At 39.4% G+C, this 72,089-nt stretch overlaps 2 protein-coding genes across 6 annotated transcripts; one reads left to right on the forward strand and one right to left on the reverse strand.

Annotated features, from left to right (window-relative positions):
- The first annotated feature begins 20,875 nt into the window (after positions 1–20,875).
- Positions 20,876–24,253, forward strand: LOC120107954 (salutaridine reductase-like). The gene is made up of 5 exons (XM_039121483.3): positions 20,876–21,104; positions 21,213–21,456; positions 22,823–22,897; positions 23,165–23,356; positions 23,597–24,253. Exons 1-5 carry the CDS (start codon positions 21,076–21,078, stop codon positions 23,969–23,971), a joined length of 915 nt encoding a protein of 304 aa, XP_038977411.2. The 5' UTR covers positions 20,876–21,075; the 3' UTR covers positions 23,972–24,253.
- Positions 21,454–51,204, reverse strand: LOC120110757 (tetraspanin-10-like). Of its 5 annotated transcripts, none has more exons than XM_088723368.2 (11): positions 50,925–51,204; positions 50,117–50,229; positions 49,971–50,025; positions 49,814–49,869; positions 45,256–45,303; positions 44,668–44,716; positions 44,482–44,565; positions 44,336–44,403; positions 26,983–27,108; positions 26,804–26,879; positions 21,454–22,235 (listed from the first exon to the last, which is right to left on the reverse strand). In XM_088723368.2, the coding sequence occupies exons 1-11, from the start codon at positions 50,976–50,978 to the stop codon at positions 22,224–22,226; spliced, it is 741 nt and encodes a 246-aa protein (XP_088579494.1). In that variant the 5' UTR covers positions 50,979–51,204; the 3' UTR covers positions 21,454–22,223. The 5 variants fall into 5 exon arrangements, with proteins under 5 accessions (XP_088579494.1, XP_088579492.1, XP_088579496.1 ...); XM_088723366.2 differs by lacking the exon at positions 21,454–22,235 and adding an exon at positions 26,304–26,532 and having other exon boundaries at positions 50,925–51,201; XM_088723370.2 differs by lacking the exons at positions 21,454–22,235; positions 26,983–27,108 and adding an exon at positions 26,304–26,532 and having other exon boundaries at positions 50,925–51,202.
- Positions 51,205–72,089: the final 20,885 nt, after the last annotated feature.

Here is a 72,089-nt window from a genome sequence, read left to right on the forward strand (position 1 = left end):
TACATCTTTTGGAAAACTTGCATACGCATTTTTATTCAAGCACTAGACTAAGACATGTGGAGTGTCATAGTTAATAGATCTCATACACCTACAAAGATTATTGATAGTATGTCTCTTTCCAAACCTGAAAGAGAATGGAATAAATTTGATAAGAAAATGGCCCAACTGAATGTTAAGGCTATGAATATTCTATATTGTTCATGAGATGCAAATGACTTTAATCCAATATCTACATACTCCTCTGCTAAAGAAATCTAGGATAGGTTGGAAGTAACTCATAAAGGCACTAACGAGGCTAAGGAGTCTAAAATCAACTTGCTTGTACATAATTATGAGTTATTTAAAATGGTGTCCAATGAGTTCATATCTGATATGTTCACTTGCCTTACGAATATTATTAATGGTCTTAAAAGTCTTGGTAAATCCTATACTAACTCTGACTTAATCAGAAAGATTCTCAAGCCATTTCCAAGAATGTGGGAGGCCAAAGTCACAACTATGCAGGAAGCAAAGGACCTTAATGCACTTCCTTTAGAGAAAGTACTCGGTTTGCTAATGATTCATGAGCTATCTATGAGGCAGAACCTGAAAGAAAATGAATCAAAGAAAAAAAGAATCATCGCTCTCAAATCGACTGCTCAACAAGAAAAAGAGAGTGAAGAATCTGACGATACAGAGGGTGAGGAGGAAATGACCCTCATAACAAAAAGATTCACGAGATTGATGCTCAAGAAATCCTCAGGTGGCAGCTATATCTGATTTGGTTCAAATGATGATAGATAAAAGTTCAAATTGCCTCTGATTCAAAACTTTGTCACTAGTGTAAATGAAAAGGTGGATTCATTAGAAGAAAAGGTTGAACAAGGCAGAATGAGTCAAGCTCCAAATAAAGATGCTATGTAGATTTCAAAACTAGCATTGGTAGCTGGAAGACTCAGAAAAAAAATTGAATTTGGCATCTAGCAACTAGGAGAAGAGATTCAAGGCACTTCAGTTGCAATTTCTTCTGGGTGATGTCTCTTCTTTAGGCCATAGAGGACCAATTGGGCAACTTGAAAATACTTCCTCTATTCTTAGAGCCTCCACGTCTGCCAGACTCCTTGCTCAACCCAGTCAACCTTCCTCCTCATCCAGACCTTTTCGACTCGTTAGGACTAGAGGTCGCTAAGTTGGTGCTTCCTCGAACGCACCAACTCATCTGAATGTCCCAACTTCTTCTAATGAAGACTAGACATCTTTTCTTGATCAATGTTTAAGTTTTTCTATTATGCTCCTTCTTATTTGTAATTATCTTTATCTTATCTTATACTTGAACACTTTTGCTTAATGAAATTTTCAGTTTAGGTTTAAGGGAATTGTGTTTAATGAATGTTTGCAATTTGAAGTTGAAATGATATGTGCTTATTCAAATGATACATGCTTATCTATCTGACATGCTGTTCTATTTAATGATTATTTCAATTTGAATATTTAAATATTTCTCAATGATTATCAAACTTATCATGTGAATTGATAAGATAGATAATGATAATGACAAAAAGAGGGAGAAAGAAAAAGGAAAGAAAGAAAAAGAGGGAATATGCCAAAAAAAGGGAGGGAGAAAGAAATATAAGAAAGCAAAATGTGAAAGAAAATAGTAAAGGTTCATTAGTTTCACTAAAGGGTCAGTAAAGCCTTAAGATAAAGTTCAAAAGAAATGCAAAAGCAAAGAGAAATGAGAATGTTTAATTTGAAATCCTTCTTGAATAGTCCTACTATTACATCAAAAAGGGGGAGAACTATTCACATTATAGTTAAATTAACTTTAATCAAGAGTAAAGAGTGAATGGTATCAAGCAAAATAAACCCAATTTTCACTCTATAATTTCTACAATATAAATTCAGATGTCATGCATGCTTATTCTCTCTATCTGAATTCTGAAAATACACTCTATTATAAAAGATGTTATCATTGTTCATATCATTTTCTCTTAGAACTCATGGGTTTTATCATCAACAAAAAGGGAGAGGTTATTGACCCTAAAGGGTAGATTTTGATGACGCAAAATAGTTGAGTCAAAAATTGACTAATCTATTTGCTTTGAGTTTAAGTAATCAATTTTAGAAAGCAAACAAAAAAGCCTTCAGCTACTTTTAAAAGAAGATCATTCATCTGAAACTCCACATCAAGAAGCTAACTCCATAAAGGCCATCAAAATATATCTTGGAAGCTCACATACAAGACAAAAAAAATTTCAATCTGAGCTACCTCAAGAGTCAACCCCAAGCTTACAACGAGTCGATCCCAGCATATTGTCGCGAGTCAAAAAATTCATTATTTTTGCAAGTCGACCCATAGAATTTACAAGCCGACTCCAATCAAACTAGAGTCGACCCCAGAATAACCACAATGGAAAGGCATAGAGCAAAAAAACTTAGTCCATTGAAGAGTCGACCTCTAAAAGCAACGAGTCGACCCAGTCATTTAGAGACTAGAGCATAAAATTCTTTATTGAGCTTTTTTTTTATTCAGATAACTGCACCTCCATACAAAAAAAAGACCGATCACAAAAAGAGATTTCAATAAGAAAGAGGACGAGCCTAGCTAGGTGGGGGCACCGAGCAGCCTAAATCAGTCAGAACATGCAATCATACTCATCGGATCAAGAAATGAGTATCCAATTAGGGTAAAGGTAATAGATTAAGGATCTTAATTTTGGGGTTAAGGGATGGCCGACAAAGGTTAGAGTGGGTACTGGCATGATAGGTGGTCATAGCGATGTTGGTCCACAATCCTCTACTTGGGTCATCCTTAGGTCCACAACAGAAGAACTTGGGACCCTCTTGCTAAGGTCCAGTAAGCTATGAAGAGAGAGATAGAGAGAGGAAGAAAAGAGAGAGGAGATAGAAGGGAGAGAAAGAGAGACATGGGATTTGTGGGGCATAATCGAGGGGAAGGAGGGAAAGAAAAGAGAGGGTGGAGGCTCTAGGAATTGGTGATGGCAGTGGCTTGAGAAATGATGGTCGAGGCAGCGACAATGACGGCTAGTAACTACAGAATCTAGAAAATTCAAGAAAATAGAGGTTATTTGAGATGGAACATGGCACATGGATCCATTTCGGCTGGTCCTGCTCACCGGCTGTCGAGCTTGAGTATCGGTCCATAATGATGTTAGGTAGCTATGAGTGGCAAGTGGCTAGTGGCAACGAGTGGCCGGTAGGAAAGAAAAATAAAAGAAAAGAATAGGGTTTTGGTTGATATTAGGGGAAAAAGAAGATGGTTTAGTGATTAGATGGTGGAAGTGTCATTGGCCAAAGGTCTAGCTTCTAGCAAGGGTTGTAAGCTGTTAGTTAGAGAAAGAAAAATAGAGAAAAGAAGCCAAAATAGGGAACACCATATGTTGTAGAATTCGGTGATGATCCGACTTTAATCAGGTTGGAAATGATGGTTTCAAGACCAGCAAAGATGAAAAGGTAGAGATTGGGTTAATTACCTTGACTCCACCGAGGTATTGAAGCTAGCACAATGAGCTTGAGCATTAACACGTGAGTGGAAGAAAAGGGAGAAGGAGATGGTGGGTATTCAGCGAAAGAGACCAATGATCGTCAGGGTGCTTGAAGGGTTTGAGGTGCATTTAAGGTGGAGGCTAGAGCTTCCTACCTCGGTTGCTTGGAATCTCTAACTCATATCAAGAGTCATCGAAGGAAGAAGACTTCCATTAATTGAGAGTCTTATTCCGCAGAGTTATGTGTAGGGTCACTATAGAAAAACAGTTATTTTCTACACCCAACTGCCGATACTAGGGAGAAGCGTCGGCAATTTGGCTGGCGTGTCAAAATTTGCCGAGGCGTATAAATAGCATCAAGAGATACTGACGCTTTGGCGAGAGCCTGACTTAGACAACGCTAAAAAGCATCATCGAAAACCAAAATAAATATATCGTTTTAGAAAAGTGTCGTCGGAGGCCATTCTCCCCTTCCCGCCAACCTCCACCCCCTCCCGAGAAATCCCTAACCCCCTCCCCTTCTCTCTTTGTCACTCCTCTCTCTCTCTCTCTCACCTTCTCTTTTTTTTCAATCGATCCATGGCTTCGATCTCGGGAATGGCAATCACCACCTCTGCTTGGCCTCTATTTGCTGCGCAGGCTTAGGTATTGATCTCTCCAAGCTCCCTTCTCATTCGAGATATGCTCTCCGTTTTTTTTCTCTGCTCGGCCTCTATTTGCCACGCAGGCTCAGGTATTGATCTCTCCAAGCTCGCTTCTCGTTCGAGATATGCTCTTCGTTTCTTTTTCTCTACTCGGATCTGCTATTGTGGATGAGATTTAGGTTATTTGTCTTTGATTTTAAATTTTTTGGCATGCTATAGTGGCAATCTGCTGATGGATTAGGGTTTTATTGCTTATTATAATGTTTTAAGTTTGTTAGGCTCTTCTTTCTGAATTTTGGGGATTTTTCTATTGATTATGTTTTAGAAAGCGTTTTTTGTGGTTCAATGGAACTTGCTGACATCATTCGATCTCTCTTTCTCTCTCTCTCTCTCTCTCTCTCTCTCTCTCTCTCTCTCTCTTTCTCTCTCTCTCAGGTCGGGGGGTTCTTTTTCATGATCGATCAGCTAGCAAATCTATGATAGCTTTTCTTCTCATGGTGGTTGGTGGGTTGGGTTCCACAAGCAAACCTGTGAAGGCATCCAAGCTTTTCCCTCTCTCTCTCTCATGGCTTCACGGGGCACCAAATACTTTCTGTTCCTCTCCATGTTACTGGCAGAGTTGAGCTTCTGCTTTGCATCTCAGGTGGGTTTCTTTTGATGATAGCTTTTAAATTTTTCTTTCTTCTTTCTGAAATATGACGTTTATTTGGCAATGAACCACTTTTTATACTTCTAAGGCTTATATCATTTATATGGGAAGCAGAAGCACTGATGATCTAGATGAGGTATTGAGACGGAATCACCAAATGCTCGTTGTTGTTTATGGAGGAAGGTTTGAACAGGACTAATATTCTTGTTGCAGAGGACTAAATCTATGAAACTCAGAATCACCAATAAAAAATCAAGAATGGAAGATTATTAGTAGTTATCAAAAGTTTGAATGGAGACTGGAAGGATAACTTCTGACCTTTAAAAGAAAAAAAATCTTTTTGAATAATTTTTTAAAAAAAAATAATTATAACGACGCTTTAAAGAGTCACTAACTAAAAGAATAGGCAATTAAAAGCCGACGCTTTCAAGCATTGCTAACTGCTCGATGCGTATAAGCATCAGCTTTTTGCGATGTTTTTAAGCGTCACTAAAAACCACCCTTTAACGATGCTTTCCAAAAACGTCGGCAAATTTTTTTTTTTCACCTCTTACCTAGCCAACACTTTTGCGACGCTTTAGAAAGCATCGGCGAAAAAATTATCGACGCTTATAACCGTCGGTATATGCTTTAAAAAGCACCGAAAAAGATAAATATTTTTGTAGTGGGTGCATGCATCGGCCAACTCAGTCTTGTGGTTGGCTGTTAGTCGGGTCTAAATTATTCCAATTGAATCAGGCCTCATATTCTCTCCTTTACTTAAAAAAAAAAAATTCTTCCTCAAAATTTGCATACATGGCTTTCAAACTTTGAGGGTACTGAGCATTTATCTTATCCTCGATCTTACATGTAGCTTCCATCTCAATATAACTATTCCATTGAATTTTGACATAAGATTTATTCTCATTCTATCCACAATCTGCATTGGATACTCATCATCTTTGTTTAATGTGTCTAATGCTCCTTGTTTACTTGATCTATCACAAAACAATAGTTGATCCCAATCTACTTTTTAATAGAAGCAATAGAATGCTTAAGTATAAAATGCTCTTCAAGATTTATTAGCTTCTCTCTCCTTTCTTATGATTTAACTACTAGACTCATTTTCATTAGATAACCTCAAACTCATTCAATCAGATGGGTAATGTTTGCTGAAAAGTTAGGGGTGGCAAAAGGTGACCCGACCCATCAATTCAACCTGTCAGCCTGGCTCGTATCTAACCTGTATTAAACAAGTTTTGGTTCAAACTAAACCGGTTTGAATCATAAGCATGTCGAGCCGTAAAATTATTTAATAATTAGATTAGGTTCAGATTTGAAACTCTTGACCCATTTAACCCATTTAATTATTTAATAATTAGGTCAAGTCTGGTAACCCGTTTAAATTGCTTGTTTATCACTCGACTGGTCAAGTCTTTAGCCCTAACCCCTATTTAGGACATTTAACTAGTTACAGTTTTGCTTCACCCTTTATTCTCTTCTAGTTACAGCTTTCCACTTCATTGATAAAGTTGTGACTCGGACTCTTCGACCACCGGCCACCTCAAGATCCCAACCTCCAACTCCTGGTCAATGATGATGCCCTCTCTTTGCCTTTCTTTCTCGTTCAAAGAAGTGATAAGCAGCAACCCGAGCCCTTTCAACCACCAGCTACCTCAAGATCCCGACCTCCAAGCACCGATATATGATGACACTGGCTCGCTACGTCAAGATCCTAGCCCCAGACCCCCGATCTCATCCATTTCTGACGCCGACTCTGGATTTAAGAGTAACTAGAGGTCTGGGTACCTTCCCAATAACTAGAGGATAACTTAGAGAGCTGACTTTGGACTACACGATTGAAAGGCTAATAGGATAAGCTCTTTTTAGTTCTCTCTATTTCTCATTATTGATTTGTTCAGCCAATTTCCTTTCCACACTCTTGAAGCCTCGCACCTCATTTGCCTATATTTTTTTTATTTTTTTCCTTAAATAGCTTCTGTTCTTCTTCCACTTCTGATTTTTTTTCTTTTCTTTTTCTTTAAACAACGTTTAAGAGTTAACTTTAGGCTAAGTAAATATGTTTTTCGCTCTCATTATCAGATGTGGGGTTATTTTCTTTCGTTTGTTTGTTTGTTTGTTTTCTTCTAAGTAATGGAGCAGCCATAACCTGAACATCTTCATTGTCCCAAAATGGCAAAATAGACCACCCCCTCAAATTGAACACCATACTCTCTTTTCCTCTTTTTGCCTTTTCTTTAAGTTTTTCCTATCATTTTCATTTTAACTTTTTTATTTGTCATTGATGTGCGTCTGTAGGCTTAACACAAAGGTTAATTAACTCCTTGATTTAAGAGTTAATCAAAGAGTTTATAGGCTCTTTTAACCTATTTATTAAACAAATTAAGCAGGTCAGGTCAAGATACCTATTTAATAAATAGATGAGGTTCGTTCCTCAATTAATGACCTATCAAATAAATAGGTTAGGTTCAAGTTTAGGGTTTTCTAGCCTGACCCTTATCTGACTTGATCTGTTAGGACTCGACCCAACACAATTGCTACCCCTATGCTTTCAAATCCAAGTCTAGGTGGAATAAATGTCCTCATCTATACCCCTTCGCAGTCACTTTCCCAGTTCATAGGTCTTGTATATCACAACTAAGAAAAAAAAAAATAAGTAAACAATTTTAATCAACCAATGGGCCAACAATAATTAAATTTGATATTAGATCAAGGACATAAAAGGTATTAGGAAGAGAAAATGTTTTCAATGATAAGTAACAGAACTTCTGCAATAACAACTTCACCCAAGACCTTTCATGCATACTTAGAGTTTAGATTCCTAATGCAGAAAGCCAACTCGCTGATTCAAGTTTCCAATAAAGCAATCAGATAATTAAAAAAATAACATCGATCAAAAATTGTTTTCACAACATGCACAAGAAAAGTCTATCAATTTTTTGCACCAAAAAAAAAAAAGAGAGAAAATGTTTTCTTTGATTATTCATTAAGTAAACTGTTCCAACATCTTTAATGGGTAATTTTCTCCATTAGCAGTCACGAATATGACCCAATGAGCATGATTTAAGTTTAGAAAAGTTATGTTTTTCTCCTGACATATGATTAAAGTCAGTAGAATCAAGAAACCAAGGAGATGGTTCAGTTCCTTTACTTGATAAATCAGCAGCAGAGAAAGCAGAAGAAGTAGCACCTGGTAAAGTTGATTGCAATGAAGTTTGTATAATCCATTGGATTGCCTCCTAAGAGAGGTGAGTATCAGATGAGTTAGGCATTTTCTAATCTTCAATCAAATTTGAAGTAAGGAATACTGATCAACCTCACCTGTTCTTTTATAGATGTCAACATTTCAAAATTACATGTCCAAGCTTCTTACAATAATTGCACAAATTTTGTTTCTTACAGTGAGACTGCATTTGCCCAACTTCATTGCGATATCTGTAATGTATTCTAATATGATCTCCATTCATTTAGTTTGATTGAGACCAACTACAAGTGGCAAGAAATATAGTATCTACAGTAGTAGTCTTTGTATCTCATAGTTTGGATGCACAGCCGAGTTTTATCCCGAAGAAGCTTAGACAAACAAAATCAAGGCCTTTAACTCCTCGATTTATTTTGTTAGCCATAATATTTTCAAATTCAGGCCTAACTTTTATGAGAATATGCAATACCCTATTTCGATCTCTTTCCTTCTGTGTTAATACTAACAGATATCATGTTTTGCTTAGTCCATAATCCTAAGAGTTTTGAAAAAAAGGTTTGAATATCCTTATCGTCTTGGTTGAAGTTTGCAATATCAAATTCTTTTTGAAATTACCTAGCTTAATTCATTTGAGAATGAATTTTCATCAGATGTTTCCAAATTTCATGAGCCATTGTAAATGGTATCAAGTTTAAGAAAATATATTTCTGAACTACTAAATTCAAAATCCAAGCGATGACACTAGCATTTTTTTGTTTTCCATTAAGCTTTTTCTTTGTCATCACTAGATTCTTAAATATACCCATCAAGGATTCTAGAAAGATCCTTGCCTTCAATAAAAACTCAAAAATAGAATTCCCAAAGAGAGTAATTTTTTACATCAAACTTAATAGATATAGTCTTTGATTCCATCTCACCAAAAATAAGTAGAAAAATTTTGCGAAATAAAGTATAAAACACACATGGGAGTTGAATGAAATGTGAGGATAATATTGTTATTTTGATGATTAACAAGCAATTATCTAGAGCATGCTATAAGTTAAATTGATACTTCATTTATAAGTTCATTACTCTCAGTATATTTGTTTAATTGAAAATGGATAAATGGCCTTGTTCATTTGGATGAATCTAACCTTGAGAATGCAGCAAAGTGTGGTTTGAGTCGACCCATAGGTTGATTGGGTCGACCCCGGCACATCAAGAAGTCATCTGGCACACTCCTGCAAAAATGGCACAAATGAACAGTGAGTTGGGTCGACCCAAGGTAAGCATGAGTCGACCCAACCTTGAAGAACCTCAAAAACACAACTGAAGAATGCTCTCTGGATTTACTGAGAGGGTCGACCCAAACAGTGGTTGAGTCGACCCAAGCTTGAGTCGACCCAAACCCTGAGAGGGTCGACCCAAAGGCAAGACAGAAAGACAGACAGAAATTGGTTCTCTGGAATTACTGAGAGGGTCGACCCAAGAAGAAGTTGAGTCGACCCAAGTGGACTTTGAGTCGACCCAAAGAATGGTTGGGTCGACCCATGGGAAGGAAGGCTGAAATTGAAGTTTCTGTGGTTTCTGAGAGGGTCGACCCAAGGAATGTTTGAGTCGACCCAAGGCAAAATTGGGTCGACCCAAGGACAGGTTGAGCCGACCCAAACACGGGCTGAACATAACGGCTAGTTGTGCAGAAATGCTTTTTGGACTCCCAACGGCTATAAACGGCTAGTTTCTTCAATCCAACGGTCAGAAAGGACTATTTGGAGGTTGGAGAAGTATTTAAGAGGGAGTATTCATCAGAGGAAGCAAGCTTTTGGGAAAATACATCAAGTGCATTCAAGAGAGAACCCTAGCAAGGCAAGCTTCATCCAAGTGCTTCATTCAAGAGTCAAAAGAAAGGGGTTGAGCAGATTCAAAGAGTCATCAAGAGCTCCATCCTCCCTTGAAGAGTGAAGCATCCTTGACAAAGAAGAGCAAAGCGACTTCAAAGCGATAAATACTTTCTAACTCTTCTTTGTAGTTCATATTGTTTTATATGCTCATTTAGGAGTTTGAATCTTTTCTTTTTATTTGTTAAACACTTTATAAAGGTTCGTTGGTGAGCCCGCAAAACCAACAAAGGTTTTTGGTGAACCCGGAAAACCAAGTGTATAGGTTCGTTGGTGAGCCCGCAAAACCAACAAAGGTTTTTGGTGAACCCGGAAAACCAAGTGTATAGGTTCGTTGGTGAGCCCGTAAAACCAACAAAGGTTTTTGGATTGTGAGCCCGGAAAACAATCCAACTGTAATCCGCGGGATTATAGTGAATTCCCAAGGGGACGCTTGGGGAGTGGACGTAGGTGCTAAGGAGAGCACCGAACCACTATATATTGTTGTGTTTGTGTTGTGCTTGTGCTTACGTTTATTCTTGCATCATCTTCTATCTTTGCACTAGTTTAAATCATTCAAATAGTTTAAGGAAGCATCCACCGCACTTAATTAAGAAAACGTTTAAAGCACCAAAATTTGGAAGAAACCAATTCACCCCCCCCCCCTCTTGGCTTGTCACCTTGGGCAACAAGTGGTATCAGAGCAAGGTGCTCTAATAGTACTCATTGATCTCACAATCAAGAGTTAAAGATCATGACAACCCAAGTGGGATATTCTATGAGTGAGGGACAATTAATTGATAGACCTCCACTATTTGATGGTATAAACTACACATATTGGAAAGCACGCATGCGCATTTTCATTCAAGCACATGACTACGATTTATGGAGTATCATAGTCAATGGGCTACACACAAACACTAATCATGATAAAGAAAGGGCTCAGCAAAATGCAAAAGCCATGAATATTCTATATTGTGCATTGGATGATAGTGAACTTAATAGCATATCTTTTTGCATAACTGCTAAGGAAATATGGAATATGCTTGAAGTTAAATATGAATGCACTAATGTTTCTAGTGAATTTGAAACTAGTTCCGAAGAAGAAGAGCATCAAACTGAAACTGAAAATCTATGCTTTGGAGCACATGAAGATGAGGTATGTACTCGAACACAAAGTGATTTCTCATTCAAAAATCAAGTACATACTGAAGCTCAATCTGATTTTACATTTGATGAACTTCATGATGCTTTTTCTGATTTATACTTAGAATATAAGAAGCTTAGTTTAAAGAATAAAAAGCTAAATCAGAAAAATCTATCTCTTGCTGAAAGCTATAATATAACTCAGAAAAATAATAAATTACTTTCAGAAGACAATGAAAGGCTAACTAAAGAAGTTAACAAATTTAAGCCTATAGTCGAAAAATTTACTATCAGCTCTGAAAAACTGAACTTAATGATAAATAATCAAAGAGCTGAATTTGAAAAGGCTGGATTAGGATATCAATCTTGGTACACACAAAAATCCCTTAATGATATATGTGTTAAATCCTCCACTATCTATCCTAAAACGGATTCTAATTTATCTAATGAACCTAATGAACAAAAACAGAAAATTAAAAATCCATCATCCACTTATATTAAATCAATGTTTGTTAAATTTAATAAGAGTATGCAGAAATACATTCCTTATAATCCTAAATTCTGCAAGCCTATGGACAAAATAGCCATTAAGAAAATATGGGTTCCAAAAGGAACAATAATAGCTAACCTATAAGGACCCAAAAGAGCTTGGGTTCCTAAGTTGAAAATCTGAATATTTTCTGTAGGTGTGTCTAGCACTCAAGGCTCCAACAAAAGATGCTAATTTAGAAATTGGGTGCTCTAGACATATATTAAAGAATGAAACTTAAAATATACTTTAGAAAAATAATTGAAATGAAAAGAATAATAAAATTAGTAATCCTTGCATCTCATCATTCTCTTTGCCTTAGTATCTAATTAAAACATAAATTGGAGGTATTAATCAATTTTGTGATATAGGTAATATTTTTAAAAATATAATCAAATCACTTCATTTTATAGTATGCCTTACTTACTGCTGGATAAGTTGCTAAATGATTAATCAATTTATTAAGAATAACTCTATGAATTCTCTATCTACTTGATTGAGAGTTTTTATCAATGGTATTATCTTATTGATCATAGACATGAGAATGTATACTTGGTATGCCTTTAAATATATGCACTATGAATACCAAGATTAAAGAAACCACTTTTGGCATATAAAATCAACTCATACTAGTATGAACTTAATCTCAAAAGACCTTGTCATTGGTTCACTTAGATTAATTTTTGCAAGGTCAAAGTTTGCTATGTATGTCATCTAGAAAAATAAACTAGAATCATTTCTAAATTTGAAAATATTGTTTCCACCTTTTAGCCGTTGGAAATTCTCCATAAGAACTTATTTGGATCTCTAGGATTGTGAACCTAGGAGATAAGCTCTCTAATTTTGTAATTATGGATGATTTCTCAAAGCTAATGTTGGTTTTATTCTTGGCACTTAAATTGAAATATTTTCTGCTTTGGCACAAACTTATAAAAGGTTTCAAATGAAAAAGGTTTGCAAACTATGAAAATAAAATTGTATCATGGCATAGTTTTGAAAACCAATTTCTTATTAAGTTGTGCACAGAAAATAATATTGAATACAATTGTTTCTACACCAAGAACACCATAAATAAAATAGGGTTGATAGAATCCTTGAAGAAATGAAAAAGACAATGTTGTATGATAGTCATCTACTTAAATGATTTCTGTTAAAGGCTATCATCATTGCTTGTCATACATATGGTTTCTATTAGAAAACTCCTTTTGATCTTCTGAAAAATAGAAAATGATATATTGTATATCTTTTATATTTTTCAGTCATACATGTCATGCTTGATATGTTCTTATGAAAATAATGTCAAATCTGATAAAACAAATATTTCTTTGGATATCACTCTTCAAGCAATGTATATTGAAAATTCAATGAAAAGATACTAGTTGTAGAAATATCAATTCATACTATTCTTATTAAAACTAGATCCTTTATTGAGAATATAGTTTATCATTTTGATTCTATGTAACAATCTGAATTTTGATAGAAACAACTGTTTAAGATAATTTGATTAAAACTTAGCTAGCACGTCTTATTGATAATTATCTTATGCAAATAGAATCTAAGTTAAATTGATTCTGAAAACAAAAAAAAAATTTGATTTAACTTTAATGAATCTTTCTATTGCCTCACATGCTTGTCCTTGAACAATTTTACTTAATGAAGTTATCTCTTTAGTTCAAGTGACTTGTGCTTGCTTATACTTAGGCAATCTCTTGAGTAAAGTGACTCAAATTCAATTATTGTCATGTCTCATGTTGAGTCATCTAGTTAAGAAATATGTTGTATGAATGTTTTTGTATCCTAGAGAACCTAATGAATTGCCTTCAAGAAAAGAAAAAGATTTTGCTAATGATACAGAATTTATCAGCAAGAAATTTCAACTTGAAGGACACATCGATGAAAGATACAATAAACATTCCCTTGCAAACAAAAAAAAGAGAGAGATTTTCTTCAGCCAAGGGTGTAAAGAATCTAAAAGGTATTTGGCTTGAAGAATGCTAAATGCACCGGTAATCTAAACTCTTCTCTTGCGAGTTAGTTGAGCAAAATCAATAGTGTGAAATTATATGATTGCATGATTAAACCTTTAATTGTTGATCATCTTGATATCATGCTTCATTCTCATGCTAGTAATAATTGTTTCATGGTGTGATTAAACTACCTTTTTCTATATAATGCATAACCATGAAATACACAAGCTTATGCCTCAAACCTCTAATTCAAAATAACTTGTGATAAGCTATGAATCATTGGGCATAATGAAAATGCTGTTTGCATGGTATATATTTATATGCAGCATATTAGATTAATTTTTTATTCTGCTCTTTCATGTAATTACTTGAAATAATAAAAAGAAAGAGAGATAAAGAAAAGAAAATGAACAATTATTCAAGGGAATACTCCAATCTTTAGGAAAAGCAAAACAAGCATAATATATTTGGCACATTTGTGAGACTAATATGAACATTCCTTTTGGAAGAGATAAAATCTGTAATTAATTACATAAAAAGTTTGAAGTGAACATTTTAACCCTTTTATATTGCTCATCATAGGGATGGTGCTAATGGGGAGGCTAGTGGTAGTACCCGGCACTATTTGACCCAACTATTCGGTGTAGGGCATATTAGGGACGGCACAAGAGGGAGGCTAGTGGTAGTACCTCGTGCCCCTTCCAACTCCACCGGATAGGGAGCAAATAGAGTATAGAGCATAGAAAAGTAAAATCAAAAGAAATGAAGATTAGAATATTCACTGAGTGGTTAAAGGAAGAAATTCAAAAATGAGGAAATGAATGACAAGATAAATGAAAGTATATAAAAAGCTTGTGAAAAGCCAAATGAAGTTTCGATCACTTGAAAACACACCTTAAGGATAAAAGCTTAAATTTAATTTAAAAATGCTTCTATCGTTGCATTTTTGTAACTTTCATTATATACTTCAATGATTGCATCATTTTGGGGAATAACTCAATATGATTTCTAGATGAAATCTACGGTTTAAGAAAAATAGAATTACTTTGGATACCTTGGTTGGTTGCTCCGATACGCATATGAAACATATCATTTTTTATCTTATAAGTGTACTGAAATTGGTCTAAATGATGTGTTTTTCAATGATCTTGATTGCAAATAAATGGTTCTAAACATATGATATTATTTTGATATTAAAAAGATTTATGGTGCTTCATATATACATTGCTGAAAAACTATGACTAAGAAATTAATTTTTTTTTTCCTCTCCTACATTATTAAAGACTTCTATCAAAATATATATGTATATATATATTATTAAAAGAGTGAATGATCTTAAGTTTAGAAATATTTCAGCTCACTCAAATGATTCTTAAAAGAAAGAAAATGTAAATGCTTTTGAAAGAATTTGAGCTTCAAATGAATTATTTTCTGATTAATATTTCAGTACATTTTCTCAAAGATTAAGAGGAAGCATAACTTGTTCTTAAAAGATTAAAAAGAGTGATTGCTATAAATTTTGAATAATTCTAGATCACTCTACATTCTTGATATCATAAAGTTTCAGTTTTATTCACGTTTATCATTAAAATCTGAAATTCAACAAAAGATAAGAATAATTAAAGAAGAATGCATCTTTTAAGGGGGAGCTTTAGATATTCAGTATCTTATCCTAAAGTTACTTTAATTTGATGCATACCTTGAATTTTATGGATTGATTTTGATGAACCTCCTTATATTGCAAGACTTGCTTTAATTATATAATAAGTTTATACCTTGAGATGAGTTCTATAAAGGTTGTCTTATCTCAAACCTTGAGTCTTATGAAAATAAAATATATTTTCGAGATTGACAATTTTATTGAACAAATTCTAAAACTCTCAAATGGAATGATTAATTAAGGGGAAGAAAGAAAATTTCAGAGGGAGAGATCATATAGAACTTAATCGTATAAATTCGCATCTAAAAATGAGACAAAGAATACTAAATGTAAAGTGGTATTAAACTTTGTGCTTCATTGAATATCTTTTGAAAGTTGGATTTCCATCTGTATTCATCGGTAAATCATTTATTTCTGAAAATTTAATTGAAAAGGATTCCATCTGTCTTAGTTTTGAAAATTTATCTTGGAATCTACTTATGAGTTCTTATTGGCTTGCACTTTGGTGTTTCAATCCTGAGCCAATTCATTTTAATTGATTTTGATGCTATGATCTTTAAAGGAGTAAAAGAAAGTTTTTAAGAGAGCTCTAAAAGAACTTTCAAAGCCTTGAATTTTATATCCTACATTGCATAAATTCATATTTTGGTATCTATGCTCCAATACTTTTATATCATGAAAGAACTTTGAAGTCATTAAGAATTAAGGATTCAACATAATTTTATGTTTTTCGAGTATATAAGTTTTGATCTTTATTTGCTCTTATACTATACTCTAAAAATTAATTAGATTGCTCTCATCTTGTTATATACTTAATATATATATATATATATAAAGATGTTGAGTTTTCATTCGTGCCTTCTTTGAATATTATTCTTGATACTCCTTGAAATAACTTGAAAAAGATTCCATCTACACTTGATTTGAAAAATATCTTTGGAATCTACATTTAGAGATCACTTCTGGCTTACATCCTTAATATCTCATTCCTAAAGCCAAACACATAGAAATAAGATATCATTTTATTAGGGATCGTGTGCAAAATGGAAACATATGTATTGAGCATATATGTACTGAAAAACAATTAGCCGACATATTCACAAAACCCTTGAGTGAAGATAGATTCTGCACGCTAAGGAGAGAATTAGGTATATGTGATCCTTTTTATTGAAGAAATATAAAAGGGAGCCAGTAGTCTCATGTACATTCCTCCAATTTCTAAAAATCCATGAAACATGAGTCAAACTTGTTATCTATAGATTCCTTACTCATGTATCATTGTCCCAGAAAGAATTTATAAGGATTGGAAGCAAGGAAAATTTTTAGAAGCAAAAAGGAAGAGAAAAGAAAAATACTGCACTTGGGTCAACCCAACCTGGAATAGGGTCGACCCAACGTTGAGTCGACCCAAGAAGTTTCTTGAGTCGACCCAACGTCGGGATCCCACTGTTAAAAGGGGGACCCGTGAGCTATCTAGGGCACTGTTTGCCCTTGTCCTCTTCTGAAAACCCTATTCCCCACGCTCAAATCTTCTCCAATCATCTCCAAACAGTAGATTACTTCAAGATCTTGGAGAAATGGGACCCAAGAGAGTCGTAGCCAAGCGATCCGGGAGAGTCTCATGATCTTGTTTAGAGCCTAGGATATGTATCTAGTTCTCATATGTATTTTGTGTTTATCATGCATCTTTAAACTTTGATTAAGGAACATTGTATCTGCTTTTGTTTTTGGTCTGAATGTATGAAAATGATTCCTATTTTGATCAATGAAGTTTGAAGTTTATCATTTATTGTATTTTTTCCCATGTATCTTTTTGATGATAACAAAAAGGGGGAGAAGTAAAGAAAGAGTACTTTAGGAGAAGCAAAGATCATCTTGGCGGAGAAGTAAAGAAAGAGTATCTTAGGAGAAGTAAAGGGAGAAGTAAAGATATCTTTAGAGTAAATAGAGTAACAAAAAGGGGGAGAAGTAAAGAAAGAGTAATAAGAGGAGAAGTAAAGAAAGAAAGAGAAATAATTTGTAAAACAAATTGAAAATCATATAGGAAAGCATATACATCCAAGGGGGAGCAATTTGCAACAATGAAAATGATCAACTCAAAAATTTATATCAAATTTCAGAATTTGGCACACATAAATTCAGAATTTGGCACGCACCTCTCGCACCCCGATACATAGCCTGAAACTCATATTATCTCAAATTTTTGAAGTTTCATCGCTAATGAATTATAAATGAAAGGGGGAGCAATTGAAAGAGTCAAATTGGCAACATTTAAATGATATAGGGGGAGATTTCACAAGTATATATGAAAAGCTGAAATTCAGCAGTTTAATCCCTTTTATAAACTGATTTTAAAGACAAGTATCAATAGGCTTATACTCTTTATTTTGTAATCATCAAAAAGGGGAAGATTGAGGATAATAGTGTTATTTTGATGATTAACAAGCAATTATCTAGAGCATGCTATAAGTTAAATTGATACTTCATTTATAAGTTCATTACTCTCAGTATATTTGTTTAATTGAAAATGGATAAATGGCCTTGTTCATTTGGATGAATCTAACCTTGAGAATGCAGCAAAGTGTGGTTTGAGTCGACCCATAGGTTGATTGGGTCGACCCCGGCACATCAAGAAGTCATCTGGCACACTCCTGCAAAAATGGCACAAATGAACAGTGAGTTGGGTCGACCCAAGGTAAGCATGAGTCGACCCAACCTTGAAGAACCTCAAAAACACAACTGAAGAATGCTCTCTGGATTTACTGAGAGGGTCGACCCAAACAGTGGTTGAGTCGACTCAAGCTTGAGTCGACCCAAACCCTGAGAGGGTCGACCCAAAGGCAAGACAGAAAGACAGACAGAAATTGGTTCTCTGGAATTACTGAGAGGGTCGACCCAAGAAGAAGTTGAGTCGACCCAAGTGGACTTTGAGTCGACCCAAAGAATGGTTGGGTCGACCCATGGGAAGGAAGGCTGAAATTGAAGTTTCTGTGGTTTCTGAGAGGGTCGACCCAAGGAATGTTTGAGTCGACCCAAGGCAAAGTTGGGTCGACCCAAGGACAGGTTGAGCCGACCCAAACACGGGCTGAACATAACGGCTAGTTGTGCAGAAATGCTTTTTGGACTCCCAACGGCTATAAACGGCTAGTTTCTTCAATCCAACGGTCAGAAAGGACTATTTGGAGGTTGGAGAAGTATTTAAGAGGGAATATTCATCAGAGGAAGCAAGCTTTTGGGAAAATACATCAAGTGCATTCAAGAGAGAACCCTAGCAAGGCAAGCTTCATCCAAGTGCTTCATTCAAGAGTCAAAAGAAAGGGGTTGAGCAGATTCAAAGAGTCATCAAGAGCTCCATCCTCCCTTGAAGAGTGAAGCATCCTTGACAAAGAAGAGCAAAGCGACTTCAAAGCGATAAATACTTTCTAACTCTTCTTTGTAGTTCATATTGTTTTATATGCTCATTTAGGAGTTTGAATCTTTTCTTTTTATTTGTTAAACACTTTGTAAAGGTTCGTTGGTGAGCCCGCAAAACCAACAAAGGTTTTTGGTGAACCCGGAAAACCAAGTGTATAGGTTCGTTGGTGAGCCCGCAAAACCAACAAAGGTTTTTGGTGAACCCGGAAAACCAAGTGTATAGGTTCGTTGGTGAGCCCGTAAAACCAACAAAGGTTTTTGGATTGTGAGCCCGGAAAACAATCCAACTGTAATCCGCGGGATTATAGTGAATTTCCAAGGGGACGCTTGGGGAGTGGACGTAGGTGCTAAGGAGAGCACCGAACCACTATATATTGTTGTGTTTGTGTTGTGCTTGTGCTTACGTTTATTCTTGCATCATCTTCTATCTTTGCACTAGTTTAAATCATTCAAATAGTTTAAGGAAGCATCCACCGCACTTAATTAAGAAAACGTTTAAAGAACCAAAATTTAGAAGAAACCAATTCACCCCCCCCCCCCCTCTTGGCTTGTCACCTTGGGCAACAAAATGGAAACAGAGTTAGATGATGATTGAAACCGAACACAAACCATACTGGCAGCTGGATGAGACAAGTATGATGCAATGCCCAAAGGAATGGAATTTGGATCTAAGATAGTTGTAACTTTCACACGAATGGTTTTGATACCATGATAATACTTTCACACGAATGGCTCTGATACCATGATAATTTAACAAAATTTTGATAATAAGAAGAGGATGAGGAGAGAAATAATAAAGGGGGATTTTTAAAGAAAGAATCTTACTAAGTTGATGCTCATTCACAAGGGTAAAGACCCCTATATATATGGATCTTGTTACATTGTACATGCAATACGCAATACATAGTATATGCAATTCGTAATACATGGTATATACAATTTGTTATATATTGTGTATGTATTCTGCTATACATGATATATACAATCCACTATACATCATATATGCAATCGGCTATACATGGTATAGACAAGCAACTATACATGGAATGTATTCCCAACTATATGGAGTACATAGTATCAGCTATGATCTTAGCCATGATCACCAAATCAAAAAATATCCTTCCATTCACAACTATGTTCTCCTTCTGATGTTTTGTCACAATTGTGTCTCGGGTGTTTATTCTTTCATAATTGTCTCATGTGTTATGCTTTTCTTAAACCCCCAACCCGGGGTGTTCTTTAAACTGGATTAAGCCTCATTGTCAATCTCAAAATCATAGATACAAATGGTCTAATTATTTGTGATCTTTGAGTTCAACCTACTACTGTGATGCAAGCTTTCAGGCCTTTACTCCACCTTTGTCTGACTATGACGTCTATTTCTATTATCAAGCAGACCAGTATGGTTTGAACTCTGCTCTTCCTTCTCAATTTAATTGCACCAACCAGTGTGACAGTAATTATTAATTTGCATGGACTTTGCTCTTTCTTCCTCAGGTTTTGATAACAGTCATTTATCATCTCACGCGCGTCACATATAGCACAAGCTAATCTAGCATAAATTTAAACTAGTAGCTAGTCAACCGATTTTTCTGTATGGGTTAAATGTGCCTTTTGGCTTGCTGGTAGTATCTGTAGGTGGTTATTTCACAGACTAATGTAATCCTGCCTTGACTTGGGTTGCGGTGGTTCACAAGTTTTATGGGCTTATCCTATTCTGCAGCTCATCAAAACCAGAGAAATCAAAGAAAGTTTATAAGAAAAGACTATGCTAGTTTTAATGCAAGGGAAGATATCAAGAAGTCAAGGATGCACACAAGGGCCGAAGGCGAGCAAAACGGGAATTTCAGAGACAAGAACAGCTAGAGATGCTACATGACAATAAGCACCATCCTGAAGTTATAACACAAAATTTGCTTTGAAAACAGAGGACACTCTTCTCAAAATTAAAAAACACAGAAAAGGACATGTGAACCACTGAAGCTGCCACGCAAACTGCATTATTGTACTCAGTAACCCTTCTTTTTTTGTTTTTTAAAGGTTAGGAGAAGTGCAATTTTCAGGGATTTACAGTAATTTATATTTCTAAGTAATAAATTTTACTTTTGCTTAAAACTAAAATCAATGGATAAACAAACAACCGGCACATAGTATAATTTTATATAATTCCAACTGTTATCTAAGTACCTTTGAATGTAAGTAACTTATCCAAGATTTTGCCATTACAACTTAGTAAAAAGACAATTCCTATACCTTGATGTGCACTCTGCTAACATAGCTCATGGATTATGAGTGGGAAAGAAATATAAATAACTCTGACAGAATCTTAAACAACATTTGCTTATGTCTAGAGTTGGTGGCAGTTACTATTTCCCTGTCACCCTCGCAATACCAGGCATGTGGCCTTCGGCACTAAAAAGAATACAAATGATATGATAATTGGAGAAACTCCCACAAGGTTGCCAAAAACGAAAGGAATCACACTACCCATTGTTTCCAGCTCTCATCTATTCATCTTTAGTCATGGACGGAGCCTCAAGCACAGAAAAAAGGTCATCTTCTCACCTCCTACCATTCATTATCTCCCAAGACGAAATGATGAGAAGAAAGAACTAGATGTATAAGTTTTGATAAAATAAAATCCCTGTGTCTTCTTTCAGGATTGCAGTAGTTACAGGAGGGAACAAAGGGATTGGATTTGAGATATGCCGGCAGCTGGCTCTTAATGGGGTCAAGGTTATACTAACGGCTAGAGATGAGAAGAAGGGCATGACAGCAGTGGAGAAGCTCAGAGGGAGTGGGCTTTTCGATGTGATCTTTCATCAATTGGATGTGACTGACCCTTCCAGCATCTCTTCCTTTGCGGATTTCATTAGAGCCCAGTTCGGCAAGCTTGACATCCTGGTAAGAAATCAAGTTTGTCTTCCAAACATCTGAAATTTTCTTTTTTTTTCTTATTCCTTTGCATCAGAACAAAATTAGAGATGATTTATGATCAACAATGACATAATTGCAGGTACAGGCAGGTATCACCAATGCCTGCAATGAAAACCACTACGCCATTTATTTACAAAATTGAGTCATCATGTATTCACGAAATTTTGTGATTTGTTTATAAATTATTTGTAAAAAGAAACATCTATGAACTGCACATTACTTTGTTACACGTTTTTGGTGGTTTTGGTGATTTTGCTATGGTTTATTGTTTTTTCCTCTTTCAGATCTGTTGCGAAATGAATATACATCTAACTGTTAGATTTTACAATGACCTCTAATGTTCTTAATTATTTTGTTGTTTCTTTCTCATTTCAGTTATATAAATTATCTCTAAACTCAAATTTTGTATAAATTTTGTATACTCTGAATTGTCAGATCTCACCAAATTTCTCCCAAACACCAAATTTGTGACCGGTACCAAGTCAACTTCTGCAGACCTCCAATATATATATATAGACACACACACTTATCGAATTGTATAAATTATTATTATGTAGATAACATGCTTGTTGCAAAAAATAATATGTAATATTGGTTTCTGCATCATGTTATGCTAAACTATAGAAATTCAAAACTTACCAGGCTAGTCAGGTCTCTGTCGAATTGGATTAGATTGGCCATATAAACAACTGAATCATTACTCTGAACATCACTCTGATTTTTGAGTCTTATGTTTATATGGGAACCTGGAAGATTATAAGAAACAATTACAAATTCAGAATCAAACAAGTTAAAAAATGAAAAGTAATATTTTAAGCAGAATACTAAGAATTGCCCCAATCAAATTTTTTGATGTTAACAATCTGATATCGACACTAAGCTTCCAATCCATGGCTTAGTCTTGCTTTCTACATGGTAGGAAGTAAATGATTATTTTGGTGAAACATCCATATTATTCGTGGTATAAACTCTCCTACCAGTAGCACTAACACGGTTTCAAATCCGGTTGTCACTAGGACTTGGGGTGTTAAGACTTCTATCCAAATTATGTTGCCCATTACGTATGTACCTTTTTTACCAATAGATACATAGATACGCATACGTACATAAAACATACATATCCACATAGATACACAAAAAATTTCATAAATAAATATGATTATTTAATTTTAAATACTTAAGTTACTAAATTTCTTAAAAAAAACATAATTGCATGATCGATAACATTACATCATTTCTTTCTTCAGAGAAGATTGTTGAAATTGATTGTATCATTGCTTGTTTTTCTAGGGAAGTTCAAAGTAGATTTTATGTATACCTTGATACTTTGCAGGTAAATAATGCAGGAATTTTAGGGTTAATAATAGATTCAAAGTTTTCAAGTGCCTCAGTTCCTACATATGATGAGGTAAGTCAATTGCTTTACTCTTAATTAATCTTCTAAAATACAATTTTTCAATGCCAATCTTAGAGGATTAACGTTAAGTAATTTCTTGCTCATATTTAATTTCAAATTTAGTTTTCTTAACTAAATTTTTAATTGATATGTTGCACCGGAGTACCTCTAACTTCTGAAATAAATAGTCAACATGAACTTATATATCCTATTTCTATTTTTAGTAATATTATTTTACTAACTACAATATGGGTTAAATGTTTTGTTCTTTTGCAATAGAAAATTGAATATACAGATGATGTACCTGAATCGTTCAAAGAGTTTCTGCAAGAAACTTATGAGATGGCAGAAGAATGCTTGAAAACAAATTTTTATGGCACCAAAGATGTTACAAAAGCATTAATCCCCTTTCTCCAATCATCTTACTCTGGAAGAGTGGTAAATGTTTCATCCACCCTTGGGCAGCTTAAGGTAATGATCTAGTCTTATTATACTATACCTACTTGTTAGAAATCTTTACTGTGTCATAAATTTCAATATTTGAAATGTTTCCATATACTTAGAGTAAAATGGTTGTTTAATAAAAAGTTATCTCACTACTTATTGTTTTCATGGACGATGTTATGAGTTTAGATGAAACTATTACTTTGCTCATTACCTGTGAATTGTTTCAATAAACTTATTTTTTTTTTTTTTATGCTACTATTGCAGCACTTCTCAGATGAAAAGCTCAAGCAAGTACTCTGTGACATTGATAATCTGTCTGAAGAGAAATTGATTGACCTGTCAAAGTCATTTCTGAAAGATTACAAAGAGGGTTTGCTGGATGCCAATAAGTGGCCAACTATTTTATCTGCATACAAAGTGTCTAAAGTACTAATCAACTCCTACACAAGGATTCTTGCAAAGAAATACCCAACATTATGCATAAATTGTGCACATCCCGGGGTTGTGAAAACTGATGCAAATCACCATGTTGGGACCATGACTCCTGAAGAAGGTGCTAGAGGACCAGTGAGGATAGCCTTAATGCCTGATAATAGCTCTGGTTTTTTCTTTGATCAAGCTGAATTGTCAACCTTTTGATAAGGTTTATATTTAGTAGATAAATCATGGCCATTTGTCAAAATATAAGTGATAAATTTGATGTACCGATATCACATTTGCATAATATGCTCTCTCTCTCTCTCTCTCTCTCTCTCGCGCGCGCGCGCGCGCGCGCGTCCTTGAGCTTGCATTAGTTGTGCCTTTAATCATGAATTTGTTATAGGGTATCAGCAAACCTTGTGCTTTTTTTCCAAATTCATCATGTATTGGGTTATGTTTGTGAAATAACATATGAAACTACTTTATTTAGTGTGATTCAAATTCCTATTGCTTTCTTTGCATTAAAAGTTTTGGAAGGATAATATTCTCACCTTTGGTTTATAAGAAAAAGAGAGGGAAACCCACCAGTATATTAAGGTAACCAAATTAGCAGATTACAAGGAAGGGGATGGGGAACAAGGTCCCCCACCCCTGAAACAGAATTGCTTATTTGAGGCTTAGGTTTGCTGAACTTCATATGGAGGAAAAGATCTAGCTTCCAACTTGCCCTACTATGCTAGATCTAGCTTTGAACTTGCCCTACTGTTCCAGGTGTTCTAGAAAAGATTCTCATTCTAGATGGTTGGTAGATTTAAGTGGTGGAAGGATGTTGTTGTTCTGTGGGCTTGTTTTATTCAGGTTGGGCCTAGATGTTCGGTCTAGAGATGGACCTCTGCTATCTCTTTTCTCCTTTTTCTTTTTCTTATTTTGCTTCTTTTCATTGTCTTGTATTCTTCTTTTGTTTATTTCATTTATCAATGATATGGGAGGTGCCCTGCAACCCTTTTGTCATGCCCCATGCCACTGACACGCGCGAGCATGTGACTGATGGCCGCATACCCTTTTGTTAGTGCAAGTGAATTAGAATACTTGAAACTTCTTAAAATGATAAACAAGTCCAACATTATTATTATTATTATTATTATTATTATTATTATTATTTGCTAAAGTGGGTATTTCATACATCACGAGTATGGATACACCCAATAGAGTCAGCAAACAACAAATCACAAAATGCCTCGCATTGCATTGTAAGTCACTCACGTTGCATGTCTCCCGATTCTCTCCTAAGAACCCGTCATAAGTTTTCGATTCAAATTTGGTTGCTGCAACAATACTAGGATGACGACCCTAATGCTCTGAGATATGGTTACTGGCGTGAAACTCTATTATTAGCATTGCTTCACCTATCACAATAGGGTAAGTTAGTTTACAAGCCAAACAATATTATGAGCCTTCATAAAACAGACACCAATAATAATCTGAGGGCATGTTTGATTGAAGGAGGTTGGATTTTGGAATAGAAATGGAAAGAAATAACTTCCATTTCAACCATTTGGTTAGAAAAAATTTCATTCCCATTTCAATTCCAGAAAGGATGAAAATACTCTAATCTTCTAAATCCCAATCCAACTCTCTTCTAGTATTCAAATTTAATTCCAATTCCAATTTCGATCCTGGCTACAAACCAAACATGTCATGTCAGAAGATATGATCATTCAGATTTCCATTCTAATCTATTTGATTCAGGTCGCAAAACAAAAACACCCTAAAAATACTGAAACACTTCAAACCCAAAGATGGAATAGGTACGAATTATTTGGGCCCAACCTCAGCCTATCCGGAAATACTAATTAGTCCTTCTTGAAAATATTCTGATTTATGGGTGCTTTTAATTTTGGGAAAGAAAGTAAATACCTACACCCAAAACAATTTCGAAGAGCACATCCCCTGACCATTATTCCAATAAAAAATCCGTGAAGCAGGGTGCAACATGAGCTGCATCAATTGCAGTGTTCTACAGTGCAATGCCAATTAGGCTTCATTTTAGAGTTTTTAAGTTGATAATCATGATTTTATTGTTTCCCCCTTAATTCTGAATAATAAATTTTGATATTTAAGAAATTTTAACATGTGACTGGTTATTAAAAATAAAAGTTCTACATCTATAATCTCTACACAGCTTTTGAATATTTTACACGCTGATTCTTATTGACGTATTTACTCAAGGATGGTATAATATATCCAATCTACCAAAAAAACTAAAAGTATAACAATAGAAAATATGTAAGGTGATAAGAGAAGCAAAATGTGTATTTGAAAAATTCTACACCAAGTAAAATTTTCTAAATTCATGATTCTGCAGCTCTTATAAAATTTCATTACATAACCAAACACCATATCTTACATAACCATAATTCGGAATTTTAAAGAATAGATAATACAAGGGGCATGCTGGTTTTCTAGTACGTCCAAATGAAACCGGAGAATGGTGTCATTTTGATGACACAAAATTCATATTCAAACCCATTACATAATTGATAAAGATGCATGGAGGAAAGAATTTAATTGATTTTGGCTAACACTACAACTAAGGGTCATATAATTCAATTTCTTCCACTTAATAAGCACATTAGTTACACATTGTCAGCTTCTCAAGAAACCATCCCTACATCTTCCAACGAATAGCTACAAAACAGAGATTATCTGCCTGTGACTTTGGAAGAATGACACCTCTCAGCATTCCTCCTCGCACAACAACCAACAAAGTATACAGCCGACTGATCTCCGAAGATGGTTTGTACCAAAAAAACGAAAAGGCAAAAAAAAGAAACAAAAATGAAGATAGAAAAACATGTTAGTGAAATATATCATTCACTGAATGTGGAAGCATTAGAGAAAAAGATTGGTTCTACAACATGAAATATAAATCCTGGGGTCCAGACTGCTGCTAAAGAAAGAAAATGTTGGTGCTTCAGCTAAGGACCAGATATTTTAACATTATTCAGCATCATGCTATGGGGTGCCAGAGATGAGGATTCAGAAACATACCAAAATGACAAAGAGGATCACATTAAAAATTGCAACCACTTTCCACTCAATTTTCATGTACTGTGCAACTCCAGCCCTGAAAGTAAAGCATGAGAAATTTTATTCTTCTGAATAAAAAATAATAATAATGACCACTGAGCTTTAAGATTAAATGCTTAGAAGGTAGTGCAGGATCTTGCTTGCAAGAATCACAATCATAGCATTTAACACCGTGTGCATTTTTGTAAAGCATGCAGTCTTTGTTATCGCTCACAGGATGATAGCTCAAGTCATAGTACGAAACATTTACTGCTGGGTATCCACACCTGAACGAAAGAAAGAAAAATATAATAAAAAGAAATGCTGTTACTGTGATAAACAGAGCTAGAATAAACAGTTTACCATGAAGAAGGAATTCATACAATAGATTTTAATTCTTAATCACAACTGGGATGTTAGACAACTTTGTATACGCACAGGAGACAGAACACTTGCTTGCTCCCACAAGCATAGAAATGCATTTGCCTAAGGAACGAAGACCTGAGATATTTGACAAGCATCCACCCTTCCTATATTTTTGGTCAGTTCTACAAATCCTTTGCTGACAGTTCCTACTAAAGGCGAAATGTTACATGTCCAACTTTCAAGGAAAAACAGGCCAAGGTTTCAGCAACATGTTTGAGACAAGGGATTGTCCACGTTGTGGTCAGGGATTTTAGGATCCAGGGTAGTTAGCACATGACAAGATAAAGGAGTCTTAGTAGGAGTTAGTTTTAGCTTTTTGTTATTAGGTATTGTTTTGCTTGTTTTTAGCCACTTTCTGCTGAAGTCATGTATAAAGTAGGAACAGTTGCATGCAATACACGTGATGTGTTGATGAAACCCAAAAGACAACTGTTAGCTTGTCTTACTTGGAGGTCGTGGTTTCCTTCGAGTAAACCCATCCTGATCTTTCTACTCTTCTTTCTCTTCCTTATCTATCCAAAATGAGGAAAGCTAAGAAGAAAGCTCTCCACCAAAACAGCCCACTACGCGGTCACAGACCTATTACACGAGCTGTTACTTTAGCTCGCAATATTTTGGTATCAGAGCCCGGCATGGAGGAGCAAAGGTTGGGTCACTTGGAAAATTAAATGGATCTTTAGCTACTTGACAAGAAAGAGTATTGAAGGAAATGCAAGAAATGTTCGCTGCCATGAATGCTCGTTTCGACCAACTCACCAACAACACGGTATGTGACCAAAGGGAGAGTTCATATAAACAGCCCTGGCATGGTAGCAGATGGGTTAATGGCAATGTGGGGGCAGCAGTGCAGAATTCAATTAATTCCTACCTTCAAGCTGGACTTTCCTCGTTTTCATAGCAATGATGACCCTACTAGCTAGATTTGCGGAGCTGACCAATTTTGTGTTCCATCAAACTCCAGAGGAAGAAAAGGTGCCATTAGTGTTGTAGTGCCCAGCCCTTTGGCTTGTGGGCCAGCCCAAAGAGGCCAAACCCAAGACTCCTCATGTGCGATGCATGTGAGGGAGGCAAGGAGGAAGAGTCCAACTGGGAGTCTTCTTCCTCCCCGATTGCGATCATGCTAGAAAATCTGGAGTTTTAAGACGATCCAAAGACCGAATCTCGCCTACTTAAAACCACTCATCCTCCTCCTCCTTTGAGATCGATCAAAGAATAAGCAAGAAATCACCGAGATTTCAAGTTATTCCCGAGTTTCTCCAAGATTCATCGCCGGAAAGAGCCGCCGGACCGCCTCGCCGAACCGAGGTGAGTGTCATCTGCCTTTCTCTCCTTTTCCAAGGTTTATAGCCATTTTTTGCCCTGATATGAGCCAAGTAATTGCCGGAATTCAATTTGAAACAAGGGTGCTTTGGCATCCTTTCTTCTTCTTCCGAGTTCCATCACAGCTGGCCCTCAAGTTTGGCCAAATTTTTCGGCTATCTAGGACCCTTGAGAACGTATGGCCATTGATCTGTAGAATTGGCCATGATCTAGGCCGAGATTGATCATCCCTTGCTCTTCGCTTTCTTCCTCTCTTCTTTCCTTCTTCGACCGGCCACCGTCGCCGATGGTGCTGTAGCTAAAGGCCCCCCACAGTCGTCGTTGCCGCGACTGGGCCGCCATGGCAGCCGCCACCCTGACTCGAGGAAGGGAGGACAGGCTCTCCCCAGTTTTGGGAACAAAGAAGAGAGCCTCTCTCTCTTCTCTCTCTCTCTCTCTCCTCTCTTTCTCTCTTGGTTCTCTTCATTTCTCTCTTTTCACATGGCTTGATGGACCCAGCAAGAGGGTCCCAGATGTTCCATTTGTGGACTTAGATTAACCAAACTAGAGGATCCTGGTCTAGTGTTGTTGCAACCACCTGTTGCACTAGCTTTAGCCCGACCATCACCAAGTACCGTTGGACTCTATCATCATGAATCCCTATTGAGTTACCTGTACCATGGTCTGATTCTTGTTTCATGATTGAATGGTTGGATTGGCCAGAGCAAACCGACACGGATCGTACCTAGTCAACCCTATCCTTCCTTCACCCCGACCTTTGTTAGCTACCATTAAACCCATAATTGATAACCCCAGATTTGTTATCCTATTCTTGATTGGATATGTGATTCTTGATCAGATAAATTGAGTTATGTTGTGCTGACCAATTCGAACAATTAGGCGCTGTCATCTAGCTAGCCTCGTATATCTTCCTATACGAATTTATTTTCATAGTTGCCCTACTTTTGTATGGGGCTGCAGTCATCCGGACAGGAAGAGGCCCAATGAGATCTTGTACTCTAGTTTCTAAATCGAGATAAAGTACTAACCTTTTATTTATATTTAATTTTTAAGTAAAAGAAAATAGAGAATATGGATAATTCAAATATTAGAACTCTAAAATTAGGTAATTGCTGAATAATTGATTCATTAATATGGCAAGTGATTGATACGAAAAAAGTTGGTGTTATATTGATATTAAATAAACTGGACATGTTAGGTGTGGATTGGTATATTGCAGCTACGTTAGATTGCGATAGAAGTAAAATGCTCTATACTTGGTCACCAAATATATATATATATATATATATATATATATATATATATATATTTGTTCATACTGTTGGATTTGCATCGTGAGATTTGCATCGATTGATTTAGTTTGGCATGTGAAGATATGTTTTATATGATTTTCAGTACAAATATACTTATATGGTTATTATATGTATCAAATATTAAAAACATGATTATGTGAACAAGATAACTTGATTTTGAGATAAATGCACTGTGCAAGTGAAAATTGATTTAACAAGAATAACATGTAAATCAGACAGACAAGATATGGTTAGAACTAACCTCGTCATAGGCTAGCCTTCAAGAGCTTTTGTGTGGCATAGCATTCACGGGCTTACGCGTGGGATAGTGTACATGGGCTTACACATGGGATAGCCTCCATAAGCTTATGTGTATGATAGCCTCCACGAGCTTACGTGTGGGATAGCGTCCATCGGCTTATGCATGGAATAGCATCCATGGGCTTACGCATGGAATAGTCTCTACGAGCTTATGCGTAGGATAGTGTCCACGGGCTTACGCATGGGATAGTCTCTACGAGCTTATGCGTGGAATTTTGTCGGTCTTGGACAAGGTCATGATCTTGGTTAATCCAAAGCCAGAAAATAATTGATATGAAACCAGAAAATCAAGTTAATGAGAAGCGGATGACATGACATAAGAATTTTTTGTTGAACAATTAGTTACATTTGAGATATATATACGTATATATATGCTCCTTTGATGAGATGATAATGAGAACTTATGTGCATGTTATTTGGATAAACTTTCTAAGTATTGATATGATATTCATTTAATCTATTATTGCTAATTGATTATTTTCTTATTACTTATGATGTAGCTATTCGGAATTCTTATTTGGCTGTAAAGATCACAACTCCTTTTCATTTTTCTTTTCAGAATTGCAGGTGGCAAATGTTTTAATACTTGGCTATGGTTGAGATTGCAGGAGAAAGGAACGAATAGATAAAGCATCACTGATACTGGTTGGATAATTAAATTTTGTAATTGGACTAGTTTTGTGTTCGTTATGAATTGAGATTATTTTTGTTCAAGGATATTGAGGTTGTGATAAATTTTCAGGCCTTGCTCTAGGGAGTGTGCGGTTGTGTCATGTGTCCGACCCAGGTGTTAGATTCAGGGCGTGACAAGTGTTCTTTGTTCTGGAGGGTGGTGCCAAATGTGGCTTCAATTATTAAAGAAGGAAACCCCCAACATCACATGGGAGAATTTCAAGCAAGGACTTCATGTCAACTATGGTCTATCTCAATTTGAAAAATTTTTTGGTGCTCTAACAAAGCTACAACAAACTGGTTCGGTAAGAGATTACCAAACATAGTTTGAAAAGTTATTGATAAGAGCAGGTAGATTAAGTCCCTCCCAACAAGGTGGTTGTTTCATAAGTGGCTTGAAGGAGTGCATAAAAACTGATGTTCAAGCTTGCAAGCCAACAACGCTTTCAGCGGCAATTGGTTTGGCAAGGCTGTACAAGGCATGTGCCCATTCCACAAAACGTGCAAATCAAATGGAGATGAAGTCAATAGCCGATAGAATAGTGGTGCATAATTGTAATCCATTACCAATCAAAAAGCTGAGTCCTGCTGAGTTAAAAGAAAGATGAGAAAAGGGACTATGCTTTAATTGCAATGAGAAATTTGGTCCTAGGCATAGATTTAAAAAATTATTTCTTGTTGAGGGCAGCTGGTCTGATGAAGAAGACATCTATAACACTAATGACAACTGCAAAGAAAACCTTGAATAAATGCCAGAAATCTCCATCCATGCTATTAATGGTGTACGAGCTCCCCAAGCTATGAAGGTGCAATGAAGAATGGGTCAACACCAAATCTCAATTTTGGTGGATTCTAGGAGCACTCATAATTTCTTAAACCATAAGGTTGCCAAAAAGTTGGAAATCACTGCTAGCACACCAGGCAAGTTTGAAGTAGCAGTAGCAAATGGAGAAAAGCTTACAAGTTCCAGCCATTGTAAAGTATGTATGATGGTGCAAAAGGTTCCAATTACTGTTGATTTTTATTTGCTTCCTTTAGTTGGTTGTGAAGCAGTTTTAGGTACCCAGTAATTAAGTACATTAGGACCTATTGTTTGGGATTTTTCTAAATTGCAAATGAAATTTAATGTTGCTGAGAAGGATGTTGTTTTGAAAGGATTGGCAGCCCCAGGAGACAAGGCAGTGGATGAACAGGATATTCCAAGAGCTACATCGGAGAAAAGATGGGGTTGTTATTCAAAATTTTTCTCTTAATTTACAAGGTCAGCATGTCGGCTCCACTCCTAAATTTAATTCTCGGTTAGAAGAAGTTCCACAATCTTTTGAAGATGTCTTTCAAGAACCACATGGGTTACCACCTCCGAGATCTCGCAACCACAAAATTCCTCTCAAGCAAGGCAGTGAACCAATTTATGTGAAGCCATACAGGTACCCTTTCAAAAGAATGAAATTGAGAGATTGGTGGCTAATTTGTTAGTTTCAGGAGTGATCCGTCCAAGTCGTAGTCCATATTCTTCTCCAGCGTTACTTCTCAAGAAGCATGATGGTTCATGGAGACTTTGTATAGACTATAGAGCTTTGAATCAAAATACAATCAAAGATAGATTTCCCATTCCCGTCATAGATGAGTTATTCGATGAGATTCATGGAACAAGGTTCTTCACTGAATTGGACTTGCGCTCGGGATATCATCAAATCAGGATGCACCCAGATGACATCTCCAAGACAGCATTCAGGACGCACTAAGGGCACTATGAATTCCTTGTGATGCCTTTTGGTCTCACCAATGCACCAATCCGCCTTCCAGTCTGATGAATGAAGCATTCAAAAATTATTTACCTATGTTCATTTTAATCTTTTTTGATGATATTTTAATTTACAGCAAGTCCTGGATTGATGACCTGATGCATGTCAAGATTACATTATCTTGAGGACTCACAAGTTATTTGTAAAAAAGGAAAAATGTGCATTTGGACAGGAAAAGGTAAAATATGCGGGATATGTGATATCTTGTCATGGTCTTACTGTTGATCCTGACAAGATTGCTTCAACGTTAGAGTGGCCAAAGCCAACCACAGTACAAGGCTTGCTTGGTTTTGGGGCTTAACTGGTTATTACAGAAAATTAATTAAATTAGAGGCAAGATTGTGGAGCCACTAACACAAATGTTGAAGAAGGGATGCTTTAGATGGATCCCTAGAGCAGAAGAGTCATTCGAGCAACTTAAGAAGGCAATGACATAAAAACCCATCTTAGTTCTGCCAGATGTTGAAAAGCCTTTCATTGTCGAATGTGATGCATGCTGGATCGGAGTTGATGGGGTTCTCGTGCAATAATAATGTCCAATAGCTTTTACTAGTCAAGTCTTGCAAGGTAAAAATATATTTTTATCTACTTATGAAAAAGAAATGTTTGCTTTGGTGCTTGCAGTGAGAAAATGGAGGCCCTACTTGCTTGGACGTAAATTCATAGTGCAGACTGATCAAAGGAGTTTGAAGCATCTATGGGAGCAAAAAATCACAACTGCTGTTCAAGAAAAGTGGTTTGCAAAATTAATGCGGTAGGACTTCAAAATTGAGTACAAAAAGGGAAAGGAAAATTTGGAAGCAGATGCACTTTCTAGAAGAGACGAGAAAGGAGAAATTGCAGCCATATCAAGTCCTGTCCCTAGCTGGTTGGAACCAATCATGCAAGAAGTGAGATAATTCTACCTTGCAGCACCTGGTGAAGTTATGCCAATAAGGAGAAGCAGTGGGACCAGAGGAGTATAGGGAAGGTATCCTCTATTTCAAAAACTGTATTTATTTGTTACCTGACTCAACTTTGGTTCCTGTTATTACGGAAGAAATGCACACCAGCACTCATGAAGGATACCAAAAAACTTCGCAAAGGAACATGGTGTAGGACCAAGTCCGGGAAGGCAGTCTTCAGTGGATACGATGTACTCACGTTGCAATTTTGAATCAGGAACAGAAGAAGAGGGAGAAGAGAAGGAGGAGGAAGAAAAGAAGGAGAAGAGAAGGAGAAAGAGAGGAGGAGGAGACGTGGGGAAGAAAATTGTTAATCTTTCATTAAACCCTAATCATGAAAAGAGGCCCCTATATATAGGGCCAAAATACAAAATTTGCATAAATCGCCTTACACAGAAATAAATCCTAATAAACCCACAAATAACACAAATAACCCACAAATAAGCCCTAAAATGCAAATAAGCCCAGAAATAAAAATAGACAAATAAATATGCAAATAAAATGGGTCTGACTCAATCTGGGGGCTCAGGATCATCTGGATGAAGGGCTCTGATGTCCCCATCAACTCCTCCCGGGTGAAAAAAAACTCGACCCCGTCGAGTAACAGGTCTGTCCGGCTGTCGTACTGCTCCAGAAGATCGGGGTCAAGGTGCTGCAACTGTGCTCTGGAAATCCACGTCACATCAGACTTTGGTCGACCTTTCCACCGAACAAGGTAACGTTGGTAACCACTGTTCCTGGTTGAAATAACCTGCTCATCCAATATATGTTCTATTTGTTCTCTGTCGGAAAGTAGACGGCTAGAGTCGTTCGCTCGTGGCTTCTCAAGCAATGGAGACGTTGTTGGATGCAGCGCAGAAACTCAGTGGTGTTGATTGCTGAACTTAGACTGTTGCACGATTGAAGTGGACGCCGAGGAAAGATGACCGGCTAGCGGTTGAAGTTGTGGAGAGGAGATGCTACTGGCGCACAAGTTGATAAAGAGCCTACTGAAGTTTGATGTGGGGACTGGTTGACCTTGGGTCCTCTGGAAGGGACTTCAGGGCGGGCCTGTTGCGGCCCGCGGGTAGAGGGGACTGGGGGTTGGGCCCGAAGGGGCCTGCGGCTTGATGGTCCCGAGGGCCTTGTTTGCGGGTCAAGGAGGGGGAAAGGGGTTCCAATGGGGTGAATGGGGATTTGGGTTCTAAGGAGGGGCGATAGGCGGTGAGGAGGATGGAGGAGCGCGTTGCAGCGGCGACGGTGGCGGATGGCGTAGTGGCGGCGAAGGGAGGGCGGAAGCTTCGGCGACGTTGATGGTGAAGGCCGAGGGCGGTGGCCGCAGTCGGGGAAGCGCTGCGGTGGAGGTCTCGGACGATGGCGGAAGGCGGACGGCTTGGCGGCGGACGATGGGGCGGCAAACCGCGGCGGAAGATGGAAGCGCCGACGTCGGAAACGGCACTGTGGTGGAGGCGGAAGCGGCGTGCGGTCAGGGGAAGAGGGCGCGGCGGAGGGTTCGGCGGGGAACTCAGGGCGGAGCGGCACCGGCGGACGCGGCGGTGGCACCGGTGGACGCGGCGGTGACCTCGGCGGCGACGGGAGGCGGCTCGGGCTTGGGCGGCGCGGCTGGAACCGAGCGGTAGAGTGGCGGTGGCGCGACGGCGGAGGAGCGACAACTGCCACGGCTCGGGGAAGACGAAGAGGTAACTTTTTTTTTTTTTTAAAACCTTGGTTCCTGTCGGATTCGGATTGTCGGGCGTGACCCGCTCTGATAACCCGTTAGTCCTCACGTGCAAGGCACGTGATTTTTTTTTTTTTTTTTTGGGAACCGGGCTAACGGGTTACGAGTTAACGGGCTCGGTACTTACCCGTTAGGGCTTTCTTCAACCTCCCTATGGCTTCGGGCGGTCGTGCCGATAATCGTGGCGGCGGCTGCGGGCGGACGGAGAGCACAGCGGCGGCCGCGGGCTTGCGGCGACCGACCGCGGGCTTGCGGCGACCGACCGCGGGACTCCACGACGGCGGTCCCCTCTGCAGACACGACGCAGGCAGCCGGCCTCAGGCTTCCACGGGCGGCAACAGAGTGCCCGATGGTGGCAGAGCGCTCGGGGCGCGCGGCGACACTTCGGAGGAGGCGGCGCTCGGCCTGGCGGTGGCGCGATGCAGCGGCGGTGGAGTGTGGGAGTGGTGGCCGCAAGCTTGGCGGCTGGCGGAACGGGGCCGTTGAACAGGCGTTTTCCCCTCTGTCTCTGATGAGAACCAAGAGGGACGGACGGACCTTCTCTCTTTTTTTGTTTTTTTTTTTCTCTGGTGAAAACTGACAGAGGGGGGGGTGAAAACCGAGAGAGAGAGTGCCTGGTGAAAACCGAGAAAGAGGGAAGAAAGAGAACAATCGTGGCTTTGGCAGCAGTGGCAAAGCCGAAGCTCTGATACCAAGTTGGTGTAGGACCAAGTCCGGGAAGGCAGTCTTCAGTGGATACGATGTACTCACGTTGCAATTTTGAATCAGGAACAGAAGAAGAGGGAGAAGAGGAGGAAGAAAAGAAGGAGAAGAGAAGGAGAAAGAGAGGAGGAGGAGACGTGGGGAAGAAAATTGTTAATCTTTCATTTAACCCTAATCATGAAAAGAGGTCCCTATATATAGGGCCAAAATACAAAATTTGCATAAATCCCCTTACACAGAAATAAATCCTAATAAATCCACAAATAACACAAATAACCCACAAATAAGCCCTAAAATGCAAATAAGCCCAGAAATAAAAATAGACAAATAAATATGCAAATAAAATGGGTCTGACTCAATCCGAGGGCTCAGGATCATCTGGATGAAGGGCTCTGATGTCCCCATCAACTGAGATAGTACTCCATATCACTACAGGTTGGCATGTAATGATGACACTTGGTGATGATGCGAAATGCAGTGTCACTAATGAAACCCTAATAACTATAATGTAGGACCAAATTTGATGCAGGACAACCTACTAATGCAATCTATTATGATTTCAGAAATCAGCAAGTCTTCACAAAAATAACTTAAAATTTAAATGTTGCTGATTTTTACTTCGGTTATTCAGAATTAAGGATTAAGATTATTCAATTTAAGAAATTAGATTGCAATGAAGTAGTACAGTTGTTCTGATCCTAAATCAATCTGATCAAAGAATGTTGAGAAATGTCCAGTTGCTAGGGTGTGCTAATTTAATATCTAGATTTTAAAAAGCGAATAGGATGGGTTTGAAAGTAGATGTTTTAGGTTTTGCAGTTTGACAGGAAAGTAAGTTTTCAAAATAGGACTGTCATGCAAGAGAACTAGAACATAATTAGATAAACAAGCCGAAGAAAAGTAGAAACCTATCACCTGTCGTGAAGTAGTCGACCAAAATCGTTTGCTCGTGGCTTCCCAAGCAGTGGAGACGATGACACAGTGCCGACACTCAGTGGGGGCTGATTGCTGAATCCGAGCTGTTCAGTTGAAATGGACACTAAAAGGATGCTGCTGTGGGCCTGTAGTAGTTGTACAGTGTGAGCCTGAAAGGTCTGCAGGCCTGTGGCTGCAGTTGGCCCATGTAATGAAGAAAGGAGGGTGGAGTGGTATGGCCCTGTTGAAGAAGAGGCCTGTTGGGCCCTGAGTGCAAATGGAATCGGCGGCCCGCGAAGGTAAGGGGCAAGCGGGGTCTGTGCAGTTGGAAGAGAGGGTGGGGCACGGCACGGTGGAACCGGCTTGGGTGTTAGCAATGCCGGCACAGGCGGAGCTCAGGCGGCTGTTTTCCGCCGTCCTACGCCGGAGATGGAGGCCGAGAAAAGGACGATGGCGGCGACGGCGCTGTGGGCGGTGGTCGAACGGGAGGCGACGACAGAAGCGGTGGAGCACGGGCGGCGGCGGCAGAAAAGGGATAGCAGCTGGGAGAGGATGGCAGCGCTCTGCAAGGCTGCGGTCGGCCGCGGGGAAGGAGGCGCTCGGAGGTCGAGGGCGCACGGCGGCGGGCGCGGCGGTGCAGGTGGAGGCAGCGCTTGGCGACGGCGGCGGTGCGGCAGGGACCGGGCGGCGGATCGGCGTCGGCAGGGCGGCGCTGCGGCGAAGAAGAGGGCAGATGAACAGTTTATCCTCTTTTCTTTTCTTTTCTTTTCTTTTTCCTTTTTTTTGCACGCACGTGCAGTCACGTGCACAGGTTTTTTTTCCTTTCTTTTTTCTTTTCTTTTTTTTTTCCGGAACGGATCCGGGCTAGTGGGGCGGGCTAACGGGTCTGAGACTTACCCGTTGCCTCAACCTTCTTCAACCTCCCGACGGATTCGGGAGGTGGGGGTTCCGTTCCTCGCGGCGGCGGCTGCGGAGACGGGCTGCGGCGGGGCTCTGTGGCGACGGACAACGGCCGGAGAGGGATGGCCGGTCACGGTGGCGGCCGAAGGCGGCTGCCGGCGGTGCAGGCGGAAGCGGGGTGGCGCTGCGATCGGTCTGCTCGTCGGCGGAATTCGGCGGCGGGGAGGCGGCGCGACGCGGAGGTGGAAAGGGGTTTTCCTGACCTCACTTCGAGGTGGTGGCCGCAGGTGGACTGCGGCGGCGAGCGGGAGTGATGGTGGTCGCGGGTGTGACAGGCAGTGGAGGCGAGCACGGGCGTGATGGCTGGTGGGAAGGGGAAAACCCGACGAAGGGGCTTTCCTTTCTCCTCTGGTGTGAACCGAGAGAGAAAGAGAGAGAGAGAGAGAGAGAGGAAGGGGTGGTGGGCCGTGGGAAGTCGATGGAGAAGCAGTGTCGGGGAGGCGGAGGCGGTGGGGTGAGGCTGCGCAGCGGGGTGGCGGTGGATTCAAGTGGCAGCAAGGGAGAAAGCCGCTGTTTAGGTACTGGGGCTTTGGCAGCAGGGGCAAAACCAGCCTTGCTCTGATACCAAGTTGGTGTAGGACCAAGTCCGGGAAGGCAGTCTTCAGTGGATACGATGTACTCACGTTGCAATTTTGAATCAGGAACAGAAGAAGAGGGAGAAGAGGAGGAGGAAGAAAAGAAGGAGAAGAGAAGGAGAAAGAGAGGAGACGTGGGGAAGAAAATTGTTAATCTTTCATTAAACCCTAATCATGAAAAGAGGTCCCTATATATAGGGCCAAAATACAAAATTTGCATAAATCCCCTTACACAGAAATAAATCCTAATAAACCCACAAATAACACAAATAACCCACAAATAAGCCCTAAAATGCAAATAAGCCCAGAAATAAAAATAGACAAATAAATATGCAAATAAAATGGGTCTGACTCAATCCGGGGGCTCAGGATCATCTGGATGAAGGGCTCTGATGTTCCCATCAGAACAGATATGTTTTCTATTGGAAGGGAATGAGAAAATGTACTACGAACTTTATTAGAAGTTGCAACACAAGTCAAAGACAAAAGTGGGAGAATCTCGATCCTGCTGACTTCTACAACCACTCCCTATTCCTCATCAGGTATGGACAGATATCTCAATTGATTTTATAGGACTCCCTAATTCTAAAGGAAAATCAGTCATCTTTGAGGTAGTAGATTGACTTTCAAAATGTGCACACTTTATTCCCATATCTCATCCTTACATTGCTGCTGCCATAGTACAAATATTTTCTGAGCACATATTTAAATTGTATGGCATGCCGAAAAGTATTGTATGTGATGGAGATGCTACATTAACAATTGTTTTTAGGAAGGAGCTGTTCAAGTTGCAGGGGACAAGCTTCAATTTCAGCATATCTTATCACCCACAAACTGATGGCAAAGTGAAGTAGTGAACTGGACTGTTGAAATGTATCTTAGATGCTTCACAAGTCATAAGCCAAGCGAGTGGGTGCGTTGGCTTTCACGGGCAGAATTTTGCTACAACACCGAAGACTCCATAAGAAATAGTTTATTGTAGACAACCGCCTACACTATTATCCTATGTTCCTGGAACCACCCAAGTGGAAGCAATTGATCAAGAATTAAAGAATAGAGAGCCAGTCATCAAAGAGTTGAGAAAGCAGCTAACCACTACCCAAGAGCATATGTATAGGATTTATGATGCCAATCATACAGAAAGAAGCACCGAAATTGGAGATTTTGTTTACTTGAGATCGCAACCTTACTGACAAGCGACTGCAGCCCTTCAAAAAAATTTGAAGCTATCACCAAGATTTTATGGGCCATTTGAAATCATTCAGAAGGTGGGAAATGTGGCTTACAAATTAAAGTTACCAGAAGGATGCAAAATACACCATGTTTCCTGTTTCTTGGCTTAAAAAGAAAATAGGGTCCAATGTAGCAGTCCAAAATTCCTAGCTTAAAATTCAAGGAGACTCATTCCCATTCCACAAGCTATCCTGGACCGACGTTCAAGGAAAAACAGGGCCGTAGTATTGGTGCACTGGCAAGGTTTATCACCGGCAGATGATACTTGGGAGGATGCTGAAGATCTATGCCTGAGATTTCTGGATGTCACCCTTGAGGACGAGGGTGTTTTCTAGGGCGGAGCGATGTTACATGTCCTACTTTCAGGAAAAAACAGGCCAAGGTTTCAGCAACACGTTTAAGTCATGGGCTTGTCCGCGTTGGGGTCATAGATTGTGAGTCAGGGCAGCACATGACAAGGTCAAGGAGTCTTAGTAGGAGTTTGTTTTGGCCTTTTGTTATCATGCAATTGCTATTTTTTGCTTGTTTTTAACCACTTTCTACTGAAGTTATGTATATAAATGGGAACAGTTGCATGGAATAAATGATGCAAGAGCAGGAGCCCGAGTCATCCTAGATGTGCATCATGTTTGGAAGGTCGCTTCGGTCTGCCCAAAACACAGTGGGTCCAGTATTTTTACCACCTAGTTACATTGGGTTCAAGTGTTCCGGCGCCTAATTTAATTGAGTCCTTAGGCGTTGAAGAGTCCTATTTTATTTGGAGTCCATGAGTCCTAGTTGACTAGGAGTCTTGAATTAAAGAGTTGGGTCCAACATTGGGTGTATCCAATGTTAGATTGAGTCCATGTCTAGAATGGGTCAAGTCACATTGGGTTTAGTTGTTCCAACACCTAATTTAATTGAGTCCAAGGTGTTAAAGGATCTTGATTTGCTTTCAGAGTTGTGTGATGAGTCCATGTGTCATGTAGGAAAAAGTCCTAAAAGAATTGGACTCTCTTCCCATGCGGCATGAAAAGTCCTCATTGAGTTGGGCTCTTGGTCATACGGCATGAAGAGTCCAAGCCAACTTAGACTCTATCCCATGCGCTAAGAGGAGATTCAATTTAGGTAGGAGTCTTAATTAGTAAGTTATTTGAATGAGTCAGTTGTTTGATTTAAATTAAAAGAATCCATGTTTAGTAGGAGTCCATGTTTAGAAGGAATTTCTAAAATTTCTGGTTGTAAGAGTCTTTATTTTTCCAACCTCCTTCTCTATATAAAGGAGAGGTTGAAGAATAAAATTCAGAATTAATTTAAGTGAATTTTTTTAGAGTTTTTGAGAGCTTTGAGAGCCCTTCATGTAAGAAGAGAGCCTCTTCTCCTTCTTTGGTGGGACACCAAAAAGAGGTGAAGGAAGAAGGTGCGACTCCTCTTCCGCCTAGTTTTGTGGATATTTAAGTGGATGTGAGACTCTTCCCTTAAACCTATACTTATTCTTTCTTAGAATCCTTCTTCCTTTAGAATTCCAAGACTCCATCCACGTTCAAGCTCCCCCCCCCCCCCCGGTTCAAACCCAAACTAATTTGGGTCCCAAGCTAACTCCATCCGCCCTAGCCTTAGCCAATACAATTTTCAAAATTCAGCCCCCAACAATAGACCCAATTGACATCAATTAGCCACCTTCCCATCTTCTTCTTCCTCCCTTCTCCATCTAAGAACCCTAGCCCCATTGCCAAAGGGAAGAAAAAAAAAGAGATCAGCCACCATCATCCCCAAATTTCAGCAACCTGGCCCATTCCGGACTACGTCAATTGGTATCAGAGCATCCCTTCCCATCTTGATCACGTTTCAGCATCCCTTTTTTTTCCAAGCCGCAGCCACAATCAAGAGAAAAAATTTATTGCCACGCCCACCATCCCCTTCTTCATCTCCCGTCTACGTCAATAAAAGTGATGTGTGTGGTTAAAACCCAAAAGACAACTATTAGGTTGTCGTACTTGGAGGTTGTGGTTTCCTTTTAAGTAAACCTGATGGAAAAAATATTGAATACCTCGACCTCGGACCAGATCGACCTCGGCAACCTCGGTACAAACTGAGGTAGGCGACTTCAGCCCCAACCAACGACCCAACCGACCGAGGTGAGCAACTTCACCTCCGACCAAAGAGCCAATTGACACGTGCGAACAGGGACTGACAGTCCTAACAATCGGCCGTCATGACAGCGACTGTCCATTGCAACAGCTCCGCATTCGGCGCGCGACAGTACCATATGCCACCCACGTCGTAGCCGTACCACCAGATGCCGTCTGGCGATTGGTGCACCCCGCGCCGACCCAGATAATGACAAAATCGACTCTCCCACATAAAAGGGCGATCCGAGGGACCTCAAGTACACAAGAATAAAGCAACACAATACGATACTTTTTTCTTCCACACTGTTACCACTCTATTCTGATTTCGGCATCGAAGGATCCCCCACCGAAAACTCTCTGGCAAGCAGACTTCTTGCGGAGCCCGAAACCTACTCTGCTAGAATAGCCCGCCGCGCTTATAGTCAATGAGTAGTTCAACCTGCTCATTCAGCAGGTTTAGATACTGACCGCGGCAATTTAGGGCTTGCAGCAAGCAGCAGCACGGCAGAAATTGGTCCGGCCGGAATCTGGTTAACCCAGCCACCATTGCTAGTCGTCGGTGCACCGCATGCACCTGGTCAGCCACTACTCTTGAGGCCGAGACACGGAGTGGTCCCGCCAGAGTTGGCATACCCAATGGGGTAGCCCTAATCAGGATGGAAAACAGCATACTACAAGCCCTCATTCCGACAAGGACTTTGCTTCGAGCTACTTGCCTCCTAGCCACACAGAGCCTCCGCCCTAGCGAGACGCCGACCTCAATAGGAGAATCGAGATGGGCAGACAGATTCAGGCCCTCCGGGGACAGGCTCCGAGGGCGAACAACGACCTCAACTTCTCGGAGCTCCCCTTTACCAGGCACATCATGGAGGAACTGATCCCATTTCAGTTCAAGATGCCCCAAGTAAAGCCATATGACGGCATTGCGAATCCTCTAGATCACCTAGAGAGCTTCAATGCTCTCATGATGCTACACGAAGCCACTGATATCGTGCTTTGCGAGGCCCTCCCTGCAACCCTTCATAAGGTGGCTTGATTCTGGTTCTCAGAGCTTCGACCCAAATCTGCAAACTCTTTCGAGCACACTTCGCCTCTAGCCGGAGACAGCGTTGTGGTTCGAATGCACTGTTGGACATCAAACAGAAGAAGAAGGAGTCCTTTAGAGACTATGTTAGCCGCTTCAATGCGGCGACACTAGAAGTCCATGACGTAGATCAATCGATCGCAATATCCGCGATGAAGAGCAGCTTATGGCCGTCGCGCTTTCTCTTCTCCTTGGAGCAGCACTTCCCCACCGACTTCGCTGAAATATTGGCGCGAGCAGACAAGTATGCCAATGCAGCAGAAGCTATGGCCTCTCATCACGAGTCTGCTAGCGAGAGATCTTCCAAAGGAGGCAAGAGAGGGCACGAGGAGCGAAGAGAGCCGAGAAGCACTTCACCTCAGCGCGAAAGAAGCTCACGACGACCCAAGAGCCCCTCTCGAAAGTTTGAAAGGTACACCCCTCTCATTGCACCGAGGACCTAGATCCTCATATAGATCGAAGGTCAAGGCTACCTGCACCCTCCGCATCGAATGACGACCCCGGCATTCAAGAGGGATTAGAAGTACTACCGCTTCCACTGGGACCACGGCCATGGTGGCCTGGCCCCCCACTTGTCGGCGGCCACGGTCAGCCGCAACCCCGACCAAACCGGTGACGACCGACGGTGATACAAAAAGGAAAGTGAAGACTGAAACAAGGCATCCCTGTTTTGGCGTTTCCCCAACGATTTGCTGGATCTAATCATGGTGAACCATCCCAAAAGCGATGGAGAAGAAAAGGTGGAGATGGCGCCTTACATTGGTCCGGTGAGACACTCCGACGACCTTTCTCGGCGGAAGGATAGAAATATTACACAGGAAGAGAGGAGTTGAGTCAAACGATGTCTTACCAAATTTTTGGTGGATCTCAGAGGAGGATATCGAGGGCCTTTAAATAGGCACAATTTAAAGTTCGATTCACCCTGACATTCCCAGATTTTCAGCGGATAAGGCACCAAAATAGGGAGGAAGACTCCCAGTCGGAGTTTTCTTCCCCAATTTTCCCGACATGCGTGTTTCCCCACGTGCCGCGCACGTGAGGCGTCGTGGGATCGTGGGCCTGGCCACTCTGGGCCGGCCCACGAACGGGTTTGGTGAGTGAGGCAGCTCAAATCGGGCCTGGCCGCTCCGGGCCGGCCCACAAGCCCAATAAATTATAACAAAAAATCAATTTTTACACAAACAATAACCAAATATATATGCCAGTATTTGGTGTAGAAGATGCATGCATGTATTCTATCATCTACAACTGAATGCAAGAATATTTTGCCCAAAAAAATGAAAAAGAATGCATGCGTATCAATTCACAATATGATGGTTAGTCATGAGCACGCACACAATGTTAAAAAGGCTTCAAATTCTATGTACGCTATAATAAAACAATAAAGTAACTTCAACACCAAATGGCAATCTGATCAAGAAAAAGTAAGGCACCTACTCTGATGGTGGCCGACAACAACCAGCCTCAATCGGGGTAAGTTCTGCCAACTTATACTCTTTCAGAGTCTGCATAGAATTGAGAAAAGTAAGAGTAAGGATCTGATGTAAATCAAATATTAGAAAACGAGGAAAATTGAAACAGACCTTGTATTTTTTTGGCAAATTATTGCAGTCCTCGGTTTTCACAAGGCAACTCTTTAAGCGTCTCCAGTTTTTAGTATTGTTAAGCTCAATTAAGGTAACAAGCCAAATTAGTATAGTTACGAGAATATCTACTCAAACTAACATAGCTGAGAGAGCTAAGTGTTCATAAAAACAAAGAAGCCTAACCTGTTTTAAGAACCAAGAACTATAATCTTGAAGATGATACTCTTTGTACCTGAAAAGATGATTATGTAAATTGACCGATTTAGCATCTCGACTAATATCATCTTCTATTAGAAATACGATCCTGGCTCCTCAGGTAATAATAAGCATCAACTTTGTTTGTATCTCTACTTCTAAAATCATTCTTGAAGATTGTGTTCTCAGAATAGAAAATATACCAAATGTTGATGAGGATAAAATCAAAAATCAAATGATGGAAGAAAGGAAAGCAACAAAGTCAAGGGAAGGCTCCTGGTTATGACTATTAGTTAATTAACTCACATAATTCTAGAAGACAGATGTGAACCTCTTGCAAGAAAAAATGGATCCATGTTTAACCTTTGCAGTCCATATATCAAATAGACAAATATGAGAAACTTGACAGTTTTTAGGTAGAGTTGGAAGAATGCACAAAAATATTGGGGGCTAGAGGCAGCTTACAGATCCTCAATATTAGAATGATAAGAGGTCATCTCAAGGTTGCTCATGTTTCTCACATCAGCAGACTTAAGAAATGAAATTACTATAGTACTTCATGATTTGCAATCTTACCTCAGTCCAGCTTCAGCATGACCAGATCCATTATTTGTTATGATAAACCTATTAAAGCAAAAGCAAAAATGTTTGAATGAGATTCCAAAATCTGTGAAACAGAAAATGTTTAAGAAAAAGAAAGGCATGCCAAATTTAGATAAAACAAAAAATTGTTACAACTTGTTCATCCATAAAGCACTGATTTAGTACTTAAAAAAAAAATAAAGCGCTGATTTAAACTTGTCCTATTGGTATGTCCCTGCATGATGAGTTCAGTTTTGAAGGTTTGATACCAATGGAGCCCTTCGACCATAAGTCAAAATGTTGCAATTTAGACAACAAATTTAATAGGAGACATAGTAACTAATGTTTCGAGAAAATAAAACAACGTAGGAAATGAAGCAAACAACAAATTTTCGTGACTTGTCAAGTGGCCCCTGCTTTTGTCAATTTTAGTTGCCTACTTTGTGTCCCTGGGACTCAAAAGTGCTAAAAAGCTTGCTGTTGATGTACACATTGTATGAATTACTGACTAAACTTAAGCCTGTCACAAGACTTTCAGGATTCTTTGGCACAAGATTTGCCCATTTGACTCATTGTAGGATGTTACAATTGTGTTAAATGGTACTCACTAGGTAAAAATTGTAAGCAAGGTTTTAGATAACCAGTCAAAAAAATATTAAGATAAATCAGTAAATTCACATTTACATCTAAAGGCCAACAACCAATGGTCCCTAAGAGCAGTGTGATATATTGTCATTCATGATCAGAAGTTTTGTCCAACAATCAAGCATTAGCTAAAGAACCTGACAGTTCGATCCAGTCTGACCCAATTATAACCAATTCAACCCTACCCCATTCTGAGGGCACAAATTTTACTGGTTTGGTATGCCCCAAACCACTTGGTTCGATATGCCCCAAACCACTTGGTTCGGGATGGTTCAGCAGTCCTTGTTCCAAAGGACCAAAGCAACGTAACTTTTTTGTTGTTTCCTACTTGGGAGGTGAAACCCAAGTTATAAACAAATAATGCATGGTGGCTGGGGAGAATGAAAAATAGATTATGTTAAAGTCAAGTCAATAAGGATGCTTAGTGGTGATGACATCTCCATTATAAAGGTTTTCTTTCTTAAAACTACAATAGTTTGTACTATTATTTATTATGGTTCAGCACCTTAAAGGAATTAATCACTTACTAAACAGAAGTTCTGTTCCAAGCATTGTAAGCAATGCCTTTGAAAATTCGAGAAACCTTAAACCAAAACTAGAAAGGAGAGCTTCCAAAAGAGATTGTCCAAGGGATAACCTTGGACTAGAACTGCACTTCTACTAAAATGCCAACTCGAGAAAGATTGTGAATCATCCTCATGTTAGGAAGGGAAACTAGAATTTTGTTTCTATCCAGGTGCCAAGACTCTCAAGCAAGGTTGGTTGTACCAATACCGAAACCCATACCAGTTGGCCGGCGGTACAGTACAAGTACGAACCAGTGTTGTCCGTATCCTTTTTGAGGTGTACCGACATAGGGAAACCTGGGGAGGAACGGGGAGAGGGAGAAGGAGAGGAAAAGAGAGAGAGAGGGAGGGAGGGAGAGAGGAGGAGGGAGGGGGAAGAGAGAGACCGAGAGGGAGGGCTTTCAAGCCTCCATCTTATTGATGGCCGGGGTCCCCCCCTGTTTCAAAATAGGGGGCCCCAAATTGTTTTTGGGCTTCCTGAACAAAAGTCGGCAATTGATTTGCCAACTTCATTGCCCCCTATTTCAAAATGAAACCAAAATAGGTCGACGAGATAAGGACTCGAAGGCCCTCTCCCTCCCTTCCTCCCTCTACCCCTCTCCCTTCCTCCCTCTCCCCCTCTCCCCCTCTCCTCTCCCTCCCTCCCTCCCTCTTTCCCTCTCTCACCTTCTCCCTCTCATCCCTCGCCCGATTTTTTGAACCAAAGGGTGGAACCATGCTAGTCCACCCTTAGAACGGTTCCATACACCCCGTAACAGACAATTCGAGATGGTACCATGAACCTTGCTCTCAAGACCCACCAAAATCAGTTCTTCTAAACAGCATCACCTCAACCTTATTGAGACCCACTAGTCTACCTTCCATGTTAGTGTCACCCCAATCACTCCCAAACATATGTCCTTCCTTAAATGCCGCATCATATCTCCATCCAACTTCAGAAAACCCTTAGAGCTTGCTGGTTCAGTCTTATAAACTCTATGGAAGGAGCTCACCACGAGAGAAATGATTGCTGATGGAGGAGAAACAGGATTCTAAGAGCAAAAACACCGATATCCTATGTCCTACATAAATGGAATTTCACCCTGTTTCTACACTCCCTTCCGAAATGCCATATCTCACCATATCTAAAGTAGGTAGCAGTGGAGTTAATCGTGGAAGGAGCAATAGCTAACTTGCCCCCTTTAAAGTCCCCACTAACCCCCCAATATCCTGAATTAGTCCTTGAGAAACAGGCCCATTTCATGTCTAAAGCAGCACTAAAAGAAGAGTTGAGATTCTTAGTTCTCATCTATGTAGCCTCCACCGCATCCCCGTAGTATAGTTCTGGAACTCCAAACTTGGTCTGGTAGATTAATACGAAATGATATGATCAGTCCTATTTAGATAAATAAATAAATAAATAAAAATTGAGTGAAGCTTGATCATTTCGAGATGACTAGGATATCTTAGCGACCACTTTTGGATGGCTAACCTCCTTCAATACTTACTTTGTTCTGTAATGTGGAAAAGCAAATTATAGACTCATTTATGTAAAACCTCTTAGTCCATCTATAAGGGAACTTGGAGCTAAGGCATCCCAAATAAGCCTACCCAATCATATCTAGAGGGTATGAGGATCTTATCTATCCATCTTCTAAGGTTATGAAATACCCTTCTGAGTCTAATAACAATAGGAACTTCAAAATATATACCAAAATGAAAATGAAGAAACCCAACAAAGAGCCATTGTTCATTATCATTTGAGCAAGTCTTGGTCTTTTTTCAAGTGCAGACTCTCTCTTAAATTTTGGAAACTGGATCTTCAAAATGGAAAAGTTAACCATGCAAAAGAGTCATTGCATAATGAATAGAAGTATCAAAATCATCAATCCATCTGTTAAAGAAGAAAAAGAAAACTATTGTTTTTTGGACTTAGGTCTAGGTCCCAACCTGAACAGAATAGTGACTGTGATAATAGGACCAAAGTATGGCACATAGATTAGCTCATTAACCTCTATAGTGCTATGTGTGAGTTGAAAAATAGCATTCAGACTTCCAGTGGAAATTTTTTAAGACAAATGTAGGATGTTTTTTAGTATAAATCAAGATGTATACTGACAATGGAAAGTAAGCATCAAATAAGCATAGTAAAAGTGGGGATGACGAAAGTTCATGAATTGAAAATGGTTCGGTTAAGGAATTTGGAGCAATACTAATCAAGAATAATACAATAAAACCTTATGACATTGTCCGAACAAGTGATGCATGGGTACATATGATATATTTATCCAGTAATTGATTAGGTTTGAGAAGTTATAAAGAGGCAGTTGTGACCAAGAATGACTTGAATAGAAAAATTAAAGGGAGTCAAAAAAATCATTTATGATGCCAGACTACTGCAGATTAGCTAAAAGCTTCCATCTCTTTTCAAATAATTTCTAAACACAATTATAAGCAAGCTAGCTAGTCTAAGTACTAAAGAGATCACTGAAGTAGTATAATCAAGCATGCTAGTGGCATAATCACTCTGTAGTTTTAACTTTTCTACATGCTAGTCCATGTCACGAGTCAAAATGGAAGAGTTTTGCATGCTCACCATACCAAATCCTAGCAGGCACAACCATGGTATGTGCTACTTAAATTCTTGATATACCTTAATTTTAGCACAAGTTGGTTTTGAACAAGTTAACCATTAATGTTTACTAACATCTTATAAGTTTGTTGAATATTTCACTACCAATAATAAGTACATATTCAACTGTGAATAAATCAGTCTTCCTTCCTTGAAATTCCACCTGATCGACATTGAGTTAAAAGATGAAATTTAGATAAAGAGCATAAACAGAACCTTAACCAAAACAGAGGACAACAATTCACTGCATTAACATATGTTATTTTAATCCCTAGGAAAATTCAATCTACCAAATGTACAAACAATTAGTTATTAGAATAAGTCACATCTTTGTTGAGGTCTTAATTCCATGTGCAAACTTGATATAGGTCAAGTTTAATTTTCTATCTTGGGCAAGTGTTCTTCCTCATAAGAAGAAAAAAAACTGATGGCAATTATTCCTGGAGAGTCCCTAGTGGATCTGATGCATGTCAAAGTTGATGATAGAAAAGAAGGTAGCCTTTCCTCTCCCTACTTCTTCACTTTGGCTTTGCTTGGTTTTTGGATTTTTCTTTATAGTTATGGAAATTGTTGAGAGCTATGGAATGGGGTTTATTTTTGGGAGTGGTTATACATTTAAGGTGGATTGTCAGAAAGAAGTAAAAGAGCTATATATTCTGTGAATTTCTATCAAATCAAGCATCGCATAAATGACACTCACAGTATTGGATTTCACAAAATCAATACTTACGCCAACACAGTGAACACCATAATTGCCACCAAAATCAAGCACAAAATCACAAGATACTGAATTTTTTATGTCAAGGTCACTTTATAATAGCATAGGAAAGAAAAAATAGCTTAAAATTTATAAAATTGTGATATATCAACAAACTGAAAAAGGATACCACCCACAGCAGTATGGTGACGTTCTTCCAAGCTCCAAGGAACCCAATCAAGGATCTAAAAGTTTGAAGAATACCCAAATAAAATACCAAAAGAGAGAAGCAAATTGTCAAGATAGATTTCTGTAGCATATGCATAAAATGCTTACATTAGAAGGATTAAAGCGCCAATACCCACGACAGGGAGCGTTAAGGTCTTTCGGCATGCATCATGGTGGATACTCATCCATATCCCAAAACAAATAACCGCTATTGCTAATATCTGTATGATCCCATTAAGAGTAAACCAACAAATTTATAGACCAATAGAAGAACTTGTAACAATTAATAAAAAGCAATAACATTAAAGTCACATGTTTTCCTACTTCCACAAATATGAAATAACAGTAAACAAAAATCCAAGTTGTGGAAAATCAGCCTAAGACCTCAATCCATCTTTCCCATTTGTCATTTCTTTTTCTTATATACAACGAGGTTTGAATTATGAGGACTTCAAGGGAAAAAAAATTTCAAGGATAACAGAATTTTTCCATTCTAAAATGTACAGTACATCAATGCAGAGGTATCTTGCGTTAAGGGTAAAAACATCAAAAATATGTGTTATTTTTTCCTCCAAAGAACCAAAAAAAAATCACATGTAGAAAGGTGTAAAAATAATATCACCTGGGCGGCACCTGAAACAAATCCATGTTTGCATTTGCATCAAGGGGAAAGAACAGATGATAATTTTCCTTTTAGTAAAGAAGCACTACCAGAATCTTTAAAGAAATGACTAAACCCCAGATGGAACTTTTTTTAAAAAAATAAAAGAAGTGAGTATGTTGGAAGAAGAGAGGACAAGAATCAAAAGAGGGAATCGAAGTAGCAAAATTACCTCTGCGAAAAACAAAAACAAAAAAAGATTAAAATTCATACAAGTGAACCAAAATGAGAGGAAAAAGATCCTGATATGCTCACCATGGTGAAAAAGTTGATCCACCTGACAACAAAGGTGCTCGTGCCGGTGCTCATCTTTGCTCTCCCCTTCTCCCCTCCCAAAAGCTTCGACTAAGAGAGAGAGCGAGAGAGAGAGAGAGAATTGGTGAAGGAAGGTGTCTTGAGGGACAAGGATAGGAGTTCGGACAGTGGGATATGTTTTAAATCCTGGGCGAATAGATTTGGTGAAGGAAGGATGTCTTGAGAGGGACAAATGTCGGAGTTCGGACGGTGGGAGATGTTTTAAATCCTGGGAGAATCCAGCGGAATCAGCCTCGCTGCACCAGAGCAAACCGGTAACAAAAACGGGGGCCGTACCAGCTTGGGTTTCTTTACTTGTTTGTCTTTCCTAAATGGCCCAGGGTTCTTTTAGTCAGCAAGATCAAACCTTGTGTGTTTTTTTTTCCTTTTTCTTTTTCAGTTTCTTTTGCTAAAAGTAAAAAATAAATGATATATTCCAAAAATTAGAAAGAGATTTCGTTTTTGGAAGCGTTTCAAGAGTTGTAGAAACGAAGCCAGTTGGGAAACCAGGAGAACAGGGCCCAGTCCCACCACAGACCTAGTTAATTTTAATTAATTTCCTTAAAGGAAGATTTCCGCATCCAATTTCTGCTGTGAGCATAATTTTTCTCATATGACAGTGCCACTAAGGCCTTGAATCCTCATCTCAAGGCTCTCATATTCCAAGATTAGAAGCAATGTTATCGAAAAAATCACAAAAAAAAAGCTATGAATTGAAGAAATAAATATGCACCCTAGAAGCTAAATAAGTTCTTTCATCTGAACCAAGTCCCCATTTCTTAGGCCCAGGACATGTCCTCCATTGTTTGAACTTGGAGTCTCCCTAATAAGCATAATTAGGCAAACTCATTTGTGATTCTAAGAAATATCTTAGTGAATTTGTTTGGTTGCAATGAGGACTGTTAGGACCCTAGGGGCTTCGCATCATGTGGTTGTTTAGTGATTGGGGATCTAATTTCATGGAGTGTTCATTTTTAGATGCAGGTGGCAATTGGTGATTGGATGCAAGGACCCAACATGGTGCAGTTGTGTCCAGCCAATGGCTGAGCATCAATACAAACAGTTGACCACAGTTGTATCTGGTCAAATTATATGCTAATAAAGAAACGGCTCGGCTCAATTATAAGCGTTTTGGAACCTGACTATCACAATGATAGGCTTTCACTTTTTAAGTCGGGCGAAACTGTTCCCAGATAAAACAAGCCCACTTACAAGCCTTTTAAAACATTGATTAATAGTTAAAATGAAAAGCTTTTCGAGTTAAAGTAATACCTATTATCAACTTTAGCTCCAAGAGAACTAAGCTTGTACATATTGTGCACTAGTATGGAGACCTAGATTTAAAATTAAAGTCTTCCTTTTGAACCCGGGACATTTATATCCTACAAACAAAAGACCATTAGGATTTTATTTCTAAAATCTTCAATATGATCGAGTCAGTGTTTTAGTTTAGCATGCATTTTGAAACTACATGAAGGGCCTCCTAATGGAACTTAATTTTCATGACGTTGCAACTAAGTTTGTTTCTAGGTCCTTAACAAAGGAAACAGACTAATTAATTTTTCCCCAGCCAGTAAAGTAGCATATAGCTACTGCATATGCAGGGCTGGCTCAACTCCTAAGCGACTGAGGCGGTCGCCTAAGACCCCGGCTTGAAGACTCTTGGCTATAATAAATGTATTGAGGCCTCCAAAAGACTCTTAGCTATAAATGTATTGAGATCCTCAAACCTAAAGACTCTTAGCTATAAATGCAGCATTGAGGCTCCAAGCTTAGAGACTCTTAGCCATAAATGCAGCATTGAGGCCTCCTAAAGACTTTTAACTATAAATGCATTGAGGCCCCAAATAATTTCCAAATGCATTTATTATTATTATTAGTGAATTCGCCTTAGGCCCTCAAATTCATTGAACCGCTCATGTGGATATACCAAGCAGCAATGAAAAGCAAATTAATTGATGCAAGCCATTCCTAAGTGACATATAGTAAATCAAAAAATTAAAGATTGGTGACTTCAATGTTGATAAACAGAAAATCTACTCTTGTGCCACCAACGAAATAAGAGGTCACGTCTTGCACTTTCACTGCACAAACGATTTGCTTTGACAATAAAATTATCAAATTCTTCAATTTTCAATTTTTAATTTTATTTTTTACAGAAACAATCTATTTTGAATTTTTGTTGGGTCATTATACCACTAGTTTAATAAATATATACATTCATATTGTTTATATCATATCCTAACATAAGATGGCGTCTAGAAGACGTGCACATTCAGCCATAAGACAAGGTTAGAAGCATCATGAATGTGAAGGGACATAGAGTGAACACCCTAATAATAAGCAAAGCTGAAGCAGCAAGGAACTAACCAAGTCGATGTCATACCCTAAACCCTTCATTTTGATCAACCATGTAATACAACCACATAAACCCTAAAGAAATGCCCTAGAGATCATGCAAGACTTAAGATGAACAATGTTCCATAATTTAATAAATTTAAATCAACAGTTAATAATCAAAATAATCCAACTAAATAAATCCACGATAGTCAAATAACCAACTTATTCAATTACAAAAGTTTTAACTATTCATTGGTACCAAAAAATAAACTAACTACTAACTCTAGCACTCAAATGCCATGCCCAACCCATCTGGAACTACGCATCTTATGACTTTAAAAAAAAATGCAATAAGAGATATGAACTTTACAGTCCAGTAAAAATCCTCCACGCATGCATACAAGATGACTATAAAAATATCTTTTAGCAAATACAAAATTGATAAGTGTTACGGGGGAACTAAGCCGCCATGCTCCACGTGACCGGCACGCGCGCCCATGAAGACTACGGCTGTCCTTTGATCCAGCAATCCGACCCCGAGTCGGACATCTTCGGCTCCACAGCCCGACCTCGAGTCGGCTGCCCTTCGATCCAGCAGTCCGGCCCCGAGTCGGACATCTTCGGCTTCGCAGCCCGACCCCGAGTCGGCTGCCCCTTAATCTAGCAATCCGACCCCAAGTCGGATATCCTCAGCACCGCAGCCCGACCCCGAGTCGGCTGCCCCCTGATCCAGCACTCCGACCCCGAGTCGGAGATCTCTTGATAACGACAGGCTGCTTCCCAGAGGCACGCCGAGGCCTCCTGCTCCACTACTCCCTGCAACGGCTGTATCCGATGCTGTTCCACGATCTCCTGTATCAGCCGTACAAAGCGGAACTCCACTACGCCCTGTCATGGCCGTACCCAGCGCTGCTCCACGACGCCCTGTAACGGCCATGTCAGTGGCCACTCCATCGCGCCCCACGATGACAAACCCCCCTGAGAGACCCCCCAGCCAGGTATATATGCGGCTGGGGGGAGAAGGGGGGGTAAGCAATATCTTCCAGAGCACTCTCTTGCTTGCTATTATTATCTCTCCTTCTCCTCCAATCTCCTCTGACTTGATCGTCGGAGGGCCCCCACTACCCCAGTGGTGGTGCGAGGCTTGCTCGCAGGTTTCCCGGTGGAAGGTGGAGCGTAACCAACACCAACCAAGACAACTCAGACGGAACCCCGTTCACACCGCTGTGTCAATCGTTCTCGGTTTGGACCACCAGCAACAATAAGAAATTAGTCAGATTCATACATCAACAATCTAATAATTGAGTGATGTTCTATAGATTTAATGTATATATTTGTAGAACACGCATATAACCAAGCAAGCATTCACATTAAGTTTAACCATATAGCAACTCAATTGCATACATATCACCATAAAAGAGAGTCTCGAGATAGATGTCATATGACAACATAGTTCTGTATAAATACAACAAATAGATTGCATGACGTCTCTGACATTTGATTTTTGGTGACCAGTCAGTTCAAGAGGACCGCAGATATTAAGGGAGAGACAAAAATTTATAGACTTCTGTAAAAAAAGAAATCAAAGAATTTACTGCAAGTGCACGAAAGATAAGTGAGCAGACTCTAGAAATGCTTAAAAAAGTTTGGAATTAATCAAGGCATCTAACAGAATCTCTTACTACATCTGCCTCTGTTCTTATTGAGATGATTGGTAGCTTCACACAGGAGTTGAGACCCAGTTAAATTTTTCTTTTAATGTATGGATGTTTTGGTGTTATGTTATGAAATTCTTAATTTATCTCTCTTGTGAAATTTTTCACCTTTTAGCTTACCTTTTTGATCATGACAAAAAAAGAGGAGAAGTACAAAGTTAAATACCAAAATAAGAAGAAATAAGAAATAAGAATAAAATTAGGTAAAAAGAAATAATAATAAGAAAGATTCAACATGTACATCAAAAAGGGAGAGAACTGCTTATGTTAGCATATAAAGCTAACTTTGTGATAGTTTTCAAAGAAATTTTACATCACTTAAGTTCTATTGAATCAAGCACTACACGAATAGTAACTTTTACCGACGTTTTTCATAACCTTTAAGCACTACAGGAATAGTAACTTTTACCGGCGTTTTTCATAACCTTTACCGATGCTTATTAGCATCGGCAAAAACCCGCTGATGCAACAACAAGCGTCGTAGACGCGTCGGTGATACCTGAGCAGGAAAGGTTTTTACCGACGCAAAAGAAAAGCATCAGCAAAATCGAGGATTTACCGACGCTTATTAAAGCATCGGTGTATCTTCTTTTTCCGACGTAATTTAGCGTCGGCATAGACTATAACTTGGGCGTGTCGGTGTAGTTGGAGGGGTTTTTGCCGACACTTATAAGCATCGGCGAAAGAGTTTCAGCCCATGCCAAACCTTAACGACGCTTTAAAGCGTCAGACGTGGGATTTTTTTTAAAAAAAAAAAATATTAGAAAAACATATGCATATCATAAATCAACATTTATATCAATATAAACCTGCATTACATTTACATCAACACAAATATTCAGATCATTCAAAACATTCATATTGTCATATATGATTAATAAGTTTAGAATTACAATGTACTTTGAAAAATATAAGAAAGATAATAGAAAACTTCTTAAATAATAGTCTAAAAAGTATCACGGACCGGATTTAGCGCCATCATCATCTCTACGAACTGTTGAAGTATCAGGAATCTACAAAAAAAAAAGAAACTTTAGAAGTTAGGAATATGAAAATCATTAACTCATGCAAAATAAGTGATAATTATGTAAAGTCATCAAATACATATAGTTATTTATCTGAGGAGGGAGAAATCGCTGTAACATAGATGCTCAAGCTGAGACTGCAAAGTTTGTTGGTTCTGCTTCAACTCCGCCAACTCTGCATGATGGCGATCTTTTTTTTCTTCAATTATTGTCCGAAGTCTATTAACTTCTGCATTGCTACAGCCTTCTCCAGCATTTCTTGTATACATGCCCATTGCAGACAACTAAGTGGGGGTAACTCCAATGCCATAACCCTTCACTCTACCATAACGCTCTAGGCCCAATAATTCAGCCAGCACCTAAGCTTCGATATGACTGGTCGCGTCGGATGATGATGACTTTCCGACGCGCTCTGAAATAAGAGTTGTTGCTCTGTCCTATATCTCTCAAAAGAAAAAGTCATATGTATGCCAATAATAGAACTAATAAAAATATCGTTGAAAGATTCAAAGATGAATACATACAACTATATCTCTTGACTCCTTCCGAACAAAACTGTCATCTCGATGGGTGTGAGTCATCTTATAAAACTCCACCTTGCCAGGCTTCCTTCTATTATCATCCATCTACAACAAAAGGTATATTGGCAAGCTAGTTATCATGATACATGCTATATGATAGAACAGTTTAAAATAGTTTCAAAGAGTTTCAAAAAAACTTACGAATTCAGCTCTACGTCGAGCATAACTCATCGAGCCTGAAGTATGAGGAACAGTCTGAGAGGCTCATGCAACTCTACCAATGTTAGAATATGTCTTCCCAAAAAAAGAATAAACAATATAAATTTGTAATCTAAATTATTAGTAAATACAATCTAAGGTATTGAAAAAATATACACAACTTGAGCTTTCTCAAAAAACCAATAGTGGACAAGCTCCCTCCACTGATGAGGGATTACATTAGGAGAACAAACATGGGCAACCTCCTCTTCTGTCATACCATCATGCTTCCAGTCCACCGTTAACTTGGCCCTATATTCTTTCCACTTGCGGTTGACGGACTTCAGCACCCAATCATGGCTATCTTTAGGGAGCAAAAACTTTTTCTACATCAAAGTAATTAAAGAATGTTATAACAATGTTAAATCAAAAAATAAAATTATGATAGTAAGCAAATTCAATTCTTTACCTCAATAACTTTAAGAAGCTCAACCTTATACGAAGAAAGCATTTCATTCCATTTCGTATAGTTGAGCAGACACAACTGACCCTTCCGCGCAACCGATCCTAGAAAAGTCGATAAAATGCTTACAGCCCTCTTGATAGGCTGCCCCAGTTCATTGCAATGTACCACGATCTTCTCATCCTCACGTAGGCTCCATACGTCCCGTGCTCAAGTGGGTCCTCGTGTCCTCCTCACTCTCCCCAGTCCATCTATAAAAATAATATAAAATATCCATTAATTAAAACATTAAAGGCAAATGATTTAATATAATTAGATTGTAAGAAAAATTAATATATAAAATGTAAATCAAATTACCCTGGATGTGCACGTCATCCATGTCTGGACAATCAGCAGGTGGCACGTGCTCAGACTGAGACTCGTACTGAGTATGGGACTCATGCTGAGAATGGGACTCGTGCTGCTGGGGCTTGTCGGGCTGCTGGGACTGTAGGGACTGATTGAAAGAACATCCCACGGATGTGTGCTGATCAATATCTCTGAATCGTTTTTCTCGCGGCATGTTGTTACCTAGTATGCACAAAAAGAAGCAATATTAGTTAAATAATAAATAAAATCTAAATAAATTGCTAATTAATTCAATGCTAAGGCTGAATGGTAAAAGAGTTTAAAAATTGTTTGCCCTGACTATCACCCTCCCTCATAGGCAACCCCCATCACCAACAATATAAATAGATAGTTTGCGCTCCCCAACTTCACCAAAACTTCCTGCTGTCTGCTCAGTAGCAACTGCTTTTATTTTAGATCCTCTACTGGTTAGTCAATCACCAACAAAGATTGATCCAAGTTCCTTCTGAAATGCCGTTGAACCCAAATCTAGCTCAGTGGAGCTAGCACATGATCAAGCTGAAACAATTTAAGCTTCAGCTTCTAGGAATCCAAATAAGTAGTTCTTGAATAGGATCCTTCCATCCCATCATGAAGACAAGCCCTCAGTTAAACTTAGCTTAATTGCACTCCTATATAGTATATATTGGTGCCTCTGCCATCTGCCATCTGCCATTTATCTGGCATTTTCCTTGTCTATAAGAAATAAAATATCTAGTCGAGCTTCTCAGAAATAAAAGCTCAGCTCAAACAAGCTCGACTGAATATCAAGCTTAGCTCAAACTGGTCCTATCTTGCTCAAGCTCAACTTAGTTACCCTCCTTGAATGTTTATTGGTACCTTTGCTTTCTTCTATTTATCTAGCATTTTCCTTGTCTATAAGAATTGTTTGAGATAAGGGCCAGCGCTGGAGAGGAGGGAGGAGGAGAGAAGCTTGTCGTCGGACGTCGCTCGGTGCCGGAGAGGACAAGGGCCAGTCGCTCGTCGTCGGAGAGAAGGGAGGAGGAGAGGGCCTAGGGCTTGATCGATTGGGATGCAAAATGAGGAGGAGGGGGTCGGCCGCTTGATTTTGTTATTAATTTGACTTTTGACGATGCTTATACGCATCGTCTTAGGATGCGACTACGACGACGCTAATAAGCGTCATCTATTCCTATGCTCTTTGAAAAAGCATCGGCCTTTTCAAAAACATTAATTACGACAACACCCTTGCACGTCGTCTATTCTCGAGAATTACCGATGCTTAGTTAAAGCATCGGCAAATCTTGGCGGTATTCGCTTTTTTCCCGACGTTTCTTCCTAGCGTCGGAAAAAAAGCATCGGAAAAGGCCGATTTACCTGTAGTGAAGGGTAGATGTAAATTCAATCAAAAATAAATGTGAATTTTATATATATTCAATTTCAAAATCATCCTTATTTATACTATTCTCTTTTAGAACTCCGAGATTTTGTCATCATCAAAAAGAGAAAGATCGTTGACCCAAAAAGTTTGGTTTTGATGATGCAAAATATTTGGATAAAAAGTTCACTAATCGGTTGTCTGGAGTATACTAGAATGTTTGCAGGAAGGCAAGAACAGATCTTTCAGTAACTCTTAATATGGAGAAATAAAATCTAATTACCTAAAACTCTGCATAAAGAGATTTGACTCCAAAAATACCTTGAAATTATCCTTGAATGCTCACATAAAATAACAGCAAATTTTAACTTGGACTATCTCAAGAGTTAACCTTAGATTGTAATGAGTCAACCTCAGAACACTGATATAAACTAGTATGCCTTCACAAGTCGACTCCTGCAGATCATAAGTCGACTCTAGAACAGTCTTAGAAGAGATACAGAGTACAGTAAAATTCAGCTCACTGGCGAGTCGACCCATGAAGATGAAGAGCCAACTCCAGTCATATAAGTCGACCCTAGAAACAAACAAGTCGACCCCTAAATGGCCACAGACAAAAAAAAAAAGCATCAAAAGTCAGCATGTTGGTGAGTCGACCCATGAAAATAACGACTCAATCCCTATCAATGGATGAGTTGACCCCTAAATTAGAAAAGGTCGACCCCAAATGGCCTTTGGTGAAAAATAAAGCGCAACAACAAACAACAGCTATTTCGAGTCGACCGTTAAAGAAGACGAGTCGACCTATCAACGCCTAACAATAATAACTGCAAGTTTTTTTTATAAATTACAATGGTCATTTTGGTTTCATAACGACTCTTTCAGTCTATCTAACGACTAAAAATAACTTTCAACCATTTCTTGATGAAATAAATGTATGGCAGCACCAAAAAGAAAGTAGAGATGAATGAATGAGAAGTCATGGAAGAGCTAAGAGAAAAAAAAGGGGTTCAAAAGAAGAACATTCGAATGCATTTATTAAGAGCTGAAAGATCACATCTTCTACCAATAAGAGAATTGGTGAAGAGAATTCAAGTTCAATCAAGGCCAACCAACTGATTCAAGGCTCCATTTATTTTTATGTACTTAAATTTGAGGAGCTATAAGTCTTTTACTCTGTATTTCTCTTATACTCTGCTGTGGCAAGTTTCAGAGTTTGAAACTTAGAGAAAAGGTCCATCTAAACCTTAAATTGGATTGTATTAGGCCTAAAAAAGGCTCGGGAATGATTTTGGTTGATTTTCCATGCAAATCAGTTGGGTTGATTGTGAGCCTGGCTAAAACAATCGGACTGTAATCATAAAAAGATTATAGTAAAAATTTTCAAGAAGGGTGTCTTGGAGAGTGGACGTAGATACTAGCAGGATGTTTGTGGTGTATGATTTGTGTGTTTTAAACTCCTGCATCTTTACTTGTGTTCATCATTGACTGCAAATCACACGCACACTCATTAAGTTCCATTCTACCGCTTCCTATTTAAAGTTTTTGAAAAGCCGAATTCACCCCTCTTCTTGGGCTACATAGCTGGAAAATAATATAAAGCTTTGATATTCTTTAGTCTGAACGCCATCATTCTGTAGTAGTATAATCCTTTATCGGTGATGAATATTATTTTTTCCTCATACTTGGAGTACATCCTGACTAATTGTATCCCGAGAATGCATCCATGAAATTGAGAAGCTGATGATCCAAGGTGGCATCAATAAATTAGTCGATTCTGAAAAGTGAAAAACTATCTTTTGGCCAGGCCTTATTGAGATCGATGAATTGGATGCAGACTCTCCAACATTTGTTGGCTTTTTTGATAAGCACCACGTTGGCTCTATTCCGAATAGTTGGAGGATGATCCCGATCTCCAAGAGCTTGCTGACCTCTTCATCGATGGCTTATTGTCGCTTGAGGGTGAAGGTCCTCTTTTTCAAATGTACTGGCCAATGCTTGGGATCTACATTTAACCTGTGCTCACAATCAAAAGATCTATACCTAGCATATCAACAACCGATCAGGCTAATATGTCAGTGCTGGAGCGATGGAACTGGATGAGGCAGACCTGTGTTCTCTCGCTGAGCAACAAGCCAATCTAAATTTCTCGATTGTCTTCCTCATCCAAAAGTGGAACAGAGATAAGTTCATTGGCTGGTTCTTCATGTTGTTCCTTTTGCTCGTGCCAGACATCCAAACCTTTGATGGGCGGATCTGTAGCACTGTCGAGCCACCACTTGGTCACCTCTTACTTCACCAACTCCATTGCCGGTGGGGAATCTCATCATCAAATAGTAGTAGATACCATGGCTTGCATCGTATTTAATCTGGCCCGACTAAGAATTGCATTGTATGCTGAAAGAACCTTGACAATAAGGAAGTCTAGCATGACTATTGTCTGTCGAGGTTTTTGGCCAACTGCGATCGGAAGGGTGATTATTCCCTCCATCGATACAGGATTTTTGGAGAAATTGATCAAACTTAGCTGATCTGCAGGCAATTTTATTTTCTGAAATGCCTCATAGAATAAGATATATGTAAAATTTCTATTATGTACTAAAATCCTTCGTACATCATAATTAACTACTGTAAGAGAGATTACATCTACATCATCATGGGAGGTCTATACCCCCTCCAAGTCAACTTGCCTTTTTTTTAAGGCTTCAATCTTGATTTTTATCTTCTCGATTCTTCGATTAAGGTTAGCTTCTCTCTTGGAGAGCCTTTCTAGAGGAATTTTGAATCTCTCGAGCAAGAGTCTACTCTAGAATGAGTGCTAAGGAGATCATCTTCGTGGTGACGACCAGAGTTTTTGGGGAAGTGACCAGCTCACTATGCCCAGATCATCCTATTGATCTAGTTTTGCGGTGATCATTTATTTGTTTGGGTGTAATACTTGGGCCCAAAAAAATCAACTGGGCCCAATTACTTCTTTTTGGGCCCATATTTGAACATTGGGCCATGACATCTAATAGGCTAATCGGGCTCATGGTTGGCAGTCCGTTTGATGGCTGCCACCTCCTGCTTTATGCATGGATTTGACTAGGGCCAGGTGGGGATCAGAGGAAGGCCCAGGTGTTAGGTCCTTCACAGGGCAAAGCTGGGGGTGACACCTCACCCTAGCTAAAAGAGCCTTACCGCTCTCCTTCCTCCCCAAGAACTTTCTAGGACGATGGCTGAAACACCGGAGCAGGAGGCACCGCAGTTCATCCCCGGAAGCTAGGTAAGCCCCCTACCTTCTCTCCCCCGGATTCTTTCGGGACAACAAAGAAACAAAGAAAGAAGGGAGGAAGGGACTGCTGGCAGGCCGAGGGCCACCAGCGACGGCCACCGGCTTCGGCCGCGATCCCCGTCGGCGCGGGCGTCGGCTGCTGGTAGGCCAAGGGCGCGGCCGTGGGCTCAGTTGCAAGCACGGCTGAGGACGCCGCGAGCCCGGCCGTGGCTCAGACCTCCCAAACTCCCCTTCTTCCTTCACAAGAGAAGAATAGAGAGAGGAAGAGAGAGGGTTTGGGAGCGAGAGAGAGAATATGGGAGGTTGGTGAAGGGAGGTTGAAGAAAAGAAGAAGAATGAAAGAAAGAAAGGAAGAAGAAAAAGAAGAGAGGAAGAGGGGACTCATCCTCGTCGTCGTGTGCGGCGGCCGCCGGCTTCGGCCGCGAGCACCGTCGTCACAGGCTCGGCCGGGGACGCCGCGGGGCCTAGCCGCGGACGCCGCCGGTCGTGGCCTGGCCCCCTTCCGCTCGCCGTCCCCCTTTCCGCTCGCCGTCCTCCCTTCGTCGGAGAAGAGAGGAAGGGGAGATCGGGATGAAAGAGAAGAAGGGAGGAGAAGAAGAAGCTTCGGAAAGGAGAAGAAAGGAAAAAAAAAGAGAAGAGAAGAAAAGGAAAAAAAAAGGGAAAGGAAAAGAAAAAAAAGAAAAAGAAGGAAAAGAGAAGAAAAAAAATGAAATGGGTTTAGCCAAATTTGACTAACCCAAGCCCAATTAGACTGGGCTAAGTCTAAATTCGAGCTCAATTAGATTGGGCTAAGTCTGTACGAGCCTAAACTATAAATTGGGTTAAATCCGAGCTAATTTAAGTTAAATTAAAATGGGTCCGAACCCAATTAACTAGAGTTGGTCTCAACAGACCTAATTGATTGTGAATCAGGCTCAATTCAAGCCCAATTCAACTGACAGAAGGTCGAATTGACCTTGGACTAATCCTGACTCAGGCCCAAATGAGCCACATTGACCAAATCAGAGGGCCTAATTGGCTGGACCCAATCATAAACGAGGCCCAATCCTTTAATTAAAAACCCAATCAACCCATGTGGACCTAATCTGATTTTAAATCGAGCCCCAAAGGCTCTAAATTGGGTAAATTGGACTTGGGCTCGATCCTTGGATGGGATCCAAGCAAGTAAGTTCATAGTATGATGAACTAAGAAATTTTATAATAAATAAATGGGGAATAATATGATCCCTATGGTGTTGTTTTAGGTGATTAAGGATTTGTCACCTGGACTTGAGAAATTTGGAAAGCAAATTGAGATAAGTAATCTATCTTAATCTTATCGTAGATTTTGTATTACGTTTTATAAGATGAACCAGTGTTTTTCATACAATTTGAATTGTATACATGATTTGTGAAGAAAGTAAGTAATCTATTTTAATCTTATTATGGATCATGTGAGTACTATGTTTATTAAGATTTTAAAGTGTTATTCGTGTATATATTTCATGAATGGGTGTATCTTGTTGTGGACCATGTATGCAAGTAACCTGTTCTAATTCTGTTATGGATCATGTCATGTTATTAATGTTTCCTCAGCATATTTTTTAAGTATATATGTTTCATGCATGATATGTTACAATGCATAAGTAACTTGCCTGATCCCAGAAGCTATGGCCATGTATGCAACATGATTATGCTGGTATTTTAATCATGCATGTAAGTTTATACAGTCTTAGCTAACCAAGAGGCACTATAATGGGCTCAAAGATGCTACTGATCGAATGCAACTGAGCTGGCCTTGCTAGTGGCCGAGAATAACTTTGTTGGCCTTGCTAGTGGCCGAGAATGACTAGCTGGCCCCGCCAGTGGCCGAATGGACTTCGCAGTAGCATCCGAGAGAATGGACCACGGCATGCCGGGGGCACGGTTAGATATGCATATTTTGTGACTTGCAATACTGCTTTGTTTAACTTGCATACATATTATGCCATGATAATTGTTAGATAACCATGCATGTCAGCTTCTCAAACCCTGATAAACATGTTTAGCCTACTAGTCGATCCGGTAAGATTATGCAGGATTACTTACTGAGCCGTGTAGCTCACGTCTGTTTATTTTTCATTTTCTTTCAGATCCTCACCAGTGATTGCCATCAGATGTATTTTTATTTTATTACAGAGCTTCGTTATTTTTGGAGAAGCTTATATACTTTTGTGCATCTGAACAGCATAGAAGTTCTGTATTTTTGGTATCAATCTTCAAGGTTGTAATGCAAATATTTTAATATATGAAAGTTTGAAATCTATTGGCTACCTGTTACCCCTGTATGAGGCTGCGTGCTACTGTGGGCGATAGTCGGCAATAGCACGGCCGTGTCACGGATCCGAATCCGGGGCGTGACATCTTGTGGTATCAGAGCAATAGGTTAATCATGAGTAAAAATTTCAAATTTTAATAAGGGCAGGGGTAGTTTAATCTCATTTAGTGAAATTCCGTATAATTGGAAAGAAAGAAAAGATTTTATTGGTTGCATCATCGGTCAGTCACGAAAATTGCTTGACATAAATATTTTGATAGACGACAATGAGCAACAAAAAGAAAGAAGTTAAGGCTAATACAAAATCATTCTCGGGGCATGATTATGACAGGTATGGTATTAGAAGTCAAAATTTAAGACTACTAAGGATTTTGGTGTTTTGAATCAGAATGCTAGCAAGCCATGCCAAAATAAGAATAAATTATTTTGGAGATTTCTCGATGGAGTAATTTGTATTTTGGATTATGATTAAATTAGATTTTGACTGATATTAAGTGGAGTACTAGCCATGGAATGTTAAAGTACATTGTGATTATTTGTGTATCAGTATATAGGTGATTTTGAAAGTTTAACTTGATACTGACTACGGTGCATAATACTTCTAGTTTGAAGTTAATTATTTTGATAGCAAGATAGTGTTCATTCATAAGTTGTTTAAGGCTTGGACAAGGAAAGATTTTATATTCTTCGAGGATGAAATTTGTATGACAATTATGCATGAAACTATTATATAAAAAGAAAATATATCTGAGAATGAGAATTAAGAGTTTCTCCTTTGTTTACTTGGAAAGTGAAATATTAGATTTTTGCAAATTATAATGCAAGATTAATATTTTGATTGGAAGTCATTTAGTAAATTCTGAGAATAATTTTCAATGTTGAAGAATATTTTAGGCTCAAATGTTCCACAATGGATAAAGTGCAGTAGTTTATGATCTTGTGATAATCAATTAAATGAATATTAATGATGTTCTGGCACCAAAATAAATTAAAAAAAAAAAGAAGTTTGAATTAGATCACCTATTAAGAGAACTAAATGTCGAAGTAATGGGCCTTACTCTTTTGATAAGATCTACTGATAAAGTTGTATTGATAAGGAGAATTATTAGAAGGTTTGACTTAGATTTCTAATGGAGAAAAGTGTTGTTGATTCTCTGAATAATCTGGAGATAGCTACATAATTTCACTAGTGAGTTTTTTCTAGTGTTGGCAATTCCTGGGAGATTTTGACATCTTAAATTTAGTATTAACGGATTGATGGTTCCTTGGTTGGACTTAGACCTGGAATACTCCCTACTCCTATCTATGATATTTTCGATCTATCTATTTGAAAAGGGTTTGAGGTTTTGCTAGGATAAAGGTTGATCATTAAATTGTAGGCAAGGTTAAGAGAAGAAAAAGGATTATAGATTATGAAAAGTATTTGATGCTAATGGTCTCACCTATTTCGGTTAAGCCGATTACGATCTTTGTGTGGATTTAATTGAGAGCAATTAATTTCTTGGGCCAAGGATTATAGCATTTAAAATCTAAGGTGGGAAGATTAGTCTTCTTTTGGAAGAGATCAAAAGAACTCCTATATCATATATGAAAGGAATCAAGTTTTGAAATGCCATGATTTTGCCAAAATCATATGAGCAAGCATTTTAAGAGGGAGACTAACTGAGATCTCGAGGATGACTCGATGTTGAATACTTTTAAAGCCTGAACCTTAATGTATGACTAATTTCGAGGACGAAATTTATTTAAGGGGGGAAGAATGTAATACCTGGGCCCAAAAAAATCAACTGGGCCCAATTACTTCTTTTTGGGCCCATATTTGAACATTGGGCCATGACATCTAATAGGCTAATCGGGCCCATGGTTGGCAGCCCGTTTGATGGCTGCCACCTCCTGCTTTATGCATGGATTTGACTAGGGCCAGGTGGGGATCAGAGGAAGGCCCAGGTGTTAGGTCCTTCACAGGGCAAAGCTGGGGGTGACACCTCACCCTAGCTAAAAGAGCCTTACCACTCTCCTTCCTCCCCAAGGACTTTCTAGGACGATGGCTGAAACACCGGAGCAGGAGGCACCGCAGTTCATCCCCGAAAGCTAGGTAAGCCCCCCTACCTTCTCTCCCCCGGATTCTTTCGGGACAACAAAGAAACAAAGAAAGAAGGAAGGGACTGCTGGCAGGCCGAGGGCCACCAGCGACGGCCACCGGCTTCGGCCGCGATCCCCGTCGGCGCGGGCGTCGGCTGCTGGTAGGCCAAGGGCGCGGCCGTGGGCTCAGTTGCAGGCACGGCTGAGGACGCCGCGAGCCCGGCCGTGGCTCAGACCTCCCAAACTCCCCTTCTTCCTTCACAAGAGAAGAATAGAGAGAGGAAGAGAGAGGGTTTGGGAGCGAGAGAGAGAATATGGGAGGTTGGTGAAGGGAGGTTGAAGAAAAGAAGAAGAATGAAAGAAAGAAAGGAAGAAGAAAAACAAGAGAGGAAGAGGGGACTCATCCTCGTCGTCGTGTGCGGCGGCCGCCGGCTTCGGCCGCGAGCACCGTCGTCACAGGCTCGGCCGGGGACGCCGCGGGGCCTGGCCGCGGACGCCGCCGGTCGTGGCCTGGCCCCCTTCCGCTCGCCGTCCCCCTTTCCGCTCGCCGTCCTCCCTTCGTCGGAGAAGAGAGGAAGGGGAGATCGGGATGAAAGAGAAGAAGGGAGGAGAAGAAGAAGCTTCGAGAAGGAGAAGAAAGGAAAAAAAAAGAGAAGAGAAGAAAAGGAAAAAAAAAGGAAAGGAAAAGAAAAAAAAGAAAAAGAAGGAAAAGAGAAGAAAAAAAAAATGAAATGGGTTTAGCCAAATTTGACTAACCCAAGCCCAATTAGACTGGGCTAAGTCTAAATCCGAGCTCAATTAGATTGGGCTAAGTCTGTACGAGCCTAAACTATAAATTAGGTTAAATCCGAGCTAATTTAAGTTAAATTGAAATGGGTCCGAACCCAATTAACCAGAGTTGGTCTCAACAGACCTAATTGATTATGAATCAGGCTCAATTCAAGCCCAATTCAACTGACAGAAGGTCGAATTGACCTTGGACTAATCCTGACTCAGGCCCAAATGAGCCACATTGACCAAATCAGAGGGGCCAATTGGCTGGACCCAATTATAAACGAGGCCCAATCCTTTAATTGAAAACCCAATCAACCCATGTGGACCTAATTTGATTTTAAATCGAGCCCCAAAGGCTCTAAATTGGGTTAATTGGACTTGGGCTCGATCCTTGGATGGGATCCAAGCAAGTAAGTTCATAGTATAATGAACTAAGAAATTTTATAATAAATAAATGGGGAATAATGTGATCCCTATGGTGTTGTTTTAGGTGATTAAGGATTTGTCACCTAGACTTGAGAAATTTGGAAAGCAAATTGAGGTAAGTAATCTATCTTAATCTTATCGTAGATCTTGTATTGCGTTTTATAAGATGAACCAGTGTTTTTCATACAATTTGAATTATATACATGATTTGTGAAGAAAGTAAGTAATCTATTTTAATCTTATTATGGATCATGTGAGTACTATGTTTATTAAGATTTTAAAGTGTTATTCATGTATATATTTCATGAATGGGTGTATCTTGTTGTGGACCATGTATGCAAGTAACCTGTTCTAATCCTGTTATGGATCATGTCATGTTATTAATGTTTCCTCAGCATTTTTTTTAAGTATATATGTTTCATGCATGATATGTTACAATGCATAAGTAACTTGCCTGATCCCAGAAGCTATGGCCATGTATGCAACATGATTATGCTGGTATTTTAATCATGCATGTAAGTTTATACAGTCTTAGCTAACCAAGAGGCACTATAATGGGCTCAAAGATGCTACTGATCGAATGCAACTGAGCTGGCCTTGCTAGTGGCCGAGAATAACTTCGCTGGCCTTGCTAGTGGTCGAGAATGACTAGCTGGCCCCGCCAGTGGCCGAATGGACTTCACAGTAGCATCCGAGAGAATGGACCACGGCATGTCGGGGGCACGGTTAGATATTTATATTTTGTGACTTGCAATACTACTTTGTTTAACTTGCATACATATTATGCCATGATAATTGTTAGACAACCATGCATGTCAGCTTCTCAAACCCTGATAAACATGTTTAGCCTACTAGTCGATCCAGTAAGATTATGCAGGATTACTTACTGAGCCGTGTAGGTCACGTTTGTTTATTTTTCATTTTCTTTCAGATCCTCACCAGTGATTGCCATCAGATGTATTTTTATTTTGTTACAGAGCTTCGTTATTTTTGGAGAAGCTTATATACTTTTGTGCATCTGAACAGCATAGAAGTTCTGTATTTTTGGTATCAATCTTCAAGGTTGTAATGCAAATATTTTAATATATGAAAGTTTGAAATCAATTGGCTACCTGTTACCCCTGTATGAGGCTGCGTGCTACTGTGGGCGATAGTCGGCAATAGCACGGCCGTGTCACGGATCCGGGTCCGGGGTGTGACATCTTGTGGTATCAGAGCAATAGGTTAATCATGAGTAAAAATTTCAAATTTTAATAAGGGCAGGGATAGTTTAATCTCATTTAGTGAAATTCCGTATAATTGGAAAGAAAGAAAAGATTTTATTGGTTGCATCATCGGTCAGTCACGAAAATTGCTTGATATAAATATTTTGATAGACGATAATGAGCAACAAAAAGAAAGAAGTTAAGGCTAATACAAAATCATTCTCGGGGCATGCTTATGACAGGTATGGTATTAGAATTCAAAATTTAAGACTACTAAGGATTTTGGTGTTTTGAATCAGAATGCTAGCAAGCCATGCCAAAATAAGAATAAATTATTTTGGAGATTTCTCGATGGAGTAATTTGTATTTTGGATTATGATTAAATTAGATTTTGACTGATATTAAGTGGAGTACTAGCCATGGAATGTTAAAGTACATTGTGATTATTTGTGTATCAGTATATAGGTGATTTTGAAAGTTTAACTTGATATTGAGTATGGTGGATAATACTTCTAGTTTGAAGTTAATTATTTTGATAGCAAGATAGTGTTCATTCATAAGTTGTTTAAGGCTTGGACAAGGAAAGATTTTATATTCTTCGAGGATGAAATTTGTATGACAATTATGCATGAACTATTATATAAAAAGAAAATATATCTGAGAATGAGAATTAAGAGTTTCTCCTTTGTTTACTTGGAAAGTGAAATATTAGATTTTTGCAAATTATAATGCAAGATTAATATTTTGATTGGAAGTCATTTAGTAAATTCTGAGAATAATTTTCGATGTTGAAGAATATTTTAGGCTCAAATGTTCTACAATGGATAAAGTGCAGTAGTTTATGATCTTGTGATAATCAATTAAATGAATATTAATGATATTCTGGCACCAAAATAAATTAAAAAAAAAAGAAGTTTGAATTAGATCACCTATTAAGAGAACTAAATGTCGAAGTAATGGGCCTTACTCTTTTGATAAGATCTACTGATAAAGTTGTATTGATAAGGAGAATTATTAGAAGATTGGACTTAGATTTCTAATGGAGAAAAGTGTTGTTGATTCTCTGAATAATCTGGAGATAGCTACATAATTTTACTAGTGAGTTTTTTCTATTGTTGGCAATTCCTGGGAGATTTTGACATCTTAAATTTAGTATTAACGGATTGATGGTTCTTTGGTTGGACTTAGACCTGGAATACTCCCTACTCCTATCTATGATATTTTCGATCTATCTATTTGAAAAGGGTTTGAGGTTTTGCTAGGATAAAGGTTGATCATTAAATTGTAGGTAAGGTTAAGAGAAGAAAAAGGATTATAGATTATGAAAAGTATTTGATGCTAATGGTCTCACCTATTTCGGTTAAGCCGATTACGATCTTTGTGTGGATTTAATTGAGAGCAATTAATTTCTTGGGCCAAGGATTATAGCATTTAAAATCTAAGGTGGGAAGATTAGCCTTCTTTTGGAAGAGATCAAAAGAACTCCTATATCATATATGGAAGGAATCAAGTTTTGAAATGCCATGATTTTGCCAAAATCTTATGAGCAAGCATTTTAAGAGGGAGACTAACTGAGATCTCGAGGATGACCCGATGTTGAATACTTTTAAAGCCTGAACCTTAATGTATGACTAATTTCGAGGACGAAATTTATTTAAGGGGGGAAGAATGTAATACCTGGGCCCAAAAAAATCAACTGGGCCCAATTACTTCTTTTTGGGCCCATATTTGAACATTGGGCCATGACATCTAATAGGCTAATCGGGCGCATGGTTGGCAGCCCGTTTGATGGCTGCCACCTCCTGCTTTATGCATGGATTTGACTAGAGCCAGGTGGGGATCAGAGGAAGGCCCAGGTGTTAGGTCCTTCACAGGGCAAAGCTGGGGGTGAGACCTCACCCTAGCTAAAAGAGCCTTACCACTCTCCTTCCTCCCCAAGGACTTTCTAGGATGATGGCTGAAACACCGGAGCAGGAGGCACCGCAGTTCATCCCCGGAAGCTAGGTAAGCCCCCCTGCCTTCTCTCCCCCGGATTCTTTCGGGACAACAAAGAAACAAAGAAAGAAGGGAGGAGGGGACTGCTGGCAGGCCGAGGGCCACCGGCGACGGCCACCGGCTTCGGCCGCGATCCCCGTCGGCGCGGGCATCGGCTGCTAGTAGGCCAAGGGCGCGGCTGTGGGCTCAGTTGCAGGCACGGCTGAGGACGCCGCGTGCCCGGCCGTTGCTCAGACCTCCCAAACTCCCCTTCTTCCTTCACAAGAGAAGAATAGAGAGAGGAAGAGAGAGGGTTTGGGAGCGAGAGAGAGAATATGGGAGGTTGGTGAAGGGAGGTTGAAGAAAAGAAGAAGAATGAAAGAAAGAAAGGAAGAAGAAAAAGAAGAGAGGAAGAGGGGACTCATCCTCGTCGTCGTGTGCGGCGGCCGCCGGCTTCGGCCGCGAGCATCGTCGTCACAGGCTCGGCCGGGGACGCCGCGGAGCCTGGCCGCGGACGCCGCCGATCGTGGCCTGGCCCCCTTCCGCTCGCCGTCCCCCTTTCCGCTCGCCGTCCTCCCTACGTCGGAGAAGAGAGGAAGGGGAGATCGGGATGAAAGAGAAGAAGGGAGGAGAAGAAGAAGCTTCGGGAAGGAGAAGAAAGGAAAAAAAAAAAGAGAAGAGAAGAAAAGGAAAAAAAAAGGGAAAGGAAAAGAAAAAAAAGAAAAAGAAGGAAAAGAGAAGAAAAAAATGAAATGGGTTTAGCCAAATTTGACTAACCCAAGCCCAATTAGACTGGGCTAAGTCTAAATCCAAGCTCAATTAGATTGGGCTAAGTCTGTACGAGCCTAAACTATAAATTGGGTTAAATCCGAGCTAATTTAAGTTAAATTGAAATGGGTCCGAACCCAATTAACCAGAGTTGGTCTCAACAGACCTAATTGATTATGAATCAGGCTCAATTCAAGCCCAATTCAACTGACAGAAGGTCGAATTGACCTTGGACTAATCCTGACTCAGGCCCAAATGAGCCACATTGACCAAATCAGAGGGCCCAATTGGCTGGACCCAATTATAAACGAGGCCCAATCCTTTAATTAAAAACCCAAT

Source organism: Phoenix dactylifera, chromosome 6, assembly GCF_051530095.1.
Source record: "Phoenix dactylifera cultivar Ajwa chromosome 6, Ajwa_hap1_PhDact_Kaust_v1.1, whole genome shotgun sequence".
Taxonomy (NCBI): domain Eukaryota; kingdom Viridiplantae; phylum Streptophyta; class Magnoliopsida; order Arecales; family Arecaceae; genus Phoenix; species Phoenix dactylifera.

Excerpts from the sequence above, each read along its gene's own strand:
- LOC120110757 (XM_088723366.2), bottom strand. The coding sequence starts at position 50,978 with ATGAGCACCGGCACGAGCACCTTTGTTGTCAGGTGGATCAACTTTTTC. Across the intron at positions 44,717-45,255 it reads CATGCTGAAGCTGGACTGAG|GTACAAAGAGTATCATCTTC; the intron begins GTAAGATTGCAA and ends TCATCTTTTCAG. Across the intron at positions 44,566-44,667 it reads GTTCTTGGTTCTTAAAACAG|CTTAACAATACTAAAAACTG; the intron begins GTTAGGCTTCTT and ends ACCTTAATTGAG.
- LOC120107954 (XM_039121483.3), top strand. The coding sequence starts at position 21,076 with ATGGACGGAGCCTCAAGCACAGAAAAAAG. Across the intron at positions 21,105-21,212 it reads GCCTCAAGCACAGAAAAAAG|GATTGCAGTAGTTACAGGAG; the intron begins GTCATCTTCTCA and ends GTCTTCTTTCAG. Across the intron at positions 23,357-23,596 it reads CCACCCTTGGGCAGCTTAAG|CACTTCTCAGATGAAAAGCT; the intron begins GTAATGATCTAG and ends CTACTATTGCAG.